Raw genomic sequence first — 72,089 nt, forward strand, 5'->3', positions numbered from 1 at the left:
CGGATATAACTTAAAATAAAATTAGGCGGTGTTTGCAGGAATCGGGGCCAGTGTTAGTATATAATTAACGATTTATCTGTCTGTAACATATTTCCTCCACACAATCCTCATATAAACAATTATAAAGTGGTATTAATCGCGCAGATTACGCGCATTCAGACGACACGACAATGTGTTTAGTGCAACATTAGCGCGCGCGAGTTATGTGATCTGTATGGATGTACGCGGGTCCATTGTTAGAGACGATGCGAGACAACATGGCACGAGGACATAGTACAAATATGATATACAGTCGCATTGATTTTATATAACAAGTATTCACAACGTAACACTCTTTTAAACTTGATCAAAATAATGCAAATGAATGGCACACAGTTAGTAGGCACCTTTCCCTGCACCGTAAAACGAATATCTTGAAATTGAATTTAATAATTGACTTATAAAATTAAATTATGTTTGTTATGGATTGTTGGAGATTTACGCGGTTATTATCATAATTAAAACAGATAATACCAGATTATTTGATAATAACGCGGTAAGAACCCGATATTATGCGTTTTAATTATGTTTGTTATAGTTATACCATTTATAACTCGAGGACGGCTGGAACGATTTTCATGATCTTTTATTTTTGAATTTGTCTCCGCCCCGAATAGCGGAATAATTATCATAATATTGGGATAATTGATGAAGAAAAAATATTTTAAGAAAGTATGAAGTTCGGCGTGTCAGCTAGTAATAAATAAAGTGTTTATTGAGTGAGTTTATTTCTGAACTACGTACGCGGACCCAACGCACTTGTGATAAAAAAATGCAAGCACAAAATCATTTGATTTTAATTATTTGATCCGTCATTTGACGGATCCCAGCAACAAGATTGTTAATCTCGTGTGAGTATGGAAACAGTGCACGCTGCAATCCGCGTCAGTGGGGATTACTCTTCATTAGGATTATTTAGCGGCAGCCTGACTGGACGTTTATCACGCTAAGTCCCAGCGGGGTCGGCAGGCGTGCTACACTTAACGCTACCATGCCGTATAGTACGATCTTGGGTTTGTTAGCTCAGACGTATGCAAATATGAGCCTCCTTAGGCGCTGTAGAGTTTAAATTAAGTATTTAAGGATTTGTGCTAAGTAGGTAGTTTGTTACACACACCGGCTTTTAGCTTTCAGGTTTATCGCTTTGATAGAGACGAATAAAAATGAACTTGTGCAATGAAATCTAGAATGTCAGTTGATAAATCCATAAGTTGTCAGATGCAGCAGGTACTTTTGGTTTCTGTGTCTGATGGCAAACCTATATAATATATAGATATGTAATATGATGTCTAAAAAGGCCATTGCTCATCAAAAAAACAACATTGTTTTTTTAGTCGAATTGCTTTAATGTGGCCTCTCTTTTTGATATGTCACTATAGAAGTTGCATAACATAACATAAACTGCCTATATACGTCCCACTGCTGGGCACAGGCCTCCCCTCAATCAACCGGAGAAGAAGAAGAAGAAGAAGTTGAAGTAGAAGAAAAAAGAAGAAGAAAAAAGAAGAAGAAGAAAAAAAAGAAGTTTCGTAGAAGTTGACTAAGACTTTTTTCTTGTTATCCCAGACTGTGCGTAAAGTACTTTATAAGTATGATGAAAATGGTGGATATGGATATACATTTGTTTTATCAAAGATATAAACCACAAAACATCATAGGTACTTACATTTCTCAAAAGTATTCATCAAAGCATTTCTGTGAATACAAAGCAATAAAGAATGCGGAGTCATGAACCGAAAGGTCGGCTGACATCCGGCTACCAGTGATGTGAGTTGAATGACAATGACTTCAGGGAAGCCCCGCCATGTTGGCAGCATTCAAATGGTCAATATAATATCTTTAATATTCTGGAAGTAATGGACGGAGAATTTGTGAGATTTATTATTTGGTTATGGAAGCCAGAAGATACTCGTTGAATCATCTGTAGGTAGCTAAAGGTTTATGGATAATCTGATCTGCACGTAAACCGTATTATATGGTATGTCCGAAATGATGAGTAGCTAAACTCGCAGTTCAGAAACAAATACTTCACTATTACTGCAAGATGGTTGCAAATCCTAAAACAATATTTCATGCAATGGTGATACTGCCTTCTAGGAATATGAAGGTTCAATTTATCACTCAAATTGCAGTGAAACAATAACAAGCAGTGCTTAATTACACGCGTGTTACAGAAGCACACACTACTCATCAGATCCATCACATGATTAACACACGACAATGGAACAAAACTGGCAATTAAACGTTTCATTGAGAAGTGTCATCTCATTGATTGCAACTGGTCTTTGAGAGGATAAAACGCAATGCGGGAAATTTCCCGCGCCATTCATAACAAAGCGACGCGAACGGTCACAACAAGATGGCGGCGAGCTCGAAATGGCGGCTGGTTTCCATCTGCGTCATCGCGCTGACGTTACAGGTCGATCGCGTCAAATCCTCGGCGGAGATCATGAAGAAAATGACATTGGGATTTTCTAAAGCACTGGAGCAGTGCAAACAAGAGGTTAGTAAAAAGAAAGATGGCCAGGGAATACACTTGTCCGTGTAACTAGCCGTGTGATTCAAAATTGTCAAGACGATTAAATGAGTTAGCTAGGTTGATGCTGTTTGTTAAGAGAGATTTAGCAAAGCATTATATTCATTTTCCTTGTAAATGTGATCTAAATTTGGCGTGTAAACGGGAAATTAAATATGTAAGTAGGCACCATTTGAGCTTTTCTATTAAATTTTGATTTGAGGTTCGCCCCTTTACAATGTAGGCGACACAAAATTCATCTAACACTGTGACACTAAAAATGTATTTTTTTATGAGAAACTATATTTCATTCACAAGAAAATTATTCAAGGTAAGTAATTCAAGTAATTCCACGAGTCCCAAATGGAATGACTACAAAAATGTTCGTGATTTGACAGATGAAATTCGGCGACCACATAATGCAGGACTTCTACAACTTCTGGAAGGAGGATTACGAGCTGCTGAACGCCGACGTCGGCTGCGCCATCATGTGCATGGCCAGCAAGTTCGACCTCATCAACGAGGAGAACCGGCTGCATCATATCAACGCGCACGAGTTCGCCAAGAGCCACGGCGCTGGTGAGTTACTAACCTAATCGTTACATAATAATGATTATGCTACTATAGATATTTTCAAATCTGTTTATAAAACCTGTTGTTAAATCATTTGGGATGGTCACAGCCACTAGTTCCTTCAAGATAACCTCCAAAGATACAAATAAGATGAACTGTACATTGATATTTACATAATCTAGAATAAGTCTTATTTTATTAAATCAGGACAAGAAATAAGAGATTCTTTTGTCTAAAAGCAGAAATCAAAAATACCATGATCATCATCATCATCTTCTTAGCGTTATCCCGTTTTTCACAGGGTCCACTTACCTAACCTAAGTCCAGTTTTTTTTTTTATAGAAGTGAGCCTGACTGACCTTCCAACCCGCAAAAGAAAACCAGCTTGTATATCCCGTAATAATCAGGTTTCCTCGCGATGTTTTCCTTCACCGCTGAGCACGTGATAATCATTAATGATCCAAACATAAAGTCAAAAACAAATACAAACAAAAAAATATCATGATCACTATAAAAAATCTTGTTAAAAAATGCGTTCTGTTTGTTAATAAAGACTTCTACAGCATTACTGATCGAACCGTCTTTGTTAATCGTGACCGATGATTCCAGACGACGACATGGCGAAGCAGCTGGTGACGATGATCCACGACTGCGAGAACGTTCATGCCGACATTGCTGACGACTGCAAGAAGACGCTGGAGATAGCCAAGTGTTTCCGCACCAAGATCCACGGACTGAAGTGGGCGCCCACCATGGAGGTGGTACTGGAAGAGGTGATGACAGAAGTGTAGGGACAGGAGGAGATGTGAAAAGTAGAGTGGGAAGAGTTGTAGAAGAGAGTCAATAGTGAGAACTATAGATGAAAGAAAAGAAGGAACTGAAATTTTGAGATTTTGAAATTGAATTGAAACAAAATAAACTTTTAAGACGCTACAGATACAGATGCATTCTAATACAGTAACATGACTTCGACTAGCTTCGCCTTTAGTAGCGATGCACCGCGCGGCGACGCTGTTCGTTAGATAATAGTTACATATCAGCGGATTACTTTACAAGTCAATGCGTTTCGCGAACTTACCGACCGGTGTCGTGCGAATAGCCTAAATCTTATTACTTTAATTTAATTTAACCTGACTTATTTATAGAGTCAACTGGATGACAATCAACTATTTATTCGTTTACACAATACATAATATTTTAATGTCAAAACATGTTTCTAGGTGTGTAATTTAAGTAATTTGATATTGCTACATCTTTTTCAATGAATCATTATAAAAAAAAAATATTATTTATGACGTCTACAGGTAATAAACATAATATGTAAAACACACCACGACTTCTAAGATAAAAAATGTGTTTCTTTCATAGAAATATGTTACTGTGACTTTATGTAAATTGGGTTTTAATTTTAATGTAGATGTAGGTATCACAAGTAATAAATGTTAAAGAGTGAAGATATAGAGGTGAAGATAAGAAACTGAAAGGCTAAGAATGACACTGGCTTGTATAAAAGGATTTGATTACAGTATAATGAAGCTTCTCTCAAAATCTCGTCAGCTGTAGGTTAGTTTATTTATCTCTTATTTACGTAATTATAAAATCATTGTGATAATACCGATTACGGTGGAAGAATATATTATCTACATTATAATTATGCATTAAAGCTTGTTTCGATATCGTTAATAATTTGTTGTTTTTTATCCATAACTGATTCTTTATATAAACTTTATTTAGGGTGAAATACACCTCGGTGTTAGGACAGATCTAAAAAAAAGTTTAATCTAGAAATTAAGTCCGGCGCCAAGTAGCTTGCTGCGTTCCGTCGCGTGTGTGAGAGTGTCAGTGCCTTTCTGGGTAAGCTCGTTCCACCGTCGATCTCTTCTTCTCCTCGTGGAAGAATTAAGTCAAGAGCAAACCCATCTTAATTTAAAAAAAAAACTCCAACTTTCAAACAAAACTCACTTGTCATACGTCACTATTGTTATCATAAACTGCCTATATACGTCCCACTGCTGGGCACAGGCCTCCCCTCAATCAACCGGAAGGGGGTATGGAGCATACTCCACCACGCTGCTCCACTGCGGGTTGGTGGAGATTATCGCTATTGTTATCATCATTTCTATATTTCCCGGAAATTGATTATCGCTAGTCACAAAATAAAATACCTAACACATTTCAAACGTATTCCGTATAATTCTCATAAAGCTAAACAAACTTACAAAATTCTTAAAAACACATGTTACCCTCACAACAAATAGATTTTCTCGCCGTGAAAATAATAAATTTGATGCAACCTGCTTGTTTGTATGCTCAGCATCCCGACAGATGTAGGGGGCGGGAGGGGGTGGAAGGGGATGAAGGGGGCGACGTGGGTGAACAATAAAAGTAAATATCCAGTCGCAGGTGCTGGTGGGGACAAAAAGGGATGTAACGGAGACAACACGTCCACTTTGCTTTCACATAGTGATTTAGGTTTTTTCAATTGAGCTCCGTGGTCCAGTGGTTGAGCGTTAAGCTCAAGATCCGAAGGTCATGGGTTCGAATCCCGGTGGGGACATATCACAAAAAACAACACTTTGTGATCCCTACTTTGGTTAAGACATTACAGGCTGATCACCTGATTGTCCGAAAGTAAGACGATGCGTGCTTCGGAAGGCACGTAAAGCCGTTGGTCCCGGTTACTACTTGATAATGTATGTACGTAGTCATTACATGAGCCATGTGAGTGGCCTTTGCCGGCTCAATAGTAACCTTGACACCAGTTTTGATGAGGTTGGTAATCTACCTCACAACCCACACGATAGAAGAGACTAACTACAGCTTCAAAGTGTTTACCAAATACCAACGATTAGAACAGACATCATAAAATTCTCTCATCACAACCCTTAACGTGCCCTCCGAAGTACGGAATCATCTTATTTTTTCTCAGACAATCAGGTGATTCAAGCCTTAACAAAGGACAGTCTCACAAAGTGATTATATAACTTCACACTAATTTAAGAGCCACGCTCTTGTTAGCGTAGCATTCTCCATGCTACTTTTTTAGGGAAAAATAGGGCAGTGGTTTCCTTCTTGCCTTCCGGCCCCACTACTATACTTACACAACGAAATCTATTTACAAACGCATACAGCGGACCGTTAACCAACGCTCAATACCCCATAATTCGCGAGACAAAGCCTTCCGCATATTCTTAACATAATTTACACTTCGCTATCGCTACATCAAACCTCGATTAAACCTGAATGCTGGGGGAACCTAGATAAGGGCCCTACCTAACTCGTACGTTGGTAAGTATACTACACGTATACTGCGCCAGTACAAGTAATAATGCTTACGTAAATACCGTTATCTCTTGGAATGTTTATCAAATCAAATCAATTTATATAAAATACAAAAAGGAGCTCGGTGGCGCAGCGGTAAACGCGCTCGGTCTGCGATTGTTGAAGTTAAGCAACTTTCGCAAAGGCCGGTCATAGGATGGGTGACCACAAAAAAAAGTTTTCATCTCGAGCTCCTCCGTGCTTCGGAAGGCACGTTAAGCCATTGCTCCCGGCTGCATTAGCAGTCGTTAATAACCACCAATCCGCACTGGGCCCGCGTGGTGGTTTAAGGCCCGATCTCCCTATCCATCCATAGGGAAGGCCCGTACCCCAGCAGTGGGGACGTTAATGGGCTGGTGATGATGATATATACAAAAAGGAGGAGAAGAAAGAGGAAAGGATTTAGATCTAACTACGATCAACTTGTAAAGATAATAATTGCGCGTATCACATTTAAGTAAGTCCTTGTCCAGGTGACGCGATTTACGCGTGTTGTCATACCACAGAGTACTTAACACCGTACGGATTCAGACGCACATCTCCAAGCATGCAGGAATCTATAAAGTAATCAAATTACTCTGTGGTATGAAAAAGCGAGTAAATCGCGCCTTGTAAACAAGGTCTAAGTATCTTCTTCAATCGACGAGCCGTGCCCAGTTGGTAGAACGCTTGCCTCTCACTTTGAGGTCACCGGTTGAATCCAGCACAGGCCTAAACCAATGATTGTCGAATTTGTTTTCGAATTCATGAGTGGAAGGTCAGATAGGCAGTCGCTTCTGCAAAAGCCGGACCTGTCAAATCTTTAGGTTAGGTAAGCGGATCCTGTGAAAAACGGGATAATGCTAGGAATAATGATGATTTTCATCAATACATAGTTTCCCTATAGATTGGCCTCTGGAAAGAATAATAGTTTATATAACCATCTCTATCAAATATATCTTTATTATTGGACGCAGCATGATCCCTGAATTGTATTCAAGCGACACTTGATTCAGCTGTTAACTTGAATATGCATGAAAGAATATGAAGCTTTTACAATCGACAAGCTTTTGCCCGCGACTTCGTTTGTGTAAAACCCTACTATTTAAGACTAAATATAGAAGTGTCATATAAACTTTACCACTGCTTTTTGCCACTCAGGGGTAAAATTTCGCAAAATCCCGTCTTTGTGGGCACTTCATGGAAAATTTGAGACTCCTAGCACTTGTAGTTTCAGAGTTTCGTGATGAGTAAGTCTGTCAGTGAGTTGTATAATTCGTATCGTATATTTCTTATATACAATGGTCCCGATTCCTGCAGACAGCTCCTAATTTTACTTAAAGTTATACCTGTCATTTTCATATCCGCCGAAGAGGAAAGGGACGGATGATTGACAGCTCTTAAGTTTAGGAAGAATGAGTAAATGAATGAATAACCCGGGCGAATCAAAAAGGTATCTCGCTGGTATGCAACCGTTTGACGTGTGCTGTCAACTTAATTCTGTCGGGTTTAATTGTTTTAGATTTGTGATTAAAATTGACGTGTGTTCCATAAATTTTATGCTTGTCGATTACACGTTCCTTTCCTTTTCGGCGGATAAGAAAATGACAAATATAACTTGAAATAAAATTAGATGGTATTTACAGGAATTAGCACCAATATTTAGGTTACTTACTGAATCTTCAACAAACATATCAACTCAACACCTCGAAAACAGAACAACTCGGAATACATTGCAGAGCTTCAGAAGCCCGCTGGCTTATTATAAATACAACTGGTGGCAGATATGCGTGGAGTGCAGAGTATGCGGTGTCTGAGTGAGGTACGGTGGGACCCGATTGTGCTGTCCCGAGCTAATGGTCAGAGGCCGCAAGTTATGGCACAATTAGAACCCACATTCGGTTACCCACTGAATGGCAAAGCCCAAAGGTTATCAGATCCATTGGAACCAAATTGATGACTATCTACATCTCTGAATCGGATTAGCATGCATTGATGGTAATCTTACATTTTCTAATTGACACAAATGTTGAATCTGTACGGTATTCACGTATAGGTTGTTTGAGGTCTAAGATAACATTGAAGGCACAAATCAACCTCAATAGTAAACCGTTATATAATTTTGGTAAAATACAAGTATTAAGTTAGATTCAGTTGAATGAATATTCTAGAAAACTGAAGTATACTTATTATATCAAGAGTATACTTATATCAAGAGAAAAAAAAATGCGATAACGATGAAATGTGAAGTATTGTATATTTAAAATTTATTTAATACCAACATTCTAATAACTATAATAGTTATAGGTTAAGACCAGAATGAGATGTGTTTCTCTTCAGTCAATATAATTAAACCAAAAATAATAATAAAAAGAAAACCACACTAACAGAGATTCCATTTTATTAACAACACCAAAATATTTTGACCTATATATCAGTAAGGACCTCGGTAATGATGATATCCATCTTAGGGGTCCAGTTGAGCTGGTCGATAGCGGTCCGGAAGCATTTGGCGACCTCCAGAGCCTTCATACAAGTGTCTTCCACTTCAGCGTTATTGTTCTCACACTCGTGGAGTGACGTCACTAGCTTCGCAGCCGTGTCGTCAGCTAAAAAGCCATAAGTTAGTATAATAAGTTTATACGGATTTGAAATGTATATTCATTGAAATGTTATTAGATACAAATAATGATCTGAGCCCTCTTGGAAATACTCATCAATTATAAAAATCTAAAGGCGAATAAAAAATAAAAACAGATAGGTAGCCTATCCAGGTTGTATAGGGTATTTTGAGCCGTGTATTTTTAGTTTATATCACAATAAAAATCCCTATGATTAATTGGTATTCATCCTCCTGTCAATTTATTGACAATTTCAGCCAATCACAGGATATAATTTCTATTTTTCACGATAGCAACTGATTTACGTGAACCGTCTATCTGTTGCGTAGTTTTCAGCAAGCCGTGAAAACAGTCTCTAAACCTAAACCACACCACGAACAATTCATACAAAAAACCTCGTTTTACACACACTACAAATTGACGTTGTCGTACACGCGCATCTGTGTGTGTGACGTCTGACGCCCATAGGATTGAAGACTAATGTAAGACCGAGGGGGTAAACCTAGCTCAGCCGCTGGTGGGGAGCGCAGAGTTGTCGTTCTATACGTAGTATTATTCTGTGCCTAAACGTACCAGCTCCATGGCTCATAGCAAACTCCTTGGTCTTTCCGTGGTGCAACTTCCCGCTGGTGTCCAGCAGGTTCAGCTTGTGGCTCATGCAGACGATGGCGCACCCCGTCTCTCTGTTCAGCAGGGTGTAATCCTCCTTCCAGTAAAAGTACAGGTCACGGATCACGTGGTCCGAGAAATTTTGCTGCAAATTGGAGATGTTATAGATTGGGGAGACGATGATCTTTAAAGGACTTTAGGGGAACTGTTTAAGATAAATTTTAACATATTATAGTATAAGACAAAAAAAAAATAGAGCATAACAAGTCTTAAGTTATATTAATAAATAATATTCATTAATAAATAAGAAACTAACCTGAAAAAATAAAAGTGACTAACATAGCAATATTTATATTAGATGCAAAACAATTTTACTTATTTAATAATATTAAAATTATTACAGATAGTCTCATAGGTGATGTATATAGTATCTTAGTGGCTAATTAGACTGGTGAAGACGAAAAAAATTATGAATTCATAATAAAATGTAATATTTAGATATAAGATTAATAATCTATTTATAACGCCATGGGCAACTGTAATGTTGTAAGTAATAAAAGTATGAACAAATAAATGAAGTAAAAATAAAATATCTGTAAATGTAGAAGTTCAGATACAAAGGTCAGACATAATTTTAACACAATAAACTTTCGCAAAACCAATAAGAAGAGTACTTACTTCATGTCGGCACTCCTCCAAAGCTTTCATGAATCCCGATGTAATGGTCTTCATTACTTCAGTTGAACATTCTATCTCCACACCCAGTGTCACCAAGGCCAGTGCCACCACCAGATTCCAAGACCCTGCCATCTTCGCAACCCACCAGAACTTACAATAGAATGACATGACATGTGTCTCTTTATATACGCGTGTTTTGCTAACACTGTTGTTACCAGATTGTCTAATTACACGTCTGTGGTACTAATCACTAAAGGTTAGACTTAAGAAGCAATTTTAATTACCAGGTATAAACTTAAGACCCCAATACATTGGCAAGGTGGTAATTAATTAAATGTTGCTGCTAGCAGAGTCACCGTGACTACGGATATTGACTAGAATGTTGAGGTAACATCGCAATAATAAGATAATCTATTACTAGTTTATGCATCAAATGCAGGGTTTTCGTCAAAACACTGAGTTTTATCTAGTGAATAAGGTAAATAGGCGTTATCAATTAGTTAGACAAGGGATTGTCCCCTTTTCGTTTGCTACGACATGTCCGAGACAAGATTCAAAATAATTTCCGCATATACTTAAAGGCAAAAAAACTATTATTTATACATATTTTTATTATCAAGTAGATTTCACCACTTTCTACTAGCATAAAGTTCTACTAATATTATTCAACAGTTCTTCTTTGGATCTTTAGCTATTGGCTGTAGACTTCTCAGCATTCGCCTCATAACACCGTTAGGAGTGTCCATCTGATCATGCGGTATTTTTATTATCTTATCGGGAGGCAGTGTTTTGCCGACATCTTTATTGACTTTGACCAAGAAGTCGGAGTATGCTTTGTTGACGTTATATGGATCTGGGATCCAGCCGAGGTCGTTGATGCCGTCTCTCACGCACCGGAGGTACTCCAGCCCGATCCAGCAGGGTTCCACCGTGACGTTTAACATCGATATTGAATTTCGGCAGTACAGCCCCAGGTCGTACATTATTTTTATCATTTCGTCATCTAAAATAAGAACATATTACCTACGTTATATCAGTTGATATTACCAGCATGTAACTAAGCTGGAGCATTGGTACACGTTTAAACACCAGTTATCAAGCAACTAGTCAACCACTCGCTATTTTGCGTCGGATCAAGGACAGTCTTCATGCATTTCTTCTAAAACGGCGCAAAACTGACATTTCACAGAAAACTGTACTACTGCTAAACTAAAATTGGTAATACATAATATTCTTCTTCTTCTATCGTGTGGGTTGTGAGGTGAATTACCAACCTCATCAACCCTGGTGTCAGGGTTACTATTGAGCCGCCAAAGGCCCCTGACATGACTTATATAACGACTAAACATAATATTAATAAATATGATGACGATTTACAATGCGGATCATATCAAAATATCCGTTTTAGTCCGTTAGATGTAGGGGAGGCTAAAATATTAAGAAAAGATGCGACAAGTACCAGCGTTCTTGTACTTGAGGAAGGCGCGGGCGTGTGGCAGGTGTATGTCACCCGTGTCGAGGTCGGTGAGGTGCAGCATGATGCCGACACACAGCCCCGCGCAGCCGAGCTCGGTGTGCATCAGCGGGTGAGCCATGTTCCAAAACATCATGGCGTCATCCAAGGTTGGCTTGGTGTAGTTAGCCTGGGATTAGGTATCAATTTTTGTACTCACACGAAAAAATAAGAAACCCGCTAGAATGACAAAGCCAACAGCCGATATGTTTTTAAATTAAAAAATAGACTTGCGTTTGACCAAATTTCATGTGTTGTTTATACACACAGCGATAATTAAAGCGAATATTTAAAGTTTTTTAGTGATATATTGATTTTTTACATCATAATTAATTATCTATTGAATATTGTAGTCGAATTTGGACACATGTAGGCAGTGATGTGCCGATCCCGGAAAGGTTTCCCGTTGTAAAAAGTCTTTAATAGTAAGGATTTGCTGCTTTTCTTTTTCAAATTGTTAGATTTTGTACTCTGGTCTTATTTGTGTAAAGACAACGTAATAAAACTCTTTTTACACAAATTTTACGCCTTTTTACTGCCGCGAACGTTCCTAAATACTTCAATCTGCTCCACTGCGATTTGGTGGAAATGTCATAAGGGCACTATTTCAGCCTTTGGTCCTTACCAGCAACAGAATTCCAAAAATCGAATAATATCCTTCTGGTGACGCAACCATTATGTCCTAGAGAGATAAGGCCTTCAAAGATATAAAACATGGTACGTTTTACTCACATATGAATGGCAGTAATGTAAAGTATTTAATACAACTACACTGGCTTCCAGCAGAACTTGTTTTCTCTTGCTTGTAATATCCATGGTCACACAAGTACCGACTATCAGGAACAGTACCAACTCAAATCGCAACATGATGATGAAGAAACGAAGAAAGAACTGATCTCAGCAGAGTCGCAGCTTCTTTGAATCCACTGACTTTGTCATCGATGGTGATTAAAGCAATCATAATTGGTAATAATCGATTTCGCTGTTAATTAAAATGGAAAAGCTATTTTTTCAAACACTGAAGGAAATAAAAATTTCAACGTTAATGCACTAATTATTAAAAAGGATTGTGGCAACCAGAAGCAAAAAAATGAGATGATGCAAGTAAGATCCGGGTCTTAGATTCTATGTAGATCTCTCTTAAAGAACACAGTCTACACTCCGATTTACCATATACTATACAACTCTGGACTTCAAATTGAGAGTGGCCGCAAATATGTATAAAATGATAATAATATTATAAGCTCACGACTACAAACTGAATTGGGATAGGCAGAGATACAGCCTACTTAAAAAGTTATGGCTGATACCCTGTCCCTACTACGGTTCATTAACAAGGTTCTTGATCCCAGCAACAATAAAATCGAAAAAATCTGACTCAGATAGTATTTGAAGCTGGGACGAGCCTCATGCTGTCCACGCAATTTTTTCTGAGCACGAGTTATGCTAAGAATCAAAAGTTCCTATATTCTATGTGACTGTTCACCTCGGTAGGTATTACTGGTTTAGGTAACTTTATTATTAAAAGTGTGATTTTCAAAAACTTATTTTATTGCCTTAAAACTGAATCACACTAGACCTAAATAACCCTTCAATTTGGTGTAAAACGTGACATTAACTTTTGTATCAGTGGCAATCACCATTTCTTCAATACTATCTTCTTCAGCTTCTGTTGAACTGTTGAATGATCTTCGGCACCTTGGTGGATGATGGAAGTCACTCCTGCGGTAGTCCATCTCATCCGGCATCAGATCAAGTTCAAACAAGCCAGTTCTAAAGCAAATTCCCGCCTCTAATGATATAGTACAAACATCCGTGATGTTCCTATCTAGTATTTGATCCTTGCACTGGTAGGCAACATCGAACAACTTCTCTATGAGTCTCGAATCTATGGAATAAAAAAGTTAGGTTTCAATTACGAAGTTTGTTTCACTTCTCTGTGAGCATAATGAATATCAATCATCTGTTGAGTTATCTATACTATTGTGTCGGGTATGTCGTAAAATCCGACAAAGGGATTGTAACCATAATTGTCAACAATCCATCTTAGGACTTCATATCAACAGCAGCTGCGAGTTGTCTTTGATTACCTCTAACTTTGCCAACCCTATTAGGGATTATGGGCGTCAGTTCATGTACACATGGATCTATATTATTATTGGCAATAGGCTAATAACGTGACCAAGAGATTTGTTATTATCGGTCTTATGTTTGGAAGTGTGCATCGCGGTATGTTTAAAGGCAGTGACAACTTTACCAGCACCATGCGCCCTGAGGTAACCGTCAGCGTTCTTCGGCTGCAAGTACCCAGTGTCATTCACAAAAAACAACCCATACACGATGCAGAATATAGCACACCCTGTGCCATGGTTCTCCATGTTATAGAATGGGTCCCAAAAATTTGACATGTCGTTTAAAGCGTAATCGTCTAGGTCCATCTGTAATGTGTAAGTAAAAGTATTGTAGTGAGGCATCCCTTGTTTATATTAATCTCATTATATTTAGAGGCTCTGTATGCAATCTATTGTATTCGATGTAAGATGCACCTTAAGCTAATAATTCATGGGGCATTGAGCGACAAATCATGAACTCCGGGGAATTCAACTTAAACCAAGCCCACGATATAATATTAACGCACAGGGTCACTCATAACTAAATAGTTATAATTTATAAACACACCGTGTTTAAAACAAAGTTTATTATAATTTTTATCTCTTTGCGTATCAAAACACACTAGGCCACGAGTCGAAGTAATATGATAAGTTTACGACTACATCCCAATTGGAGTATTCAGAGGTACATCCATCGCTAGATGAAATACGTACCCATAGCTCATCGATCTTTCTGTTAGACGAACGTGATAGGTGGTGAGCCGTACCTCCGTCTATAATGGTCGACTGTGTTGGTGTAAACGGAACTACCAGGGCTTGAACCGGCGTTGGAGAAGCAAGCCGGTGAACCACAGTACCATAGTGACTACTACCTACTTATATCTTAGTAATTTGTATAAAAAAATCAGACTACACGTACAAACGAACCTGCAGTTCGCAATGTTTAAATCTCTCGGCAATATCCAACGTGAGGGACGCCAGGATCGCTCCATCAACTACTTCCATATACACCAGACGATTCAAAACGATCAGTGACAAGAGTATTGTCTTAAGTATCATCATCATTGACCTCCTTAATATTTAATCCAACAACCTCCGTACAACTGATGTGTACCTACTATAATTTGGTAACATAAAATGCGATCCATCAGAAAGAAAAACGGTTTAAAAGAAAAATAATGTTTTCTATAGGTCAAGCGTTAAAATCAGGTGATTTCTTGCCATGTTGATTTTTAATTTCGTTTCTTTTGGGATTTGTTTTACAGACTGACACAAGTCACTAAACGAGAACTTGCATCCGCCTTGGTTTATCTAATTACAGCATATGTGTAAAGAAAAGTTGTCTCGAACTGTAATCAGTTCTCGAATTTAAATAATCAAATTCATAATAATATTAAAATGCATCATATCGATTTTATTTTTACTCGAGTGAGTAATCGATTTGTAGGTTATATATGTCATAATAACACTGGCCAGAAAAAAGTTGATGCTTTTTGGCGGGCTGTCATTACGAAAAAACTAAATAATTTTCAGAGAACAAAAGAAGGTGCATTAGAACAGAGAACAGAAATCAGTGAACATTCAGATTATTCAGAAACAGATCAGAGCAGAAATAACAGTGTATTTTCAGATATAACAATCAACAACAGTTTTATCAGACTTCCTGTCGATGCGCAGGAAGAATATTCAGTTAAGTCTTATCATCATCATCAGCCGTACGACGCCCACTGCTGGGCATAGGTCTCCCCCAAGTTAAGTCTAATAATACTTATATATTTTCCTAATTACTTAGATATCAGTTATGCTATAGGTACTTGTATTATTTGGTATAAATCGACAAAGGAACAAATGAAATTGCATTAAGAGGAGAGAACAGAAATCAGTGAATATTCAGATTATTCAGAAACAGATTAGAGAAGAAACAGTGTGTTTTCAGGTATAACAATCAACAACAGTTTTATCAGACTTTCTGTCGATGTGCAGGAAGAATATTCAGTTAAGTCTTATAATACTTATATATTTTCCTAATTACTTAGATATCAGTTATGCTATATTTGTATTATCCGATACAAATCGATAAAGAGAACAACAGACAGTAAACAGTAAAACGGATAGTAAAACAAACAGTAAAACATTGCAGTAGGTAATATCGTTGTGGTGATTTATCAGGTAATCAGATGAATTTATCAAGGCAATCAGGTGGACAGGGATGGCTGTAAGGGGCGGTTGGAGGCCATTCGCGGGGTTTCACCCCATATTCAAACATCGTGGGCTTTTTACCCTATATTCAGACGGCTATGGGCACGTTGTCCATTTGTGGGTATTTTGCCCCATAGGTATTCATATAACTATGAAACATTCTAATCACATATTCTAACATCGTTGGTTTTTTACCCTATATTTAGACAGCTATGGGCACGTTGCCCATTTGTGGGTATTTTGCCCCATAGGTATTTCATATAACTATGACACACTTCAGTTTTGGAATGTGATTCAGAATTCAGATAATTCGTGACCTTACATGATTATGTATGGTTCACGACATGGTGGAGATGCTGGGATATCTTGAACATGTAATTTAGTGTTATGATACTCAGTACGAAATCAGTAGATACAGAATAGTTGACATCAAATCAGATGGACCTAATTAGATGGACCAATTCAGTTGTTAAATCAGTTGACTCAAATCAGATGGGCCAATAATGTTGACTTAAATCAGATGGGCCAATAACAGTTGTTAAATCAGTTGACTCAAATCAGATGGGCCAATAATAAGTAGTTAAATGAGATGGACCAAATCAGTTGTCAAAGCAGATTGACCAGATTATTTGCGAATCAGATCAACCAAATCAGTTGATAAATCAGAAGGACGAAGCCAGTTGTTAATGTTATCGACATCAAATCGGATAGACCATGTAACTGTTGACCATAACAGTTATGAACATCAAATTGGATTGACCATGTTAGTTATCAACATTAAATCAGATTGACTATACCAGTTATCAACATTAAATCAGATTGAGTATACCAGTTATCAACATTAAATCAGATTGACTATACCAGTTATCAACATTAAATCAGATTGAGTATACCAGTTATCAACATTAAATCAGATTGACTATACCAGTTATCAACAAATCAGAAATCAGATCAGTTGAATTGAGTTGTTAAGTTTGTTGTAAGTCAGTTCATTTACGAGTTTCGAAAAGTATTAATTCATTGATTTTATGTTTTTGGGGTACAAATTTTATTATGTTTTACTTCAATTTATATTGCAAAAATTCAGTGTAAACATATTCGAAATAGTCAGTAAGTATTGTTATTAGAATGAATACCAACCATTTGCTAAAAGTTAAGACCAAGTTTTCAAATAAATATCGTATATTAACCAATTCATATGCAACAGTTATAGAACATAAATCAACAATCGTGCTATCAGTGGCGCAGAAGCAATCCAGGCGTCATTATCCACAGCTAGTGGATGCCTTCCAGATTATTATTCAGTACAATTAAGAGTTCTTCCTTGTTGACGAGCTTCGGGAGTTGGAGAACATTAATCAAGAGTTCAAAGAGGTAAACTATACGCTGACGCATATCAGGGAGCTGTCGATGATATCAGCAGCCTCGACCTCTTCAGTCGCAGATCAGGATATTCAGGTGAGAGCCTAATTGCCCTCTATTAAGCTGTACCTCCAGTAGCAACAAATTGGAATAGCTCAAATTTTTAGTCCTTTTTCAGTCGTTATTTGTCAGCACAAACCAAACATGCTAACATCATCTGGAGAAAGTTGTGATATTAGATATATTAAGTTGTTATATTACTGATACTTTTCAGTTATCCAGAATAGACGTATCTGCTTACGTTTATTGAAAACATCAGCAAAATTTTGATTCAGTGCGTTGTTTCATAATCAACAACAGCTTCAGCTAAATTAACAGGACATAGCAATGAAACAGAGTTTGAGTCTAAGTCAACAAACTGCTTATCAAGCTGTTCAGAACATAGTGCAGCAAATTGAACAGTCTACTCAAAATCTACAGCAGGGTTTAGAATGCTGAACTTAATCATAACACATGTGTATTTCATAATTCTTGCGTCGGGGCAGTGTCTCGAACTGTAATCAGTTCTCGAATTTAAATAATCAAATTCATAATAATATTAAAATGCATCATATCGATTTTATTTTTACTCGAGTGAGTAATCGATTTGTAGGTTATATATGTCATAATAACACTGGCCAGAAAAAAGTTGATGCTTTTTGGCGGGCTGTCATTACGAAAAAACTAAATAATTTTCAGAGAACAAAAGAAGGTGCATTAGAACAGAGAACAGAAATCAGTGAACATTCAGATTATTCAGAAACAGATCAGAGCAGAAATAACAGTGTATTTTCAGATATAACAATCAACAACAGTTTTATCAGACTTCCTGTCGATGCGCAGGAAGAATATTCAGTTAAGTCTTATCATCATCATCAGCCGTACGACGCCCACTGCTGGGCATAGGTCTCCCCCAAGTTAAGTCTAATAATACTTATATATTTTCCTAATTACTTAGATATCAGTTATGCTATAGGTACTTGTATTATTTGGTATAAATCGACAAAGGAACAAATGAAATTGCATTAAGAGGAGAGAACAGAAATCAGTGAATATTCAGATTATTCAGAAACAGATTAGAGAAGAAACAGTGTGTTTTCAGGTATAACAATCAACAACAGTTTTATCAGACTTTCTGTCGATGTGCAGGAAGAATATTCAGTTAAGTCTTATAATACTTATATATTTTCCTAATTACTTAGATATCAGTTATGCTATATTTGTATTATCCGATACAAATCGATAAAGAGAACAACAGACAGTAAACAGTAAAACGGATAGTAAAACAAACAGTAAAACATTGCAGTAGGTAATATCGTTGTGGTGATTTATCAGGTAATCAGATGAATTTATCAAGGCAATCAGGTGGACAGGGATGGCTGTAAGGGGCGGTTGGAGGCCATTCGCGGGGTTTCACCCCATATTCAAACATCGTGGGCTTTTTACCCTATATTCAGACGGCTATGGGCACGTTGTCCATTTGTGGGTATTTTGCCCCATAGGTATTCATATAACTATGAAACATTCTAATCACATATTCTAACATCGTTGGTTTTTTACCCTATATTTAGACAGCTATGGGCACGTTGCCCATTTGTGGGTATTTTGCCCCATAGGTATTTCATATAACTATGACACACTTCAGTTTTGGAATGTGATTCAGAATTCAGATAATTCGTGACCTTACATGATTATGTATGGTTCACGACAAAAGTCACGGTTAATAAATATATTTATTAAATCAGCCATTCCCCAGATCTGTTTAGTAATTTGGTAACCTTTTTCTGCATAAAATTCTTCGTATATGTAACGTGCGAAGAAAGGCGAAATATATCACTTTATAGATATTACTTTTAAAAAAATACAAAATCAAGTTTGGTAAATGCCCTGTGAACCGAGTTCAGAAATAGTTTAATTGCTACTGCATTTTTGTATCATATTTATTCTAGTATTAATATTTTAATAGAAAAAACAAAACTGAATAAAATCTTATTTTTGAAAAGAAGAAAAGAGGTACTGTATAAAATGAAATAAACGAAATAGAAATAAATATTCTTATAACAGGATGCGTGCGTTGAAAATAAAATGAATAACAAACAATTAGATACATACTTAATACATATAAGACGTACTTAATGAGAAAAATATGAATAGAAAAGTGCTAAATGAAATCAAATTGAGAGTGATCACTTAGTATTGCATTGCATTGCTTGCTTGCTCGGCTGATAAAGGAATTTAGATGAAAAAAAACTTCAGATGCATGGCATCCTAAACCTCTGATAGGATCTCTCCAACCACCACCTCGACCGTGGGGGCCCAGTTGAGCTTGTGTATCTCGGTCTTGAAGCACTTGGCGATGCCGAGCACCTTCATACACCCATCCTCATTATCCGGCGCCGATTTCTCGCAGCCGTGCAACAAGTCCACCAGCTGCTTCGCCATCGCGTCATCTGAAGATATAGATCACACTTTGACGATTTATGTAAGAAGTATAAAAAACATTTTTAGCCAAAAACACCGGTTGTGGCGTCTAAATTAGTGATGTCCTTTACTCACGACAAGTTCAAGATATTTTTTAAACTGGCGCAGTTGATATATGCCAGAATCGATATCATTATTATAAATAAAAAAAAAATAATTGTGGAAAACCCCATACAATTTGGTTAATTTAAATAAAATTAAAATGATCGGTTCCGGCAGCGTGAATTAGACATCAAGCCAAGTCGGAATCTTTGGGACCGATTGACTGAGGGATGGCCTGTGCCTTGTGAATGTGATGTATAAAGCTATAACATATGTGTGGTATAACTAACCAGCGCCGTGTTTCTTGGCAAATTCCTGAGCGTTGCCGTGGTGGAGCGAGCCGTCGGGAGAGACCAAGTCCAGCTTGGTAGACAGACACATGATGGCGCAGCCGGTGAAGCGATTGCTGATTTCATAGTCTTCTTTCCAGAAGTTATTGAAATCCACGTCGATGGAATCAGGGAGTTCCATCTGGACAGTGGGAAGAGTTTTAAAGTAAAGGGACTCTAGAGTCGTTTTTCTTGTCTGTACCGTCGTTTTATAGTGAAAACCATGTCAGTGCCTTTCGGATGTAATTTTTGTTAACAAAACCTCGCAGTTTCAGATACGGAGACACTCTAGTTTCAATTCAGGTAAAAATTTGGGGTACTTATACATTTTACCCGGATCGAAATAAATCGAAGTTGAAGAAAATTAAATCAGAATGTGATTTTTCAAACGACGACCCGTGGTCTTCACTATAAGGCGACGAAACCCATGTATTTCTTAGTTTTGACTATGATATTGTTTAATTGTTCAAACTTTAAGGTTAACACATCGTAGATTAGAAAAAGTTAACTAAAGTTAACTTTACAAACACATAAACAACACATAACACATAAATGTGTTTGTAATATAGCATCAATGAGCACTTACCTCCTTTTTACAAGCATCCAAAGCTTTAGCGAAATTCATCGACATGGTCTTCATGACATCCTGTGACGTCTCCACTCGCGAATCTATCGCCATGTACACCAACACCAACATTGATATCTTCCACATTTCTGCCATCCTGGTACCTTGGTAATCTCTTAGTAGATACTAGCGGATGGCTAGTGATACTAGTAAATAGTGATGTGCAAACTAGTTCATTCTCTTTATATGCAGTTAAAAACGTGTTGCTTAATTTACACGTGTCATATGTCACTTCTATTGAAGAGGTGTGTTGGTAATTAATTCGTCAAGTGCTAAATTACTGTTTAAGCTGGCTGGTTTATCATCATAAGCGTATTCAGCGAATCATCCTTAATCATCGTTTCGTTAACTTTGCTTCGTTTAATTAGCAATTAGCCGATCATTTGCACTCGGAATTTTAGCAAGTCATGGATTTGTTTAAAATAATTTACTTAATTTTCCATCGTCTCGGGCAAAAAGTTATAAATAGACATCGAGGTAAGAAGTTCCGTTTATTGTTAGTTAAGCACACGTAACTGCTTGAATCGTATAACATTATTACTAATGGTTTAGAACATAGAAAGTGTATGTTTGAGGTTTACGCGGCTATTATCATAATTAACTCCAACTTCATCAGCCATCCGTGAGGCACTACTGCCTTGAGGCACTTGCAAAAAAGTTGAAATATCGGGAGTGTCATATCCCGGATTGAACGCGGTAAGAATCCGATTTTATGTGTTTTAATTATAGAAAGTAGATATTCTTCTTCTTATCGTGTGGGTTGTGAGGTGGAATACCAGCCTCATCAACCCTGGAAAAAAAGAACATACATAAACAGCCTATATACGTCCCACTGCTGGGCACAGGCCTCCCCTCAATCAACCGGAGGGGGAAAAAAAGAAAAGAAAGTCAAAAGATAGAAGAAAGAAGAAAGTAGATCATAGCAAATTAATAAATTCGTAGTCAATTCGGTAGTAAATTTATTTTTTTTACATTTTTAGTCAGCACGAATGAAATATACCAGTATCATTTATACAATAACACAAGTCCAAGTTCAAAAAGAAAGCGTGATACTATCAAAGTGACAATAAATACGCAATTAGGTGAAAGCCAAAGCTACAATGAATACTATCACATCTACTTTATCCGTTAGTCAAAATTAACAATGGTAGTTATGTGCAGTATTGTACAATCTATCTATTTGTTGCCAATATCTTCATTTAAACCCTTTCCTAAGCTCAAAGTGACGTTAAACGTTAAATAATGTTAGTAAAAATTAATTGATAATTAAGTAGCAGTTCTATTTGTAAGTTGATATTTCTCATGGAAAATTATTCAAAGCTAATATTTTCAATAAATTGACCAGAATTAAGGTACTTACCATTTTTATACTTATAACTGTTTATGTCTTGTCAATAAACGTTGTAAACAAATAAAATAGGCTCTCGTGGCTATAGTATTTATAATGCCAAAATCTAAGAGCCACACATTTTATGTTAACAGTTGTGATTAATACTCTAGCCACAATTTACCCAATTGATTCCAAGACACAAAGTCAACTTCAGAGCTTAGCAACCACACATCATCCAATTATCAATTTTGACTGTGTCCTCCAGCTAGTACTTCTCCATGACAGCTTCAATCATAGTGACCTCAGGCGCGATGCCGTCTCTCTTAGCGTCAGCCTTGAAGCATGCAGACACCTTCACCACGCGGTCACAGTCGTCCGTCAAGTCATCATACTGCTTCTCACAATTGTGGATCAGCTCCACCATCTTCGCTGATAGGATCTCACCTGAAGATGTGGAAATGGGGGTAATGTAGTAGTTTAAATTATTGAGGTAGACCTCTTCGAAAGGATTATTTCCTTACTTCCTTTAGTAAGTATTATTTTCTTTAAGGATTCCTTACTTTGAAAGAAAAATACGGAGTCCTTATAAGATAAGCCCTTTGTATCCGTGTGTCACTACTATACCACATGCCTGATTTTCTACTTTTCTAAACCAGATTTTTATTACAAAAAATACAAGAAAACTTTTGTTTAACTTTTATTAAACTGTTCGTGGGTTTGACTGTTTATGAGATTGCCCGGTTTTTACAATTAATACGTACCCCTACCCGGTTTACCTTAAACTAGTGTATTGAATGACATATTTTTATCAGTATTATGCTTCTATTCGTCATGTTATACAAGAGACTTAGTTTTTAGTCTACCAATATTATTTATTTATGTTAATAGGTATTATTACTTAATAAAAGGGTTCGTACTGAAGCAGCCCCAGTGAGAACTGCAACGTTTTTAGATCTATTGTTACCCCTATATCACAAATCCTCCTCCAGATAGATTCAAGGTCCGAACAAAGCTCGATAATATAATAAGCTGATTTTACCGTTAGGGAAGCTCTTGACGTAGTCGTGCATGTTCATGTGGTGGATGCGCGAATCCTCCTGCAGCAACGAGAACTTGTTGGACATGCAGATGATGGCGCAGCCCAGCTCGCGGTGCACCACCTCGAAGTCTTCGCGCCAGAAGTGTTTGAACTCCTCCATTATCTCCTGGGTCAGCCCCGACTGAAGAGAGCGAATCAAGCTACAGATTTGGCGTTAATTAAGTACTTATATATATTTTAAATAAAGCGACCGTTCTTTTATACTTAGAATACCATTTTGAAATCGAATCCAATGGTTTATGAACCCCTGACTACTATATTGTAGCCAACGATGTAGAAAATAGTGCAAAAAAAAAGCGTTATGTATATTATGTAACAAATAACTCTCTAGGTTAGATATCGGATAGATTATTGCTTGATGTATTAATTCGCAAGTAAAATTTTACATAATTATCGTGATAAGTAAGATAATTACACCATTTCATTGTGAATAATTGGGATGCCGCTGCAAAGTATGCAACCATTCTAATTCATTTAAGTATAATTCATTAACTTCAATTTAATTAATTTATTATTAATATCAATATACATATATAAAAAAATATATGAAAGTAAACTTACCTCCTCTCGGCACTCTTCGAGAGCCTTTCCAAAGTGAGCAGTGACATGGCTCATGACCTCTGCATCGCCCCGTACCCTCGCAGTAGCCAGCACTAGACCACACACTAACCAACGTAACATTTCAACAGCAGTGGACCTACAATAGCTCCCTGCGGTACGCCACCGCGTTATATCTAAGAAAAACTTTTTTTTATCCACTTATTGTACATAATTATGTTGGTAAATAGAGACGTCGGTTCAAACTTAGTCTTCCGGAAATATGGAGCTGTGCAGATGGAAATCTGATTAACAATCTCTGCTGATTTAATTTGCAATGCACACCAATATACCTATGGTAAAAGTAATTAAGTAATTAAGTTTGTAACAAAAAATCAAAGACATTATAAACAACAAAGTTAGATAAAACATAAATTATAAAATGTTAATAAATAAATTCTAAATATAACTTAGAAGCTAGTCTAAGATAATCAAAAATTAATCTATTGTTTCGTTTCGACTTCTTACGATTTTTTTAAGAATTACGTAACAAAGAGTACGAAGAATAACCACGTTTATTGATGACGTCACAATTTTGTATATGTACAAGTACCTAGTTAATGTTATGTGAGGTACTTCAAAAAGAAGTTCATCAATAAGGCCATCAATTACCAGGTAGATTTATCATGTTTGAGAATTCGAATTCAGAACGAAATACTTAATTAATTGTTGTATTGTTTTGATTTCCGCGTGAACAAAGCAACAATAAAGTCCTCAGTTCTGAATAAAAATTCTGATACACATTAAATCTAACAATTGATGAACATGGAAATTAGCATTCGTTTGAATTCAGAAATGCGATGATTATCGAAAGATATTGGTGCTAATTCCTGTAAATACCATCTAATTTTATTTTAAGTTATATCTGTCCTTTTCTTATCCGCCGAAAAGGAAAGGGACGGGTAATCGACAAGCATAAAATTTATGGAACACACGTCAATTTTAAGCACAAATCTAAACCAACCGTCTAAAAATTTTACGTCAGTCAATAACCCGACACATTAATTTACTCATTCTTCCTAAAATTAAGAGCTGTGAATCATCCGTCCCTTTCCTTTTCGACGGATACGAAAATGACGGATATAACCTAAAATAAAATTAGGCGGTGTCTGCAGGAATCGGGGCCATTATGAACATAGAAGCACTATACTTTTGGGAATACGGGTACGCGGGTGGTATCCTCATAATTTATTATCCTTTTTAATTGCTTAAAAAAAACAGCTTTTGAAGAAAAATGTGTGTAGCCCAGTCTGCCCAGGCCCATACGGTTTATGTCCTTCATAGAGCAAGTGATGATAACACTGATCGGTCGTAGCATGTAATTGGCGACTGCAAGTCACTTAACTAGCACCTGTGTTGTGATTAGTGGCTGCGGTTTATCATTACGACCCCGGCCGCAATCGTCGACTAAACTACCACGAAAATAATTGCTCTCATACTGATCAATTGTCTGCTACGTTGCGAAGATATTGGATTTAGCCAGTTTGAATATTTTGGACGAAAACACGATGGGCGGATCTGGTTTATAGAAAAATAAAAGAGTAAAATTAAAAAAGTAAACACCACTGTTAGATAGAAATTCATGGAAATAATAAATTCTAAGGAAAGAGAGAAAGAATGAGAACCTTTAGGTGCATAATGTCCATTTTGCAAAATGTCCAGTGGTGAAAAAATTACCAGTTTGCATAATGTCCAGTTCGCAAAATGTCCAGTTTGCAAAAATTGTAGTACTTAGTAAAAATATAGCAGACATTATTAGCTTTAACCACCATCGCAGTTCTAGCATAACTACATCACAAGTGCGAGAAAAAGTAACCGAATTCTGTTATTTTTCACTCATGTTATTTTTAAGATAAAATATTAATGCATTTTTACTGTGACTAGCCAACTGTAAACGAAATTAATAAAGGGCTATATTTTCAATGTTGCACAATCATCATCTAAGTAGTATGAACTATGCAATTCGTCAACCGCTCGCAACTGGTAGCATTTAACATAATGAAGTTATTTAGAGATGCATTTACCTAACGAGCATGTCAATATGTCAGTTATTTAGATTGACGGCTTGAGTAGGGAACATTGTGGGCTTAATTATATCATCAGTTTCATTCTGTATTATTTATTTCATCAGTTTTATTCTTAGGATATGGACGTCTGTCACTCTGACAGAACATTTTTACCAAGGTCAGTAAGTGTATAAAGGTGAGTAAAAACAGTGGAAACAAATATGTACTTATTCTCACGGATTCAATAAATATGTCGTTCAGTCCAAATTTCAAACTCTCAAATAGCCAAATCGTCAGCTTTTACACCACTCACCTCGACTTAAAGATTGTTTACTTACGTTTTATTTTTACAGTTTATTGAATGTCTTTACAACAACATAATGTTATATAAACCACATTCCGTAAAGCAAAATATCTGTTCCCTCAACTTGATCACCTGTATCTGAAACTTCTAGTTTAGTATTCCCCTCAGGAGGATCATTCCACGAGTCATTGGCTAGCAGGCTGACGTATAGTAGCTGCAGCGGCGTGGAAACTATAATGGCGCCGTTCTTAACTGATTCCCGCACGTGACGGGAAACTTAACAGCCCATTGCTGAGGATTGGGAAGGTAAACGACAGGTAGGATCGCTGCGGTGGGAGCTTCGGGCATATTCGCCAAGTTATCGTTAATTTTCAGTAGATAATCTTATGATAATAAGACAATCCGATCGTCATTCAATGGACTTTCGCTTACATACTGTACTTTAACTTCCAAATTTTGAATGATTTTGTTACTCATTTACATTACCTTTATTTTCTTTGAAAGTTTTACAATTTTTCTTTTAAAATTAAACTGCTTTGATACAGGTGCGTCTTGTTATTAAATTAATCAAGAAAGTCGTTAATCATTGTACGAGTATATTTACAAACAATTTTCTATTTAAAAACGAACTATCATTATCATGACTAATATTATCATTCCGCGCAGTAAAAATTCCCAGGTAGAAGTTTTTCCATCAATCATCGTGGGGTAGTCATTGCCAACGATATATCAGCAGTAATCACATTCCTGACAGGAGGTGACAGCTCACCTAGGGTCGGGCATGAATTACCCAGATAATTGGCTAATATTTCTTCTACACCGTTATTTCAGTTCTAGAAGTTTCTTCATCAATCATGGCGAGGATTACAACGGTGCAAACAATCCGTCAGCTGGTAATGATGAGGTCAACAAGAAGGAACAAGAAAAGAACTTTAGTAGGGAGTACAGTAGCGATATATTCCTGAATAAAGTTTATACATTAATCATTGCCAGGACATGTCTACACAGCTGATAATAATGACGTGTTGTTGTAACAGATAGTGTCAGGTAAGTTCTATGCTATGACGGAATAAATAAGTTACTGTTAGTAGCGGATGTACCATATTGTTGAGAAGTAGCATAACATCCTTACTCCGTGTGTCCTATCAATTCAGAAGACTCTGGGGTCTGGTTGCAGGGTTGCTATTGAGCCACCAAAGGACCCTGACAAGGCTTTTTTAGCGACTACATACTTACTTAAGTAAATAGTAGCCGGGACCGATTGCTTAACGTTCCCTCTAAAGCACAGAATCATCCTATTTTTCGGACAATCAAGTGATTTCAGCCTGCAATGTCCTGACCAAACTAAGGATAGTCTCACAAAGTGACTTGTGGATAACTTCTATCTGGCTGGCAAGACAGTAGACAGACAAGAGTATGATGCGCTGTTGAAACGAAAATAATAACAACTCGAGGCAGTCACCGCGTTTTACTTTCCTTGACAAAACAGCTTGTTTACGGCGCGCATTCAATTGTTTTCCATCAAGCGCGACTCGCGACACCTGCGCCCGGCAATAAAACCAAACGCACGACGACTTTATTTGCCGAAGAAAGTATAAAAATTTCCATATAGAGCCGTGTGAGCCGCGATAGCGATATTTATACCTCCCCTGGCAACACTACGTGCGCTGAATTCTACGCTAGCAACCCACACGGCGATTACTCATTGTCTTTGTCCCCTTGCCGTGATTTTCCAGATGTAAGAACGTAAAGTATTATGGGATATAGAGATTATTGGGAATATACGTCATACCAATACTAGGAGGGTTGCATATTATATTCCAACTGTATTCTCGTGGATTACTATTCTGCTAAGTATTACATTACTTTTGCATTTGCTACATTAATATTTGGTTATACCATTCACATTTGCAAAGTATTTTGTAAAGTTCTTTATCCAATGCAATTTGTAACAGAAGTTGTTTTCTCGACACAGTCAAAGAAAAAACAAACATACCTTATTAACATTCCTTAGCAAAAATACTGCGTATGAGAAATGATTTTAACAATTTTTCTGAACGACTTGATAGTAGGTGATTTTCAATTTATAACCGTACCCTATCTTGTGTAAACTTAGAATAGTTACATTTATGAACGATACTTATTTTTATTAGTACTTTAAATACTTAATTAAGTAAGTACCTACATTATTAAATAGACATCATTACAACTAAATAAGCACATGAAATATGAATGGAGAATGCCATACCCGAAAACTACCAATATGTGCTGCAACAATCCATCAGTCTGTCAGTTCAGTCTAGCTGTAATACCAAAACACATTTTCAACGGGAAACACAAAAAAAAATGCCTAAAATTCACAAATCCGAGCGCATACAAAACTTTGTTCGCCCACCATTATTTAAATCGTCCATTTCGCGAAGACAATGAAAAATGAACCTATTTCGTAGTAAATAAACAATTTCAGACGAACATTTTTAACTTGAAACAGAAACAAGAAGTCAGATCGCACGAAAGGCTTAAAACAACAGTCATAAATAAGAACTATGAGGTGAGGATAAAGTCTAAAACTGTATGGGGGTGAATTGCAAAAGCGAAAAAAAAAGTTGTCTTGGCTGAGAACGGTAGTGCAAAGTTCTGCTAAATGATTTTGAATATTTTTTCTGGGTAAAGTAAGTAGTCCTCTACCTTGGCAAAAAAAATCATTCAGTTTCAGCAACTGTAACACGCTGAAAAAATTTTTTAAAGTGTCATTTTATCATTTCGGTAGCTTGTCCGTAACCCATTATCGCTTATAAAATGTCTTGCTCTACAATTATTTTCTATTATTGGGATTTAAATTGATAGAATTTCGTTAAATTATTAAATAATCTAACAACAAAAACTATTTCTGTCTGTTTACCTTCCTTCTCATACATTTGACAGGCAGTTAAATTTTGTCCGAAAAAAAGTTATCATTTCAGAGGACAGTAAGTTTTAGTAGAATAACTCCATCAACATTGCGTCTATGATGCCTCCTTACCAGCCAACACCTCGCATTGGTTCTGCTCGACCGCTAGATGTGAACATACCCGTCACAGGGTGTAATGGTTTCCCGCCAAAAAAAGAAATTTATCATTTCGGTGATAGGGGGACAAAAAAAATCAGTAAAAAATCATTTCGGTAGCCATTATAACTCGTGTTAGATTAGTTCAATTTATTTCATATTGATGTGTTAAATCGGCTGCAAGTACTGTTTTGTTTGAGAAGTGTCGATTTTTCGATAGTTATTTAAATTCAAAGTTTATACAAAAATAACCTGTTTTTTATCATCTCGGTGTTATCATTCCGGTGGATTCGGTGGACTGAAATGACAATAACAGTCCATGGGAATGATAAGTAACACTGAAATGATAAAACCGTTAAGTTTTAGAGATCCGTGTGTTAAATTTTAGTTTCGAATTAGGTATTGTTTTAAGGGCCTTTTTAACAGTTCTGTGGAGCTATTTTATTTTTCCTCGAGATGATCTCATGGTTTTCCAAAACCATTTTGGGTGATTGGAAAACGTCATATAACCTTCTATCAAACTCCTCTTTCTGCTTTTCTCGGTAACCTTGAATACCCAGACTTATCCATTCTTTAGATCCTGGTGGACACTGGCCTGGATAAAATAGTTTACACCAGTGTCTACCGATCGCACAGCGGTAACTCTGAGACAAACAGGTTATTCACCTACCTCAGTAGGACAGTGGAGTTGGCACGGCGGAGGTATCTCTCAGCGCAACTTGTTCTTCTCCGGGTCTCCAACGCCCACCAGCAAGAGTGGTTGTTCCCATTCCAGAAGATCAACCATGCTGGCAAAGAGGCGCAAGCTTTTGCCATGTGTGTCAAAATCTCTCACATCTGGTGAATTGCGTTACAAAGATACCTGACGTTGCTAACTATAGCGCCAACTGCTTGGACCTTTTGCTGATAACTGATCCGGACCAATATCAATCTCTATCAGTGACTTCCCCCTTGGGAACATCCGACCATTGTCTGGTGAGATATGTGTCTGTCTATTCCCCACCTGATTCTAGCCCCAGAGGATCGAGGCAAATATGGTGACACATGCTAGCAGATTGGGATGAGATGCGGCACTTCTTCGCAAACCTATCCTTGGCGTGAGGTTTGCTTTTCTTCAGAAGACTCGACGAGCTGCGGAGATGCCATATTAGTTGTCAGGCAATGGAATACTCTATCCCATTTTCTGACATATCATCTGACGATAAGGCTCGCTCATAGTACATCGCGGAGTATGCTAGTGCAGAAGCTCTAATATGCCTCCTAACATGCGGGCTCTGAAAAATTCCCTGAATACCGCTGCAAAGTCTTGCAAGAAGACAATGCGCAGGGCACGTTTCGACAATATTGGCCAAATTGATGCCAAACTGACTGAGCTGGTAGTAAAACATTTTAGCCGCTAGTCAAATCGGTCGAAGCAAACTTCTGCCGTATAAAAATGCTTCGCACTCTAGACGTGAATAAGGTCAGTAGTCCTGATGATATCCCAGCAATAGTACTGCGGAACTGTGCACCTGAATTGTCTCCTACTGACACGCCTCTACCTGCTCTCTCTGGGTTCAGGACAATTCCCGAAACCATGGAACCTTGCCAATGTGCAGTGTATGCCCAAAAAAGGCACTCGTACCAACCCTGCTAACTACCACCCCATCTCGGTACAACCGCCGCTAATCCTGAACATCCGCCTCCTGGCGTACCTTGAAGCCAACAATTTACTTAGAGATAGGTCAACTGATGTTCTTCTTGTGTATGCTACACGCTTATGGAGTGAGGCAATCTAGAATCAAGGCGAGGATCTTGCTATGTCCCTTGATATATTCAGGATCCCTTCTAGCCTATGTAATTGGATAGATAGGGATAGATTGATTCGGGTAGTAGTTGATGGGTGCTTGTCTGATCTACATGCTATTAATGCCGGACTTCCTCTGGGATCTGTTCTCTCCGCCACGTTTTTTCTATCAATGATCTGCTGATTATGCCCGGTATCTTTAGGCATGCAGACGATAGCACAGTGACGGAGAGATACATGTCCAATGCACGCGTAAGCACCAGAGATGATAGTGCCCTCAGAGAGGATCTTGTGAATCGTGTGAAACTGCCCCTTAAGTCCGTCTCAGACTGAGGTGACAACAAGTAGGTTGGACTCAACGCTTCCATGACCCAGGCATATCTGTTCACCGCAAAACGGAGTCCTTTCCTCCTGACTGGGACTTTCCGGAGTGAATTACCAACCATCATAATCATAATCATAATCATCATTTATTGGTAAAAATATTACACGTCAATATAAAAAATAAAAAATTCTTAGTAATTAGGTAACTTATACCTATAGTTACATAGTTCAAACCATTTTAAATACAATTATTATATATATTACTTTTTAAAATTAACAAACTCATCGTACGAGTAAAATGTGTGCTCGATAAGCCATCGCTTGAGTCTGCATTTAAAGCAACTGAGGGAGGGGGCCGACGTGACATCCACTGGGAGCTTATTGTACACAGTCGGACCCATCACCCTAGTGAGCTTTGACGACTTTGTTAGTCTATGTTGCTCAGGCAACAGCTGAGTCACGTTCCGCAGGTTACGGCTGTGTATGTCCATCGGTCTCGTATAGGTGGAGATATTAGAGAAGACAAACACGGCTACCTGAAATATCACTATCGAAGGCAAGGTAAGGATTCGAAGAGCCTTAAAGTGAGGCCTTGCAGACTCATCCTGCGCCACATGCACTAATGCCCTTACAGCTCGCTTCTGCTTGCGGAAGGCGAACTCCCAGTCGGCGGCTCGCCCCCACAGCTCAGCGCCATATTGCAGTAGCGAGTGAACTGTTGCGAAGTACGCGGTTCGCGCCACCTCTCTTGACACTATTCGTGCCAGTCGTCGCAACGCAAAGCACGCTCCTCCCAGTCTCTCGCACAGAGTGTCAATATGCGCAGACCACGTAAGACAACGATCTATACGGAAGCCAAGGAAGGTCGTCACGTCAACCTGCTCCAATTGCAGCCCATCCACGAGAACTGTCATGCGGGGGGGTAATTTACCCCCGAGATGGAAGTGCATAAAGTGGCTCTTGCTCAAATTGAGTGCCAAACCATTGCATATAAACCACTGGGACAGTTCCGTGGCAGCTCGGTTCAATTTCTCCTCCAGTACCCGCTGGTTATTGGCAGAGATGATACAGGCTACATCATCTGCATACATCAATGCTTCACCGGACGAGATCGAACCCGGCAAATCATTAAGCAGCAAAGAAAACAGTATGTTTGACACTGACGACCCCTGAGCGACTCCTTGTGTTGTTGGCAGGGAGTCCGATTTTATTCGACCTCCACCACTCACTACCCTCTGAGATCTATTTGCTAAGAGGCTTGTAAAAAGGCCAAGGGCTCCGTGTCGTATACCATAGTGCGACAATTTCATTGCGAGCACTGTGTGGTCGGCCACATCGAAGGCTTTGGACAGGTCGCAGAAGATGACTGCAACCTGTAGCCTGTTGTCGCGGGCGCCAATTACCTTACTCAGTACTTCGCGTGTCAAAGAGGATGTTGATCTCCCTGCACGATATGCGTATTGATTTGCGGACAGTGCGTCAATAGCAGTCAGATAGTTCGTGAGTCTGTCACTCAGTCCGTTCTCCAGCACTTTAGCCACTGCTGGTATAATTGACACAGGCCTGTACGCATCTAAGTCTTCCCTCTTTCCCTTTCCTTTATACAAGGGGGCGATTTTGCTAATCTTTAGTGGCGTTGGATACACTCCTTCGCGAATACAATGATTAAATAAATCGGCTAGAACATACGATATCGGCTCAGCAATAATATTAAGCAATTCCATAGAGATATCATAAATATCTTTCGATGCTTTATGTGGAATGCGTGTTACTATGATGCGGTGTACTTCCCACGGAGTAAAATACTGCAGGCGAAGTGATCGATCAGCAGGTGGGGTGGCAGCACTCAGCAGACTGTTCGAATCGGCAAGGCTCGCACTAGGTGCACCGCAGGCAGCGGCCGCCCCTACGAACCTAGCATTCATCGCGTCTAAGACGTCCTTTTTACAGGAAAATTGTCCACTACTCTTACAAGTAGCAATATCCGTGACGTCAGCTGCTGGTCGGTTTTCCTTGCCCCTCTCCTTGTTCACAACATACCACATCGCTTTGTATTTATTATCGCTATTTTTTATATAATTAGTATAATAATTTGATTTTTGTGTAAATAATATTTTTTTATATTTTTTATTTAATAAGTCAATCCATTCTTTTATTTTATCATTATTAGGAAACATATAACTTAATTCAATAATATCAAATAAAGTAAACTTTGCGTTCATTGTATCCTGATTAATCCATTTATTATTATTAGTATTACATTGCGAAATTGATTTACGCTTCATGGGAAAACAGGTGTTTATCGTATTAACAATTACGTTAATTACGAAAATAGTTAAACTGGTCGCTGACCAGTCCCTGCGACCCAGTACTTCAATCCAGTCAATGCTTTCTATTGAACATAAAAAGTTAATTTTATTCGCTTTAGAATAGTCTCTGATAATACGAGTGTATGTGTCACGGAGCGGACGCGGCACAGTGAGCTCGGCGCGCACGGCGCGGTGGTCCCCGAGGTTGGTGATGACCGGTGATACGCTCAGCGAGCCCCTGCTCGTGTTCGTGTACACGTGATCCAGCGCGGTGGCGCTGTGCGACGTATATCGTGTTGGAAAGTTCACTTCGCATCTAAATTTATTATTTGATAAAATCTCGCGGAGTTTTTTTGTCTCCACTCTCGCTTCCGAGGTGCCGCCACAAACATCTATATTCATATCTCCTACGATTATGCAGTCATTGTTCATCTCGCTAACTTTTTCGAGCACACATTCTAGATTGTTTAAAAAACTATCAGTTTTCACTAAGCAACTCCTATAGATACATAATATTATCAAGTCTAATTCAATTAATAAAATTGCGGATATTTCACAGAACATTTCTGTCGTCAGTTTAGTGAGATCTAATAATTCTATAGCTTTTATGCTATTTTTAACATACAAGCATGAACCGCCATGAATGGCTTGCTTTCTACCAAAATAAGATACTAGTACATATCCGTCTAAACTAATACACTGAATATTATCATGTGTAAGCCAATGTTCGGTGATAGCAAGAATATCACATTTCAATTCGTTCTTCAGTAATACGTCCAACTGCGTCGTTTTATTATTAAGCGACTGTATGTTGTGTAGACATATTACGAGTGAATCAGTAGGTAAGTTTTTGTTCGCTATTGCTTCCGTGATTATTGCTTTCGTTGGCTCGGGCGCTGTGTCACTGCGGGCCGGTTTCTGGCACGACGTTCTCGGCGGCGGCGGCGCGCGCGGTAGTAGCGGTGGGGCGGCCGGCCGGCTGCTGCAGCGTCGTGGAGGTGGCAAGCTCGCCCCGCCGCGCGCGGCGGGGGCGGTTGAGAAACCAGTCAGTGAATCGTATGCCCTGTGGCCACGCAGTCGGCGACGAGAAACGCGGGTACAAACTTTCTGGGATACCGATTAGAAAGGCAGCATGTCTATCGGTTTTGATCTCGCGTTTCTCAACTGTATAATCGGGAGAATTTTCCAGTTTATTCATAAAGTTTAGAACTTGCTTTGGCGTGGTATCTGGTTTAAATGACCATGCTTGTATAAACTTTAATCGTTCGACAGACTGTAAATCTTTATCTTCGCTTCCCGCTCCAACCGTCACAGCTGCTTTCGATTTTCGCTTATTGTGACGTACTACTTGCCACTCCGAACTATTGCCAGTTGCGGGTAGCTCTGACTCGTCAGTATTTGTCCGCTGATTTTGCGGCTCCACACTATCGCTTGTACTTGGTGGTGCCACTACTTTGCAATTGCGCGTAGTGGCGTTACTTACTGTCGTCCTCGTCTTACTTGCTACGGGAGGAATTGGTTTTTTTGCGACGAGCTTGCTCACACGTTCAGCGGCTCGTCGAGCTCTCTCTGTCATCTCTGTCATCTCGAGCTCTTGGGTATGGATATAACTTCCAACTCGTTATAATCTAGGAGACTTCAAGACTAGGGTGAATAGGCATTTGCTAGGTAAGTGTGATCCACCCTAGACCACATCGTCATTTACCATCAGGTGAGATTGTGGTCCTACGTGAAATTATATTATTTAAAAAAATGTAGGTAAGTAATAAAGAAGCAATGACAATAGCCACAAAAAAGACATATTGACAATAAGCATCATCCCCCTAGCATTATCCCGATTTTTCACAGGGTCCGCTTACCTAACTTGAAGATTTGACAGGTCCAGTATTTTACAGAAGCGACTGCCTGTCTCACCTTCCAACCCACGAAGGGGAAACCAGCCCAATACACATTAGGTCACATACCTCCGAAAATGGAATTTTCGGGAATGTGGGTTTCCTCACGATGTTTTTCTTCACCGCTGAGCATGTGACAATCATTTCTGATCTAAACATGAATTACCTTACCACCCACCCATTAGCTACCACGGCTCCACATATTGACAACAACTAAATGCATTTTTTATTGCTCGATGAAAGAAACGAACAACAATCTATTACTATTAGTAAATAGTATTAAACTATTTTTTATTTAGCAAGTATTGAACTATTTATCTAAGAATGTATAAATCGATCTCCACCAACCCGCAGTGGAGCAGCGTGATGGAGTATGCTCCATACCCTCCTCTCCCCCGGTTAATTGGGAGTAGGCCTGTGCCCAGCAGTGGGACGTATATAGGCTATTTATGTATAAATCGAACTTCACTTTGTACGGAACCCTAGCTAAGCAGCACAATTTTTCTTGACTGTATCATTTCCGTGGGTTACTTTCATTTCAGTGGACTCATTATCATTTCAGTGTACATTTATATCATTTCGGTGTATATTTATATCATTTCAGTGGGTAATTATCATTTCAGTCGACTCATAAAAATTCAATTTTAAATATCTCAGTAAGTTTCGATCGTATTTGATGCCCACTCACGCACATAATTCAAAATAGGTTAAAGTTTTATTTGTCGTCAAATATGTGAAGAAAAGTATTAAAATAAAAAATCTCACCGAAATGATAAAAAAATGAGACTTGTTGAAATTCACCCATGGAGTCTGTTAACGATGGAAAAGTGGGTGTCCTGCGAAATGTATTCCATTTCCATGGAGAGACGGAACCATTTTTCAAGGAAACGACGTTGTGAATGCTAATGCAGGGAAAACAAGGTAATAACGTCGGGAAGGGACCTATGAATGAATTGTGTCTGAATGCACTTACAATTTATTACGGTAAATAACTTCATTGCGTTACAAAGCTACTGTTGTATTGTTTCTGTGACGCCCACCGCTTTAAGTACTTATAGTAATTCCATACACGAGTGACATTTTAGTATCATGCAGTGTTATTTCATTCAAACGATTCAAATTGTGAACAGTGCGAGTGTAAGACATCCAACATTGTGTTTATGGGCAAATACACAAAAGATGTTATTGATAAGAGTCTCGTCTTTTTAGGTTGTGAGATCACTGATCGACCTCATCATTGGTCTTTCACAAGTTAGTTAGTGAAAACTATTACGTCTAGTATATCTTTAGTATATCACTAAGCAGAAGATTTATGCTCGTTTAACAGATTGATAATATTTTCAAATACGCTTACCGTGAGCATGTCTTTATGCTTATGATTTAGTATAAAAGTAGGAATATTAATTCAATCATTAAATTGAGAAGCATTACTCCTAAGTATAAGATGGATACAAGACAAAATATCTTTAATAATAAGGTGGGCAAAGGCCGCCTTATCGCTAAGATCTCTTCCAGACAACTTTTATTAGTAAGTTTATGATTTCATTCAATTCAATTAATTTCATTCCGGGTAAGAAATGAGTGTACTCTTTACTTTTATAGAAACTAACGTGTTCATTGTTTTTTGTTAACAAACATCCCATCCGAATGTGATTTTTTAAATAGGCTCTTACGAGGTTAAAGCGACGATATTGACTTTAACATGGTCCATTATGCGTGATCATCAGCCTTTTTTCTTCAGCTAGCTATGCTTACCTGGCGATGGTATGCAGATGCGCGCTGGTAGCGAGTTTGACCAGTGGGCGGTGCGGCGGGCGGCTGGGCCGCGTGGGCGGGCTGTAGGTGTACTCCGCCTCGCCGCCCGTCAGCCACGACCAGTGCTCTGACATCTTGCTGCACTAACACCTCTTATAACACTACTAGTTCTTAAGCTTCCTTTGGATTTCCTTAGAGTTGCAGTTCAGGTCATTCATTTATTTTAACACTATCACTATTAATATCTGTACTATCTCTTACAACATTGTTATCAGTCCCTTTATCTTCCACAAGACTGTATGTACAGTACTGGAAGGTATTTTAACTAACAGTTACAAGCCCTAGTACAATGTTCTTACATCTTGACACTTCTTACAACACTACTAGTCATTCGCTGTTCTTCTGAGTTGCATTGGACTTTTAACAGTTTGGTTTTATAGTTTCTTATTCGTTTCAATGCTGTCTCTATTTGGTCAGCACATATCACGTATTAAACATTCAATTGTTTTAAAGTATATAATTACTAATTTAATTATTTATGGATTGAAAATTAGGCACTTTGTGAAAGTTTTAGTTTTATTGCTAGAGAAAAAGAATTTGTTTCGATTATTAGTTGTTAAAGAAATGCATCTTGTTAATCTTACTAGTTTTACCACCGTATTTACAGCTCAATATTAAGTATGTTGTAATACAGTCGCTACAATATAAATCAAATCATTTAAGATAAATGATGAAATAAATCACAATCCCGACAAAAGGGCAGCAATATCTGAAGCGAATGTTTCAACACTTGCGATCCATCCTTCAAACGAACTCTTATTAAATCTAACAACAATGATGGATAATAGACGAAACAGACAGTTACAGCTGACGACTCACAAACTTAAACACCAAGAAATTCACGGGAAAGTGAACTGAATGCTTTCAATTATAAAGATCAAGATAATCGCAAAGATAACTTTGCACCGAATGCGAAAATGCCGGGAGAAATTTCGCAAACAGCGCAGGAATATGAGCTTTAGTCTTGAAAGAAGAAAGTTGAAGATTGGTTCAGAAGTAAGGATGCACTTGAACTTAAGGGATGCATTTAGCGCCCTTCGCAAAATACCGTTATTAGCTCTCCCCTCGGCGGGATTATTCCGGATGGAACAGGTTCTGAGCAGGTTGTGTCGCGAGCCAGTGGTGTGGAAAAGTGATTCTGCAGAAAAACTGAGTAATTCCCTTATCGGGCGGCGATGATGTTCCTTTCTCCACAAGGCGTCATAAAACCAGGAAAACCGCCTGCCTGCACTCGCTGTCGGAAGTTTTTACCACACCTGAGAAATCTGAATCTACATAACTCGACTTTTATTTGCTTTTTCCTGTGAGTTATTTAATAATTTTACTGAAATACAATATATTTTTAAAATTATTGGTAATATTTGTAAATAGAAATAGTGTAGGTAGTTTAAATATATAATTATGTAGACTGTAAAAGCAGCATAGGGGTACCTTAAAGCGTATCTTCATTGTGAATAGAGAATTCATTTTGAATATTAGCCATATTATTATTCAAAAAGTAAATAATAGAAAACCAAAACTGCCACCCATTTTTTTACTGATGGGACATTGGTGTACTTATAATATGTTACTATGGTTAACCTCTTTGGATGGAGATATCTACTACTCAAAAGTATTGTAAAGTTGCCACAATGAAATGGATAAAAATAATATCGAATCAGAATACCGTCGCTAGGAGCCGGTCGCGTCCCGCGTGCACAGCCGGGACTTGAACCATCATAAATCACACACCCCTTGCCTTGCACTGGATTTACCAAACCTATAGGTACTACAGTTACCGACAGCTATTATAAGGTAAGTAGGTTATATTTTGAATAAAGATTTGAATTTAAGTTTGCTTTAGGTATTGAGATAAAATTATTCAATTGAAAAAAAAAATGTTTCGAGATATGGAAACGACACACAAATAACACGAATAGTAATTATAATAGTTTTTGTGTATACATTCCGCTTATGCCACGGACATCCGGCGGACCAGATTTATACTAAGTACCTACGTACGTTATAGATCATTCATAGGCTGTTCATACATTGTAATGTTCTGCATATTAGGTATCCTACAATCTATTCTCATTAAGGACTCAGCATTCACACCAAATCCCGCCTCACTGTCTTACACTCTACATTATTTTATAATTGGTAAGTGATGATGCATAAATTCGGGAATGCTGGGTGACGTCATGTTTGCGCCTCCTCCGGGCGAATGGATAAAACAAATGAACATCACTCCGGGCGAGGGCGCGATGGCTGCCGGCGGTTTAACATTTATTGACAATGAATTTGCAAACAGTAGGGATGATGTACTTAGTTGGAATGTTCGAATTGTACGATTCAGTATAGATAAACAGACGCCATTGAGTTAGGGGCTGCAATGGAACACTTCTTGTATGTATTTGTAAACTTGCAAAACTTTAATTTATACAGGTAAAATGAATAGGTATTAGGACAAAGATAAATTAGAATTCTAAATTATATAATTATTATCTGTTTCAATTAAATGTCATATCCTTTAATAATGATTTTCTTTGTTTGTTCAACCATGAACAAAGAATAAAAAAAAATGTCTCTGAATTTCAATCCCTTCAGAATGTTTTAATGCTTTGAATCTTACAAAAATAAAAATATAAGATTATTAGTAGTTATAATTAATACCATTTATACAATTACAGGTAATATTACCTCTAATATTATGCACATAATGCACTAATATAATCTGCACTCTACCCCTGAATAATTCACCCGTTCTCTGAGAATGACGCAGACGGACGATTGGTTTAAATCTGAATTTCCGTTCATTAACAGTTTGCGAGGATTTGCAAACTTTGCCATCACGGTGAGTGGGCGTTTTGGAATACATTATGTATGGGGAAACATTTCACGGGGTTTACATTGTATGTACAATAGATGGCCCTGCCTAGTTAAATAAGTAAAGGTATTTAAGATAGAAAGCTCGATGAGGTGTGGGTACATAATTGTACCATCTCTGTTAAAGAAATATTTTTTTTTTCTACTCCTCTACTTTAATCTGGCATTTAAATAACCAAAAAGTCTAATATAAGTACATACATAATTAAACTCTTTGAAAAAGTGTACGCTCTATGGCCTATAAAAGCATTGTTTACAAAGTGTAACTGTACTATAATGTCGCCAAAAAAGCATTGTTGTTGTTTTTTTTTTTTGACCTGGAAACTGGCACCTTTACTTTGTTTAGTGCCATAGATATACTATAAAAAAAAAGTATACATTTGCCGCCATATCACACAATACCATTCAAAATTTACATCTTCATTTTTATAAATAAAATTTTTCTTTGTATAATTTTTGTTTCATTTAAAATTACGTCGTCGTAGAAAAAGTATTGTATGCAACGTTGTATAACTAGGTCAAAAAATGCTCGTGGCGTCTCTTATTGCGATGTTCGCCAAGGCTCACATCGCAACTCACGCCACTCGCATTTTTTGACCCTTCTTATACAACTGTTGCATAAAATACTATTATAATTCATCTTACCCCGATTGGGATATAGTTGTGAGCTTTAATAATGTTATCGAAGGCGCAAAACGGTAAGTCAACATGATAATACCGGGTTACCACTCTTGTTTGTGTAACATGATACTTTTTTTTTAGTACTTGCAATTAGCACTCTAGATGTTTATATGTTTGATTTATGTTCGTAAATATCCATACATATAAGGTAGAAAAACAATCATTGTAGTTTTTACGTGATACATAACTTTCTGCTCAAGTAATTCGTGGTAACCTATTATTGGCTCAATGACATAGCTTAAGACTTCTTAAATTGTATATATTGTTTTGTAGCTGTTGGTTACCCAAATATAAATAAATAAATAAATAAATAATAACAAATTCTGAACTAAGCCTATTCATGAAACATGAAAGAAAAAACATAACACGGTTGAAAAAATCGAAAATTATCCCCATAAGCAATAAATGCTTCATTACATCAATAAAATAGACAACCCCATTAGAGTATATTCCATCAAGTTTGACAGTGACAAGTGACGCAATATCTCCCATTGTCGCCACAATGGTCGCACCACAAACACTTCAATCATAGCTATTCTAACATAGTTGGAGGGTTTCCACCACAACAACAATAATTCATTCATTTTATCTGCCGGTGCAACCCCGTGCATACACCTGTCTCCTTCGCACACTAAACAACAACCATATACTGTCACTGTCTTGTAATAAAAGTTTGTTGCAGTTTTGAACTTGGAAATGCATAGAGTCGCCTTCTTGTGTTAAAAATAAAAGTATATTAAATGTAGGTATGTGAAAGTTTAGCTTAATTGAGACATGGAATTGTGAGCCCCTATACAATAGATGATAATTTTTATTACTTATAACGCAACTACTTTAAACCTGTACATAATTCTTCTATTGTGTGGGCTGTGAGGTGGATTACCAACCCCATCAACCCTGGTGTCAAGGTTACTATTGAGCCGCCAAAGGCCCCTGACATGGCTCATGTAACGACTATTTACTTACATCAGCAAGTAGTAACGGGGACCAACAGCTTAACGAGCCTTCCGAAGCATGGATCGTGATATGTCCCCACCGGGATTTAAACTTGGGATCTCCGGATCTTGAGCCCAACGCTCAAACCACTGGACCACGGAGGCTGTTACTGTACATAATTGTATGGAGGGATTTAAGGGTGAAGCAGTCAACTTAATTGATAGGGTTAATTAGGGAAGTGAAAGGATTATTACTAGTTAGAAAATATACTAAACAAATCTTTCGCCTATTATTATCAACTTTGTTCGACATAGGTACATGACAATTCGATGATCTTTCAAACATTAAGTTTAGATGTAGAACTACCTTTTTTTTTGACGTGACTTATTGTAGATTTGCCGCAGATGGCATTAACTACTTGGCCGGACAAATGGGGAGCGCTGAAGGCTCTCACCCGGTACAACGTTTAAGACAACAGGCCTGAGGGTGCCCAGTTGGGCGCGAACGTCGGCTCAGGGTGTCATCTGAGAGGAAAAATATTTGAAAGAATTAATCAACCCTAGTGGGTCGATAGCGATAAGCGCTGATTGAGGGAAATCGTCGACCACGCCGGCGGGGTCGGTATCGGGGTCCTGAAGTGTTTGGTGTCGCGAGCTTTGGCTGCCTCTATGGCTAGAGTAATCGGGTCTTTGGGATCGTATATTACGTCCTTCGGACGCCGAATCTTTTCAGTACCGTCCCTAAGCGGGATGTATTCGGAGATGTTGAACTACGAAATATAATAAATACACATAGATCGCACCTATTTAATAAACGAGTAACACTTTAAACACACACACCACGTTAGGATAAACCTTTATTAATATGACATAATACCACATACTGTGAAGACGCGGGGAACTGCCAAACTTTTCTAATACGGTAGCGGTGTAAAGTGCTGGGTGTATGTTTTCCCCATTTTCTTGCATCTGCCATTAATTCCATCCCTTATTGGAGGGTGGTCTTTCGTGATCTATTGTATACTGTCATTTGTAGATATGAACGGGGGGATTTTTAATAAACTCAGGATAATTGCTTCTCCGTCGGAGATCTTCTTTTGTTGGTGTGTGTAATATTACATGACGTATTTTGTGTGTGGTACCTATAATTTTCTCTTTGATCTTTAAATTGTTTATGTTTATATATTTATTATTTTCTCCATTTTACTGGGTACACCTTTTTTGCATTTTATTTGATTCTAGATTTTTAAGTAGATTTATTTTTAAGTTGCGGAAAAGTCTTATTATTAACGATGAATTTAAAATGAAAACTATGTGTGTTTTAATGCTCTTGCATTTATACAACAACATTGCATTGCACTGAATTACCTATAAACAAAAACCAGTGAAAAATATCGCGTGAAAATACTAATTAAGGTGACCGTCGAGTGCATAATATACCCAGTACGGGGGCCTACTACGGGGGCCCACCAACGAGGCCCCCACCTGCACCGCCACCGGCTAACAGTACCATTTCCCTGCAGTTTCCACTCGCCTATTATCGGCAGAACACATCAAAACAAAACATTCCCTCAATCAAATGTAAACACTACTTAAACACAATAGAGTATGAATTAGCACGAGTGCAGGGCAAAGGGGTGAGATCCCCTAATTCGCTCGCAGACTGTATAATCGTTTTGTTCTGATAAAATTAAAAAAGCGCATTTGCATAACGTGCTTTCGATTTTTTGTTACTGCACGGAAGTGTAAGCAATGTGATGCAATAATTGTAACTTTATAAAACACAAAGCATGTGTACACTTTTACACGCTCTCTTCGATAAAAAAGTTGACTTTATAGACTAAAATTATTGTGACATTATAAATGTCCTCTCAAAACATTAAATTAATCCTCAAACGTTTACAGTTAAGAATACTGTAAATACACTTCTCATCAAAAAAATCGAAACACTTCCGTTTTCATTGTTTCTGTCCGAATTTAACACAAAAAAGAATTCATACGATGAAAAAAAATACATAAATGTATAGCTGGCAGTTTGGCCATTACAGTAATAAGCGAAAATTCTAAATTCAAAATTAGAATTTCATTTGTTTATCTTATAAACGAAATGAATCACTGTTTTGAGACAAATGTGTGTTTAGGGTTGGAGTACATTTAGCGTTTAAAAACTAAAAATTGGCGCCTATCCTTAAACTTTTTGTTTTTTATTTCAATACTGTGACTTTGGGACGTCTGAAAAAAGGTTTTTTTTCTAAAACGTATGGATACTTCGCCCACAGAAGCCGCCCAAGTTGTGGCATTGCTGGATTCTGGCCTTAGTCAGCGTGTTGTGGCTGCAAGACTGCATCTAAGCCTGTCATCCGTTCATAGAGTCTATAAACGTTATCGGGAGACTGGTTTGTTCACGCGCCGTTCAGGATCTGGCAGGAATCGGGTCACTTCTGAGCGAGATGATAGATTTATTGTAACAACTTCTTTAAGAAATCGACGCCTTAACGCTTTTCAACTGCAGCAGCGGCTTCGTGTTGTACGAAGGGTGGCTGTAAGTGACTCTACAATTAGAAGAAGGTTGAAGGATCGTGGACTGGTACCGCATAAGCCAGCAAATGGGCCGAAATTAACTGCAGACCATCGAAGAGCGCGCCTTAACTTTGCACGTGAGCACCTAAATTGGTCATACCTACAGAACCGCCACCATAGCTGACCTTTTCTTCAATGCAGCATTGTGCATAGCGTTCTCCGTCTCTTCTGTAGACCTTGTTCCTTCCGTCGTTACCATACAGCATAATTTTACACTCATCAGAAAAGAGAACTTTGCTCCACTGTAGGTATGACCAATTTAGGTGCTCACGTGCAAAGTTAAGGCGCGCTCTTCGATGGTCTGCAGTTAATTTCGGCCCATTTGCTGGCTTATGCGGTACCAGTCCACGATCCTTCAACCTTCTTCTAATTGTAGAGTCACTTACAGCCACCCTTCGTACAACACGAAGCCGCTGCTGCAGTTGAAAAGCGTTAAGGCGTCGATTTCTTAAAGAAGTTGTTACAATAAATCGATCATCTCGCTCAGAAGTGACCCGATTCCTGCCAGATCCTGAACGGCGCGTGAACAAACCAGTCTCCCGATAACGTTTATAGACTCTATGAACAGATGACAGGCTTAGATGCAGTCTTGCAGCCACAACACGCTGACTAAGGCCAGAATCCAGCAATGCCACAACTTGGGCGGCTTCTGTGGGCGAAGTATCCATACGTTTTAGAAAAAAAACCTTTTTTCAGACGTCCCAAAGTCACAGTATTGAAATAAAAAACAAAAAGTTTAAGGATAGGCGCCAATTTTTAGTTTTTAAACGCTAAATGTACTCCAACCCTAAACACACATTTGTCTCAAAACAGTGATTCATTTCGTTTATAAGATAAACAAATGAAATTCTAATTTTGAATTTAGAATTTTCGCTTATTACTGTAATGGCCAAACTGCCAGCTATACATTTATGTATTTTTTTTCATCGTATGAATTCTTTTTTGTGTTAAATTCCGACAGAAACAATGAAAACGGAAGTGTTTCGATTTTTTTGATGAGAAGTGTATATCTACATAATCCATTAGTCACAATCGCATGACACATAGACTAATCGATGTCATCTTCAAAAGCTCCTGAACCGTGAGTCATATCGAGAGCAAAGATTCTATCTGGCAGACAAATCGTCTGAGAAATACCGATACAGTCGCCGTCTGCCGCGAGCCGCGCTACCTACCACAGTATAAACAACAGCGGATACACTCAAGCATCTGGATAGCAAATGCATTAAATCGTGCACTATCTGAACGTTCATCTTCGTTGTAAGAACTCGCGATGATGGAACGAAGAGGCTATGCTGCTGAGCGTTCCACGAGTGATCTACTAAAACGGCGTTTATAAGAAGTTTGCCCACTGTTCTCTGTTTACTATGGCGTTACTCTGCAGTGTGACTCATTGTAAAGTCCCACTCACACACACAGCCTGACTTGTACACTAGCCAATGGGGGGGTGAATGTAGTTGCTAATAAAATATGGTAGTTTAGCTTAAAGAAGTATTTTCTGTATGTCATAAAGTTAATAAGAAACATTCTTAAAGATGAAAGGGACACTAAGATAGTTTTTTATTTTATAATCGTAAGTTTTCAAGAACAAAAAATGTTGCAATGATTATTACTAGATAAATTCAACACTCTTATTTTCTTATACTCAATGAATTAGTCCCATAGATCGAGCTTATATGCCTCCTTTTCAACTGAGGTGTCCTTATCAAAACTTTCCAATGCCAAATTCAACCCCCCCTCCCTAACACTAACGATAACAAATGACAACATCTGACACGTGCCTCTCCCCCCGCTGCCCACCCCGCTCGGAGTTTATGTGAAATCGATGCACCGTGTTTGTAAACACTTGCACTTTATGCGTACTGCTGCAAGGATCGATATCTCACGGTTAAAACTTTACCAACTTACTAGACGAAATGAAAAGTTTTCGCAAGTAACATTCTAATATGATTCGAATAGGTACATTATAATAAGCTTTTACGATCAACAAGTTGCATTTCCAACAGAAGATTTGATTGATTTTTTTTTTTAATTTCTTTGCGTATATTGACCTAAACTATAGACTTGTATGTAGACTTCGTGCCTTTAAAACTAGATACACATTGATAACTGCAAAATATTTTGAAAAGTAAACATCAATTTGCATTTACACCAATTATAACACAACCTGATGACCACAAACCTCACAAACACAAAATGTATTGTCTAACACACTTATCACTTAAATACAAAAATAATTTACGTATAATATTTTATATTTTTTTAGATATTTAGCTCATTTTAGTGGATGTATCGCGCAGCGGTGGCGCGGCGCGGCGACCACGTTGCAAACTAACCTAACCTTGGCGCGAGCACCCGCCGCTCGTAAAACCCTACAGCAACTCCAAATCTTGATCCTGGACTTGCATCAGAACTGGCGATCAGTCGGAATATTGAATCGAATAGGTACCTACTTGATTGAGAGGAAAGCAAACAAAGCTTGGAAATATAACTTGCACAATTCAAAATTGATTAAAGCTTTAAAGTTTAACGCTACATAATCACGGCATTGCCAGCCCTAATAGAGAGTATGTATGTCTGCGTCGAAACTAACAACTTTATAAAAAACCACACGTCACCTGTCACTAAATTGTCATTGATGTTTTCATTATAACACCATGTCAAGACAAGATGTCATGACGTCAGGGGCGTTTGACGGCTCAATATGGTCATTGATTTCGAAGATAGCCAATCCATTTAAAATCTGTAACTTAAAATTATTACTACTCAAAACGACAACTGAACTGACAAATCCGCCAAGTATCAAACAGCGCCAGTCGTGCAGTAAGTCACCCCGTTGTCCGGCACCCCTCGTTCATTCATCCACCGGCGCGTACTACAGCACAGAGGTGGGGTAGACCCGACTTACAAACACGTGCTCATATGAGTATGCTGAGCTAACTTTTCACCACAAAACCACACAATGTTTAAAAAAAGTCGTTGTTGTTTTTAATTTAGGTTTTTTAACGTCGCGTTTTATAAGCTTTGCTGCAATCCGTTTTTAAACCGCCTTAGTTCACATGCGCTTATACTTAGTTGTAAATAAAACTTTTTAATTTACAATAGTAAATACTAATTTTACGATTGAATAGTTGATTCAATGAACTCTATTCAGCTGAATGATACGCATCATTTGGCATCTATTCAAGAATATAAAAGAGAAACTAATTTTTCTACAACTTATTCATGCAACGCAAATTGGCTGCTTTAAGCTAAATTGCGTTTCACAAATCTTCTTATCCTGAGACACAATTTTCTAATTGAGCGCCACCCCTCTCAAGACCTCGTAAACAGTAAACATGGTGCAATAGTGGGGCCACGTCGGGGCCACACGGGGGCCACGTCGGGGCCACACGGGGACCCCGTGGTGGTGTGTGGGCACCCTTAACGCGGGCATTGTGTTGCAACTCTTATTGCACTTACGTAATGAATTATTGATTTTTCTTCAAATTGATTTCTTTTTATGACCCTTTTTGAAGGGGTGATAGAATTTAAGAAATAACTTACTATTGTGCGTTCGTATGTTTAAATTACCAATAATTGGATCGTGTACTAGGTTTAAGATAAATTATGAAATCCTGATTATTTACTAAATAAAGTCAGATCTTAAACTATCGAAAAACATTATTTTTTCTATTTAACTTATTTATGAATTTTAATCAAGAAAAACGTAATAATAAGTCCGACATTTTATCACGTTTTTCTATGACGTCACAGTGTACTTTTTTCGTGTTTTGGCGTTTAGTAAAAAGTAATTGATTTGACTAGTTAGAAACTAGCCTATTTACTTGAGGTAGATACTTAGTACTTGTTTTACATCTACTGGTTGCTCCTTATCAAATCAAATCAAATATACTTAATGCACAAAAACAGAGTTATTAATACCTACATAACTCATAAATAAAGTAAGTACCTACTTACCTAAAAATGGAATTATCCTTGTGAAAAAACATACTATTTATACCTTTTTAGAGAGACCATATTAACATAAATCACAAGAATTAAGTAAACACATAAACTCGATGAAAATGTCACCTGTGGCTACAGGTGTCATCTTCACGAGAGGTCACACAGCCAACAGTCATCACGCTATGCTAATAAGGGGTAGCGCAGTCGTGTTCAATCTCACATCGAAGCAACCCTTTACTTGCCGGTTTAATGAAAGGAAGTGTTGAGAGCAGTAGATTGGTTACTGTTATGCAAATTAAAGGATTTTCAGGTAATATTATGTATAAATAGTGATAGGGACGAGGAGGGTCAAATAACAATATTGGGGTTCAACGAGGATCATTAGAGGGTACAGTACCTTGTCATAAGTGTCAAAAATATTCAAATAACCACTGTTACCATTGAATTGAATCCAATAAGTGGTAATACTTTCAGATTTGCTGGTCCAATTGCAGTTTTGTCGTACCAATTGCTTTTATTTTAGTTTTTAAGGCATTGCACCTTAAAAATATTTAAAATACTTTTTTTGCTTATGTTCTCTAAAAGGCGGTACATTGAATTTCCCCATTTGTCCGGCCAAGTAGTTAATGCCATCTGCGGCAAATCTACAATAAGTCACGTAAAAAAAAAATTACATTGAATTTAATGTTAACATGACACCTTATTTGCGCGTATAAGTTGTTTAGGAGTTAGGTGGGATCAGACGTACGTACACATAACGGTCAAACACATAACCCTCCTTTTTGCTTCACCGCAGTCGGGTAAAAATATGAATTATTTTATGCCGTACGTTTTCATAGGGACATTCATGACCACGGAATAGAAGAAACGTGTTCATAACAGCAACATGCCTGTATTCCCAAAGGGGTAGGCAGAGGTGTACAGTATACACACCAACTCCTCGCCAGCTTTGAAAAATATACATTTGACAATAATATACGCATAGCATAAACACAGACAAACAAGTACGGATGAGCTGCGAGGGCCGTCATCACGCCCGCAGCCCAGGAGCATGGCCACGCATAAATTGAGGAGTCCGGGCCCTCTCTGGGGCGTGCTCAATGTACATACCTGCAACAAAAACGTTTGATTAACTCCATTGTTAATTAGGTGGATAAAAAGGAATGAGGAAACTTTATACTTGTGTTTATTAATATATATTTTAGATATGATACGAATATGGGATACGATGATTCTACAGTTCCGTGACGTCCAAAGTGCTGTAGAACTATTAAAAAAAACAGTAGTTAAATGAAAGAAGTGTCTCTGTAAAAATACACCAAGAAATAATAATACCTATTAAAACGGCCTCCGTGATCCAGTGGTTGAGCGTTGGGCTCACGATACGTAGGTCCTGGGTTCGAATACCGGTGGGAACATATCACAAAAATCACTTTATTATCCCTAGTTTAGTTAGGACATTACAGGCTGATCACCTGATTGTCCAAACACTAAGAGGATCCATGCTTCAGAAGGCACGTTAAGCCGTTGGTCCCGGTTACTACTTACTCATGTAAGTTAGTAGTCGTTACATGAGCCATGTCAGGGGCCTTTAGCGGCTCAATAATAACCCTGACACCAGATTTGCTGAAGTTGGTAATCCACCTCACAGCCCACATGATAGAAGAAGTCACGAAATCAGTAATTAATGAATACATCAATACATTTCGGCAATTATTAGCCAATCAGGAGTCGATCAAATCAATCTTAAATCGTGAATTCGCAATTGATTTGAATTGACAGCGTTTCCGATTGCAACGTTATCAGATTTCAATCGCCCACAGTGACACGAAACAAATTCGCAGTATTATTAAACGCAACTAGGTTGTATTTACATAATATTAACCAGGCAATAATCAATCGATCTTATAGTTTATCTGAGTAGTGATGTGAAGATCTCGACATCGCGATGTAGTGATGCGTAATGTGTTTATAGATGAGGGTTGTTACCTCTATTATATGAGTAGATACTAGCTGAATAGCAGGTACTTAAGGAGAAAGGTAAACATGGTGAAGAAAACCACGTACCCGTGAAATATGTTTTCGAATATGTGTCATTTAATTGGAAGGTCCTGCAAAAATACCTGACCTCTCAAATCTTCAGATTGAATAAGCGCACCGTGCCATCATCTCCCTAGCGGTATCCCTTTTTCACATGGTCTGCTTACCTAAACCTAACCTAAAGATTTGATGGTCAGGTTTTTTTCAGAAGCGTCTGCCTGTTTGACCTGCCAACCCGCGAAGGGAAAACCAGTTCAATAAAGGTTAAGTCATATATCTCCGAAATTAATTTTTCGGGAATTTGGGTTTCTTTACGATATTTTCTTTCACCGCTAAGCTCGTGATAATAATTTATGATCGAAACATGAATTTGGAAACAAATTCGAAAATCATTAATTCGATTTAGGCCCGTGCTAAGATTAGAACCTGAGACCTAAGCGTGGGAGTTAAGCGTTCTTCTAACTGGGCTACGCTCCCTGCAATATAAATAAGTAAGTAAGCCTAAATATAAATACCCTGTAGAAACGGGTTAACCCTCTGGTGATGTTGTATTTCGGTTACAGTTTTCTCGCAATATTTCTTAGTCGACTTCAACCACACGCCGGGATATTTAGGAACCCGGAACGTTCTACAATTATCATTTCATAAATACAACATCAGAAGACATAAAACTATACATATTTAATTATATGTTAGCGTTAAACCGATTCTATGTGGGTTAATTAGGTACCGAGTAAAGCTTCAAGTCGCTATTTCTCACTAAGTTAAATAAAAATGTTTACTAAATCAAGAGTACTTCATCCATCTTCTCACAGCCGAAAACATGTGATAAGTACCTACATGTTAAAAAACAATATTTTCTCTCTTTTTCTATATTACCACGTTTTCTTGTATTAAGTTCCCTCATTCAGCGCTTATCGCTATCAGCCAACTAGGGTCGATTAATTCTTTCAAATATAATCCTCTCAGACGATACCCTGAGCCGCAGTTCGCGCCCAACTGGGCACCCTCAGACCAACTGCGATTCCCATTTAATTAATCCAGTCAAGTAGGTACCTATTTAATGCCATTTGCAGCAAATCTATAATAAGCCACGCCAAAAAAGGCTTGTGTTAAGTACCTACGTATTTAAACAAATTTAATATTATACTATCAACGTAAATACCGAGGTGCGCCGGAGTCGGTGCATTCACCTGCTCTCTAAAAATACGCATGCGCAGTAACTTGCAGTACACCAGTGAACTATAGTGATGTATAGGCAAGTGTGCGCCTGCGCCGGCTTGCGGTACCGGCTGTAAATCCGTCCATGCTGATGGACGATCCTACTGTAAGGTAATTATTGTGAATAATGGCTAATATTGCGTGCACACACCCTATGTTGAACAGATACCTGCTTTGTACTTGCTTAGATACAGTTCTGTGCTTCCTTCCTTAAAGACTGGAAGTATAGAAAAAATAATAATACTACGTATAAAACGGTAACCCTCCACCCCGCACCAAAACACATATGGCGCTGACTTCACCCCCTCTGGATCTTCTCTCTCTCTCTATTTAAGAGCTGGGCTCTTGTCGGTGGAGTAATCGCCATTCCTCTATTCTTCCCGCCAGACCTTCACCTCCCGATACGACACGACCTGCACCTTCTCTTTTATTTGTTTCATAAATGTTATCCTAGGTCTACCCCTTCCTCTCTTCCCTTAAATTTTTCCTTCTATAATGTTTATTATAAATGAATCGTGTCGTATCAGATGGCCAATCATATTTCCTCTCCGGTTCTCTATAGTCTTCAATATGGTTCTCTTTTCTTCAACTCTTTCTATTTTTCAACTCTCTGGGTCTTACTTTACTCTTAAATGGTCGTAAGCCGTTAAGGAGTAAGGGGTAGAGCGCGTGGACTGTGTCTCGCTCGCACTTATGCGTTAAGCGGCACACGGTAAGAATGAGATTTTTGTATGGAGTGTCCAGGGTGTGCTGGAAGTGAAAATACATACAAATCGTATCTTTTCTAACGTATTCTGATCACACGCTATAATACACTTCGTATAACGGCCTCCGTGGTCCAGAGGTCGAGCGTTGGGCTCTCGATTCAAAAGTCCTGGGTTCGAATCCCGGTGAAGACACGTCTAACAAAAATCATTTTGTGAGACTGTCCTTTGTTTGTAGTGGACAATGAAGACTGAATTCACCTGATTGTCCAAAAAATAAGATGATTCGGAAGTTACGTTAAACCGTTGGTCTCGGCTATTACTTGCTGTAGTAAGTATGTCGTAACATGAGCCATGTCAGAGGCCTATGGCGGCTCAATAGTACCTAATAGTACCTGACACTAGAGTTGATGAGGTCGGTCATCGACCTCGCAACCTATATAGAGTGGAGTTATCTTCCGATTACTATTGCTCCATTCACCCCTTTAGGGATTAAAGGCGCAATTTTGAACCATAAATATCTGGCTATCATACTAATTAAAACGTTATTCTCTATTTAACGACTCCAGTAAACATAACTCCCAGTTCGCTCATACTTGCTTGTCAGAAAATGAGTAATCACTCAGTTATGACTGCGGCGATGTACCTGCGCACGAGTTGACTATTAGAGTACAGGCTGGAATTATAGATCGTCGAACCATGTGGCGCCAGCGCTGGTAAGGAGTAATAAGCGGGTCTATTTGGAAATGTTACAAAGGGGTTACTAAAATAAGCCTTTCTGAGGATTCCTCATTAAATTAACCGATCGAGATACAAATTGTTTCTCTATTAATCTGGGAGCAACATACAGGGTGTTAGTGACCTCGTAACGAATATTGAGGGGGATGATTCAGACCATGATTCTGAATTAATATCAAGTGGAATTTCTGTCGCAAAACTCAGGATTATTTTTGTGTTTTTTTTATTATTTTCAATCCTATACTTTTGCGATGGAAAATTCCATTTGATATTAACTCAGAATAATGAGCTGAATCATCCCCCTCAGTATTTGTTACGATGTCACTTAAACCCCGTACAAGTACATACAAGTAGCCATAGAAGTACACATGGGTTTTAGAGAGCGTAATTAATACTGAGGGGGATGATTCAGAATTCTGGAGTAATATCAAGTGGATTTTCCTCTCGGAAAATTCATGAAAGTTTTAATGTTTTTTTTTTAATTATTTTCAGTTCCATACTTTTGCTGCAGAAAATTATACTTGATATCAACTCAAAATTATAATCGGAATAATTCCTCAAAGTTTTCATTACAATGTCACTAACCTCAACCCTACCCTGTATAATTAGTTCATCTGTTTATCCCGAAAACCGATTGTAACCTCTTCGACGTGAAAACAACGAAAGCGTATTTAAAGTGAAAACGACGTAAGCGCCTTTATAGTGAAAACGACGTAAACGCCTTTTTGAAAAATCACATTCGGTTGTGATTTTTCTTAACTAAACTTCGCATTAGAAGTTAGTTTAAACCCAAGTAAAAAGTGCTGTCCATTATTACTCAGATTTTTAAATCGAGGTTTTACTTAGTTTTCAGGCCGACGATATAGGCCTCATTCGCAAGCTTAAAGCCACAAGCACTAGCCTCGTTTACAGCTGTGCAAGTAGCACCAACGGGATCGGCCGCCGCTCCATCATGAGCCGACCCAGAACCGGCCATCACGACTGATCGTCACGAGCGGAGCGCCAGCAGTTGGTGAATAAATAGCTTTTAAGTTTAGAAATCGATTTTGCTAAATCTACCCGCGTGTACCGAATACTGCGTATAATAAGTGTTTTGAATAGGATGACAATTGTGTCTGCCTAAACTGCTAACACGCGAAATTTGACTTGGTTTATTATAAGGTCAATGTGTTCACAAACTTCATATTTTTTGCCCATTTAAGAGACAGGCTAAGATCATAAGACCATGCTGCCTAGTCAGTACACACATTAAAATTCAAACTAAGAAACAAATGTTCACCAATTAAAAAAAAGCTTTTGTTGACCGCCTGTAACTGAATAATCGAAATTGACCTTTTGAAATTGTCCTTTACAGCATTCTAAAAGGTAATAAGTTTGTTTGAAACAACTTTTCTAAATTAATTTTCGTTACTCGACAAGAGTTAGAAAGTATCAAGTATACCTATAGGGTTTTAGTGATATCAGAACGAAAAGTTTAAGGGTTAACCGTGATTATGAGTTGATATCAATTGCAATTTTCCGTCGCATAAGTAAGTATGGAACTTAAAATACTTAATTAAAAATAAGACTCTAAAATTTTCATGAATTTGAAACAGGAAATTCCACTTGATATCAACTCAGAATCATGATTTGAATCATCACCCTCAGTGTTCGTTACGGTGTCGCTAACAGCCTGTATAAGGTTTTTTGCCATGTGTGTTTTCTATAAATGCGTGGTTTCCAGGATTGCGACCGGTTAATGGCAATAGGCTCGCTCCTTATTTCGTCCGACTTATACATAGCTAGCGACGAGTGGATGTAGCTATGTACGGTCACGAGTATTAATATGTATACACTTCGAAACCATGTCTCATTAACATTTTTGGCAAATGAAACCGTAAGTCTCCTTAAATGACAAATATTATTGTTACAACAGGGTTCTAAAGTGGGTACATAATATTGCTCATGACTGTGCTATACACCTCTCCTGTTCATCATATTCATCCATCTAATAAAATAATTTCAAAAGTGGCTGCAAATTGTGTTCTGTGACTCTGCCCTCCTCACTACGGATTACGAGCGTGAGTTTGAGTATATGTCGTGGCCAGATCTTAGATTTGACCATTTTATGAAATAGTGATATTTCATGAAATCGAATATCATTCTTTGGCCATATCATGATGTAGTTTGGTCAGATCAATAAACACAACGTTTAACGATATGAGCAAATAAATGCATTGTTACTTCATGATATGGCCAAACGTTGGCAATCATATCATAAAATTAGTAACATTATCCACCGGTAGAGGCGCTGGTGTCGATTATAATTTAAAACATGATTGATATTATAATCGATGTAATTGTACAATTTTCCATAATCTATTAGGTAAATAATTTTGAACCTAATTTTATCGATTATTCGCATTTTTATTACACCACAAAGCATTGACACTGCCTACATTAACGATATGGCCAAACGTTGATTGAAATATCATTAAACGTTGACGTTTCAACTTTGCTATTATATATTACATACATGATTTGGCTATTTCATGAAATATGACCATAGTCGAACACATCATGAAATGATCAATTCTAAGACCTGGCCACGACATATATATATATACAACCTAGTATATAGCATTAGGCATGAAGAAATATACCTTTTATCATTCAAGTTCAATTAATGCGTATGTGTAAGGGTGTGTGAGTATTTGGTTAATTACTTGGCTTAAAAAAATATTAGCACGCCACATTTTGGAAAGGTAGTTTAAACCCGTTTGATATTTAATTTAATAGTAAGAAAGTGACAGTGATTGAAATGGCATTTATTTTTGGTCTACTACGATTTATGTGAAATAAAAATTAATTTTAGTCTTATCCTAGTTTAACTTTTTTCTCATGTAAGTGACTTTGTATTGTCTTAAGTGAGAATAAATAATCTTTAAACCTAATATTAAAAAAAAAAGAAATTAAATTCATCCACGAGGTACGGTTTACTTTAACTGGTCTATCAAACGGGTAGACGCAGGGTAGGCGTTACCAGCGCCGTGTTACCAATTAACGTAGAGCACTTTATAGTCTGTGGTGCACCCATGTAGACCAGCTACTTGCTATACTAATACGGAGCTAATAAATAACTTAGATACGTACCTAATACCGGGGGTATTAACGTAAAGTAACTCTTTTATAAAAGCACATATTTTTAAAGTGACTCAGTGTGGACACAGTAAATATAAGTACTTAGATGTGGCATTTATTAGTACTTGGCCAGACCATGAATGAACAGAAATATGTAACTAAACAGTCATAATAAAATGAAACAAGGCTAACCGAACATATTATATTAGAAGACGTGTAAGACGCCCTGAGCCGAGGTTCGCGCCCAACTGGGCACCCTCAGGCCTGTTGTCTTAAACGTTGTACCGGTGAGAGCCTTCAGCGCTCCCCATTTGTCCGGCCAAGTAGTTAATGTCATCTGCGTCAAATCTACAATAAGTCACGTCAAAAAAAAGAAGACGTGTACCTAAAGCGAACCGCACGCTATGTAAGAATTTTCAGTTGTGTATTCAATTATAATTACCCATCACTAATTTAAGAGCCACGCTCTTGTCGGTGTAGCATTCTCCATATTACGTGTCGAGGGAAAATTAAATTAGTGGTTTAATAGAATAGAACAGAAATCGTTTATTATAAAAGGACGCCACACACAAAGACAATACAATAACATCACTTAAAATTCCCTCTTGCCTTCCGTCCATCGCCCATATAATTACTATTACAGAATAAACGAGGTTGAATTGGAAGAATCTATACTTACTTTCAGCAAAAGTAGTACAGTTGAAAGAGGAAAGCGAACACATTGCGATCAGATTGAGGATGTGTTAAAGAAAGGTCAGGTCACGAATACTCTAAACCGACGAGCATAGAAGCAATATCGTCTTCACCATAAGGGCACACGGGGCCCGTGCCCATTCTCGGGGGGCCCCGAAGGATCCACAATTTCTCTCACACATTTATTCTCAAAACATTTTTTTCGGGCACATGACACTTTTTTCCCAAATCAGGAATCTTATCAGAAGGTTAAATTTACAAGGCATATCATATACTACGCCATTATATTATCGATGACTGCGACTTTTCCAAAAAACAAAAAACCTATGCTGTATTTGATTACCTATAAATGGGTTCATAGGTACTTAGTAAAAAATGTAAGTGTTTTTCTTTTTTTTACTTTCCAATTCGCTTTCTTTTCTTTCAAAAAGGGCCCCAGCCTAGTTTAAGATGGCGCTGCATAGAAGATTTTGATAAGAGTGGAAAAAGCGAAAGTGGCGTGTCAGGATCGCAGTAAGAATTATGCGCAATCTTTCGTATGTACCTACTTATTAAATTGAATATTTTCTAAGTAACTATTCAAATCTTTACGCAAATGCTTCCTAGCCCTCTTCACCTGCACACCCCGCTAAGGTAACGCTGTCGGTAACTATTTCCTTACAATTTGTCAGCAATCACTCCAAATAACGTTCATAATTTTATGAAGACGAGCGAAGGGCGGTGCTTGATAGAGCTTAGACGGTGTAGAGGCGGCCGGATGGATAGCTATAAGATTAAAGTGCCCTAGCTTTACCCTACACACCAGGCGTGATACTACTTTCTTAATCTATGCTTAGTACGTAGTTTAGGGACCACGTCGACGTGTAAATTTAGTTAGTAGCTTGCAGACAGTAAGTAAGTAGTAACCTGCCGGGTCTGCATGACAACCGCGCCGCGTGCTTCGACCACCAGCCGGTTGACGTCCATCTACGTAGATAATATTCGTATCGTTTATTGGTTCAAACGCTCGATATAATTCGCGCCGCGCGCGACGCGGCTGTCATGCAGACCGCGCTGGTACTCAACAAACGTCAAGAATCAAATACCTATCAACTGTGCTTGTTAATATCTATTTGAATACTAACTTAAAGTTAATTGTATATTTTTGGTTTTTCAGACAACATTCTACTGTAATGATAATACCCTTAAATGGAGCATGCTTGCCTAGTCAATACCTGAATCACTCTAGCGTCTTAGATACGTCAAATATGCAATGACGCCGAACCTTTAGTTACGTTATATTTTTAAAGCATTCCTGTCTACACGTTCCTAAACTAAATCCGTCATATCTCACGTTGACAGGTCCGGGATGACGAAAATATGTCTGCAGCCGTAACAGTCGCTATCTTAATAGAATATCGAGCGTTTGCATGCGAAGGAGCCGCGGGGCGGCGCTAGGGACGTACGGGAGTCGATGGTCGACGCAAAAATGTAAAACGTAAAATCATACATAGTGTTACGGAAGTGGGTTTCGGAATTGGAAGGAAACTCACTGACTCCAAGAAGCGAATTTATTCACTATACACACGGCAAAGCTTCCGCACAGGGCTGCGCGGTTTAACTCCGTTTATTTCGCAACACACGACACAGCTTTTCTCGAATAATCTCGGATAGAACCTTCTAGTAAAGAAAAACAAGGACGCTGCTATGCGTCAGAAAAGGATGCCGCTAAAAAGAAGAATTTACGGTGACAATAGGCTATATACGTCCTCTCGAGCATACTCTTCCACGCTGCTCCAGTGCAGGTTGGTGGAGGAAATATGAAGCCTTATATTTTTTTGACATAGGTTAAGTTTAAAGAAAGTAGTATAATAGAATAGTTTAGTGTTATTGTTCAGTTTCATTGATCATACATTGTGTTAAAACTAAACAATAAATCGACAACATTCACGTGAAAAAAAACATAATAATAAATGTAACGACGAAGTAGATATTCTGGAGGGATAGAGAAAAAGTTATTGTGTCCTTTCTAACACGACGGACAATTGTTACAGACGATTCATCATAACCATCTTAGAACTCCGTTTCAACAGAGGCTACAAGTTGTCTTTGATTACTTGTGGCTCTACCCACCCCGTGGGAATATGGGCGTTAGTTTATTTATATATGTAACTGTCTCAAAACTCGACTGTCTTCCTCCGTTAAACGTACATCACTAGAAGCGCGATTGAACGGCGATGTTTTGCATAGAAAGCGGTTTCCAAGGGAATCCACTCAAAAGATATTCTGACGTACACAGCAATACAGTGTAGTAGATGCTATCTCCGGACTGCGCCAATTTTCATCTCGAAAGATTGAATTCCTTTCAAAAGCAAATGTATTTTCGACTGTACTTCTCTTCCGTCGCATAAATATGTTGTTAAAGTCTGGTACAGGGGGCTCTTCAAGCAACTTATAACGTTTTAAAGTCATATTTCATACAACCTGTAGCACATAATAACCAATAATACAGCGAGTGTATATATCCGTCTAAAATTGTGATCGAATTAACAAAAAAAAAAAAAAACAAAAAATAAATAAATAAAAAAAATTGTATAAGGAGAAGAGAAGTGGGCATGGTTTATGATGTTTTCTTTAAAAAAAGTCTTATAGATTTCATGATTATCTTTTTTTATTTTCCATTTGAATTAAGAATTGTAGATGCCTAGATTTGTGAAATAAAATGTCGATGGTTCTCACGGCATTAATTGTCGTTGTTTATTGAAAAGTAAAAGAAAGATATTTATAAATTACTTATTATAAAGGATGCTACACACAGCAACCACACAGAAACATCACGACTTAAAAATATTAAAGTGCAGGCAGTACTTAGCATTCGAATAATTTATAGTGCTGTCTCTTTCGTTATGCTGAACTGGATGTAGGTGGTTTCTTTTATATTTGTCAATTTGTCAACTATAAATATTTAACTGTGAGCGGCATCTTTATTTTGAACTTCAGTGTAAGTATAAAACAAACTGAAAATAAACAGAATAACACACGCAGACGCATATCCGAATATCCGGTGAGACACGTGCGGTGCGCTACCAGCGGCCGACATCGACTGGCCGGGCGGGGGGGTGTTTAGACGGGATAACCGGCTTGAATGAAACTGGCGCTAGTAACTTACACAACAAAGAAGGTTGTTCCTTTTGGCAAACAACAAAATATGAAACGTTCCATGGGTTTAAAAAAAGTGAAATATTGATTATTTATCATAGTTAACAATTCAATTTGGTGACGCTACCCTAAAAATATAGGTTAATTTACTAGTTAAAAGTCTATCGTTTTTCCCGTTTTTAAAACAATACAGTTGTTTGTAATAAATGTGAATTGAATAGAAAATCCTTTAGATTATGCTTTGTAAATGCTGTACATAAACATTGTTTTATTGAGAAATATTCTCGTGCATTCTTCTTATCCCTTATAAATAATAATTTATTTCCACTCAATATTACAACTTCGTACGTCTGACCAAAGGCTTTCTACATAATATTCAAGTTAAAAAATAACGATTTACGAAGTTGATATATAAATGAGATTTATCGGTTATTGCTGCTTCCATATTCACACGCATAAAACAACTGAAGTATCGGATAAACCAAATTAGTATGCAAAGACGTGCGCGCGTCTGCGATCTCTACGGACTTGATTGCAGAAAATTATAACCAAGCCATATTTACATGTAAGGTCGATAAGCTAATGTACATGCAACGCTTGTAATAATCAGATTGGTACACACTTCGATCAAACTGACAATTATCTTATGTACCTTAAGTAGTTTCAGAATACCTACCTAAACCTAGCCTACCTACCTAAAACTAGGTAAGTTCATTCAACTAGCATTATTCTTAAGTACTTATTATTATATAAGAAATACGATTTATTTCTGTTTTGTAATAAGTGAATGACCGCTGTGAAGTCTAAAAATAAGCTGATTTATTAAAGACTATAACTTGAATATTTTAAATTATACCAATTATTTGTAAGCGTATAAAGTAATGGCGTCTATTTGTACATTCATATCATGCGCATCAAATTGTGCAGAATCGCATTCATGTAAGAAATCTCCCTGCATTACGCCGGGAGCGATCTACTGGCACATAATATATCCTGAATTTAATATACTTGTATACGCACATAATAGCTCGACAGAAATAACCCAGTAGTGGAAGTCAAGCAACGAGGCAAGTAACTTGTCAGCAGTGAACGCGGCATCGCGTGCGGGCTCTAAGCTCGCAACAGATTTAGCGTTTGTTTACTGCCCATGCCTGTGTATTTTTATATTTACTGCCCGCGTGCAGCGGCGTGCAGTGACATGCAGTTACGTGCAGTATGTGTACTGCATGTCATACACGAACACCTTGAAATACGACTATCGCAACGAAAAACTTGTCGTGTTAGCAGTCTACAAGTTGTAAGTATTTACACATTCTATTTAACACAAATGACGACTCGATAAATGTTTGAACTGCAGCAAACGGAGCATAAAAACGTTATGAAATGAAAAGAACATAAATGTGTGTGTATGTGTATACGAGAAGTGTGAATATACAGGTAATAATAAAGAAAGTACAAGGTTCTAGTGGAATGAATGTAAAGACAATTTTATATCAGCAATTTCCAGTAGTTTCAGGGATTTATAGATACATTATTACGGGACTTTCTAACGGAGTTAAATACATTAATACGCAATAAGCCAATGCAGGTAAACAGTTTATTAGCTGTTAACTTAATTAAATTGTTATCCGAAGTCACACCCAAGTAGCTAAAGGTTTTATTATTACTGTTTATAATTAATTTTATCACTGATTAAAATTTTTATACCTAATTACCGAAATTCCTTACAAAAATTCGATCACATTTACCGGCAAAATAACGCTCATTTTGTACTTAATGCATGGCATTAAATAAAAGCTTTTAAAATGAATTCTCCTTCGAATGTGAACTGTCAATGGTTGAATCGCTAAAAGCTTGTAATCTCGGCAATTTATTTACAAACTGAGCAATAAGAATTAAAATCTCAACAGTAGAGAATAAAAAAAGTTGAAATGTCCCCTAAAGCGGTTGTTTTAAGATTGCGTCTGTCGGGTTATCAGAATGGAAGCTTCGGGTGTAGCTCGCCGGGTGGCAGCCATTACGTCGAGTGGAGATCGAAGTTCAATCGTTTATTATTATTGTTATTATCCTCATCAAATTATAATAAATCTAATCTAATCGTTAAACGAGGGCCAATATCTAATCTTATCACAATTTGATAACATAGCTGCACTTGTCGGTAGTTAAGATAACATGAACTTTAATAAGTTTTAAGACAACTTTCTCGTCAATAGTTTCTTATTGTATTTTCATTCATTAAAGTAGGTATGTACACTACCTATATAATAAGTAATTTAATGTTTCAAAGGTAACGAAACACTAATGTCAAATAAAAATTCATCATCTCCCTAGCATTATCTCGTTTTTCACAGGGTCCGCTTACCTAAGCTGAAGATTTGACGGGTCCAGTTTTTTACAGAAGCGACTGCCTGTCTGACCTTCCCACCCGTGAAGGGAAAACCAGCCCAATACAGGTTACGTAACATATGATATAACGTCTATGAGAAAAAGACTGCTCAATACAGGGTCGTCTTAAACTAAATTATAAACAGTCAATGTAAATTTTTCAGTTCAGTAAATTTTTAGAGAAAAGGTTTAAATTTATTATTTTATTCACTACTCTGTTCTGTGTACCTACCTATTTATTTCTAAAATAAACTATTTTCTTTATTTTTTTCAATGTAATTCATTCAGGCGCCGTCACCGAACACAACATCACCGTTCACAAAGTCCACTGTATTCACAATACATACATAAATCCCTCACAATAGGTATATACCCCTTTTGTAAAATTGAAACAACCACGCATTGTCTAGTATTTAAATTGTAGCTACCTGTCTTTATATGGAAGCTATTTGATATATAGATATTTTTACTATATATTTTTTTAATCCGTTTGTCACATTTTTGTAATAAAATAGTTTTTTTAGAGTGTATCTTAAGTACAGCCAAGGCAAAACTTCATTTATACTTGATACTGATACTTGTCAACATAATATTTTTACAATCATCACAAAAGTAAACAGCTTTCACCTAAAAACATATTTTTTGAGTAATAATCGGATACTATGACCACACTAGACTAACTCTTTCCATATATTACGTCAACGTAACTACACAGGATTTAAATAAGTATTTATATTGAACGCGTCGATACAAGGTGGGTGTTATCTCCATAATGATAACAATGATGGGTTTAAAGTGACGGTCACTTAATGCTCACTTATCGAGGTTGATTGACCACAACATGAGATAACCTTGCCTTGCCTACCTGCTTCAGTTGGTAGCCACACATCGGCTCGTCAGATCCAATAAATATATCTCGGCAAAATACACACTCTTTTTTTCTTAAATTGTCACTGAACTATATGTAGGTGGGTATTTTATTTTTTCACTTGTCTCATAAAAACACTAACTGCACGTAACTTTTGGTAACTTTATGAGAAAAATAAATTAAATTAAGTATTATTGTTTCCGTATATTACACAATTTCGCCAAAGAAATACATAACATAAAACACTTGTACATAGTCAAACGATATGTAACATTTCCCAAAACACCTTTATAAAACGACCTTTTAAATCTTAACCAGTCACGAAACTCCGCGTACGAAGAGCGACGTAAATAAGTTCGCAGTATGCAGGGCGGGCGGCGCGCGTGGGCGGGCGGGCAGAGAGACGGCGCGGCGCCGACTGCCTGCAACGGGCGGGCCGCCCGCCCTAGCGCCTGTCGCACACTTGCACACGCTTTCAGATATCACGCGCAGAACAAAACGATTTGATTTGCATCCCATCGTATGTATGACTTACGATGACCTAAGGTGCTAAACACCTATCTATAAGATTTCAAGTGAGCAAAATTAACTACTTAAATAATCCATACTTATAATCCAAATTCTAAAGTATCTTTGTCTATCTGTCTATTTATCTGTCTGTCATTTCACGCTTTAACCGTTTAACTGTTTTTAATGAATTCGGCAACAGTTTGAAATGCAGAAATTTTGTGCCGGGTGAGAGCCCTTGGGGCTCCCCATTTGTCCGGCCAAGTAGTTAATGTCATCTGCGGCAAATCTACAATAAGTCACGTCAAAAAGTGCGGAAAAAAAATATGCGATAGTTTTTACCTCTGAAAACGTATGTTTCAGAGACTAAAACAAGGTAAACATAAGGTACGTTACACGTACACATAAGGTACGTTTATATTGAGACAACTCTTAAGAGTTATGATATATCTTGCCTATGGTGTTCTAATAAGACTGCTTGACCTTGTTTTCGTCTCTGTTCATCATTTGAAAGCAGAAGAAACAGGTAACAAGTTAATATAACAAAATAATATAACAAGATATTGCACAACATCCCTGCAACCGACATCAACTACACCGTACAAATACCGCGGCCTTATTGCCCGCTGCCCGCCGTACATCGACCACTAACGGCTATTTGCAACTCTAACACGCAATATCTTACAGATAACACAACTACGTAATGCCTTAATACTAAATTTAAGACAACAGGCCTGAGGGTGCCTAGTTGGGCGCGAACCGCGGCACAGGGCGTAGTATGAAAGGATTATATTTGAAAGGATTAACGATAAGCGCTGAAAAATGAGGGAAATCGTCGACCACGCCAGCGAATACGATATGCTAGTAACTTGAATATATCATACATACATACATACATAAACTCACGCCTATTTCCCACCGGGGTAAGCAGAGACTATAGAATTCCATTTGCTTCGATCCTGACACACTTCTCTTGCTTCCTCCACATTCATCAATCGCTTCGTACACGCACGCCGGTTCAGAGTAGATCGTATTAAACCTTTTCTAAGGACATCTCCAATTTGGTCAATGTAAGTCCTTCTAGGTCCTCCTATGCCAGCCCTACCATCAACTTTCGCTTTATATACCGCTTTTGCGATTCTAAAAACAATTAACAACTTTTAAATATAAAGTTCATCAGATTTCATAAACATTTTTACTTTAGTACGGAGTCTCCTTTAGCGCATAGTATATATAATATTTTAACCCTTCTTCATGTCCATTGAATATACCTAAGTAAATTTTGTAACTGTCTTCCCGCTAGCATGGTGAAAGTATTCGCGAATCTGCGTGGGATGACCCCGTTACCCAAGCGCACATACACACATATTTAATATACCTGCTTCTTCTAGTCTGTAGCTTTACAACTTTTACACATATTCTGTGCAAAGGTCTCAAAAGCGCTCCATGGAGCCCATGAAATTCTGAATGTTTGATTAAAGAGGAAGTTCTAGTTAGAGTAAGGGAAAAAAGGCAAATATTGAGAGTTATTGACGACAGAAGAGGCAAGATGATTGGACACTTAATAAGACACGACGAATTTATTAAAAACATCATAGAAGGGAAGCTACAAGGAAAGAGAGGAAGGGGAAGACCAAGAAGAGCTTACATGGAACAGAGTAAAGAGAAGGTGAACGTCGTGTCATGAAGGAATTGGCCTTTGATAGGCAAGAATGGAGAATGCTACACTGACAAGAGCGTGGCTCTTAGATCACTGATGTGATGATAGGTACAATCCAATATAGCTCTCTCCCGAGAACGCGTGACTGATATCATAGTGTTATGAAATCGAATCCCGATTTGGACTCTAACTATTGAAACAGACTTTATGACATTGAATTCATGTTTGGATCATAGTTTGATACTGTCACGTGGTTTCCATTATTTGTACCCGGTTAATGGCAATAGGCTCGCCCTCTAATACATGGGACTTAAACATAATTGGCGAGGAGTGAGTATATACTATACACCTCTGCGTACTCCTTAGTGGATACAGGCGCGGAGCTATATTGCCTTATACGTAATTATCAATTATACACAAAGGCACATATTAGTCTTTGATGATGACGTTTTTGTATTTGTTCTGTATCTTTCTTCTGGTTTGTACTTATTAGTGTTCTATTGGTCTACAGGAAGTGTTATTCTTCCTGGCTCATAATTACAGCTGCTGTAAAACACAGATTCCCAAGATACAGGCTTAAGCTTAGTTTGGGACTCAAGGTTTAACAATTAATTTGTGCAATCATGTGTTAACCCAAATTGTACAAATCAATTTATAAACAAATAAAATATTATTATTATATATCCACTATCCAGGCAGCCTCCATGGTCTAGTGGTTAGAGCGTTAGGCTCACGATCTGGAGGTCCGGGTTCGATTCCCGATGGGGACATTGTCGAAATCGCTTTGTGAGACTGTCCTATGTTTGTTAAGGAATTTACAGGCTTCAATCACCTGATTGTCTGAAAAAATAAGTCGATTCCGTGCTTCGGAGGGCACGTTAAGCCGTGGGTCCCGGCTATCAGCCGTAAAAATTCCTCTACCAACCGGCAGTGGAGCAGCGTGGAGGAGTGTGCTCCATACCCCCTCCGGTTGATTGAGGGGAGGCCTGTGCCCAGCAGTGGGACGTATATAGGCTTCTTCTTCTTTGCGAGTCGTATATAGGCTATTTATGTATAATATATGTTATTATATATATATATCAACAGTATTTCTATATACCTATTTGAATACTATAATGAAAGGAAATCCAGGTCCGCGAGGCGAGGGTCAGTTGCGGAATAATGAAGTGACTAAGAAACCGCATTTATATCGGCCTGTTAACACCACAGCCTCCAACACGTTGTCACAGTACACCCGGCAATAGGTAACAACAAGTTCTAGCAATCTGCAAATGTCTGTACGTTACACAAGCGAGCAATTAACGCGGACTCGAAGCTGGGACTGTCGTGTCAGCTGCCTGATACTAGATATCTGAGTCTAGTGGGCTTGGAACGCAGTACGCAGGCCTGCGCCTGGGCAGTTTTCTTAGTAATTAATTATACGTCTCTGGCATTTTAGGTAGAACACTTTATTGTAGCTGTGGGTGTTGGGCTTGAAGCCGTTTTAGATGGAATATTGTAATAGAATATTCAGTTTACTTAGTACAAGACTACGATTATAATAATATTATTGGTAATAAGTAACCGTCGTAAGCCTATGTTGTTAAATTATATTAACCAGTGTGAAGTAAGTAAATCTACAACTTAACAAAACAAAGTCTCACCGGTACATATTAAAACTTATACTAGTTGAAGTTCCACTCTAGAGTGGTCACCAGCAAGTGGTAGTGACTGTCGAGTGGTACGTAAAGGTGGTAGCGACGGTGGTGTCAATAACTCACGGTGTCGCGTGTCGCGGTCGCCGGCGACACTGATTTATCGCGCCCTCTCCGCGCGACAACCAGCGAACTTTACCGAGTGGCCACCGGGCAGCGACACACTAGCTAGCTTAGAACTTAAATTGATTTAATACAATTAATTCGTATTTTAGTAATAAGATTTATGTTTTTAGTTTACCTAGAGGTTTATCTTCTATCGCGTGGGTTGTGAGGTGAATTACCAACCTAATCAACCCTGGTGTCAGGGTTATTATTGAACCGCCAAAGGCCCCTGACATGGCTCACGTAACGATTACTTACTTACATCAGTATGTAGTAACCGGGACCAACGGCTTAACGTGCCTTCCGAAGCACGGATCATCTTACTTTTTAGACAATCAGGTGATCGGCTGATCACTGTAATATCCTAACCAAACTAGGGATCACAAAGTGATTATTGTGATATGTCCCTACTAGGATTCGAACCCGGGACCTCTGGATCGTGAGCCTTACGCTCAACCGCTGAACCTCAGACAGTCGGAAGAGAAAGGCCTGAACGTAACAGTGTCATGATCAAATTGACTACACAAGTGAACGTAATACGTATACATATACAGAGATGTCGTGGTAACGTACATATTATTTTTTATATTGATTTCAGGACTATTAGGTTAAAATAGGTAATACAATTTGAACTTGTCAAGTTTTCAAGGCTTCCTTTAGATATATAATTATGATATTCATTGGTTTCTTTGACTCGTACACGAAAAACCTATCGATGGAAACCACTCGATGGATTGCTGACAAGCCGACTCGCCCAACCAAGTACTGGACTTTGGGCAATTAGGGCATATCACAAAAACCTACCTTAATAACTTGGTAGTAACGCCTCTCTAACTCAACACGAGAACACGCCAGTTAGCTTAACCTAACCATGCGACTATCGGAGTGACCTTAACCATTGGGCTGACCGGGTACGCCCAGTTGCATTCCCACGATGCAAATTGTCGCTGCAACACACAACCTGCACCGTATCAGCGTCATCTGCATACAAACGGTGCGCCGGGAAAGGTCGCCGTACAGCTCCAAATACTAGCGGTTTCAATACCGGACTGTGCCGCATGTAACATAACGGAGAAGTCGTTGAGAACGATTACAGGCTTGTCAAGAATATTGGAAAAAGAGCGCTCACGCCCCTAATCCCTATTGCGTTCAAAACAACAACTGGACAAAAATCTGGGTCCTCCCACCTACAAAAATCTCAGTCTTACAGCATAACATACCGCTGGCACAGGCCTCCCCACGATCAATCGGAGTGGGCATGGAGCATACTCCACCACGCTGCTGCGCTGCGGGTTGGTGGAGGTGTTTTTAGCTAAAAGCCACGAACAACGGCTTAAAGAGCCCTCACAACTATCAATCCAAAGATACCTGAGTTGACTATCACTGGGCATCTTTACACAATCACAAAAACTATAACAACGATATCTCAGTTGATATGGAATCGAATCAATCTTTGAGTAAGTACAAAAATATGTTTTGCCTCAATAGCTCACAAATTATACCTATGGCAGGGCACAGAAGAACTTTATACATAATGTAACTATGGTCACGAACGTCATAAACATCTCTTGTTGGCTGGCAGATATCGCTTCCGAGCAGCGAGGCTGCGACGGCTCTATCAGTCATCGTGACGGCTCATGTCTTATGTATTCCACGCGTGGAGCTCACATCATAATGTAGTTTGTGGGTAAAAACTTAGCTTTAGTGTTCTGTACTTATTTTATGAGAAGCTTCAAAACTACTAAGTCGTAGTAACCTACTACTCGTGTCGTATGCGTCATTTTAATATACTTAATACATTTAGTAACTTCTACGTACATACATAAACTAACACCTATTTCCCACCGAGGTAAGCAAAAACTATACACCAAACTATGTTAGTAACTTCTAACAGCCTAAACTACCTACAATATAACTACATTTATAGTTCGTACCTAGTTCAGTTATTTAATTATTTTTCTAAATAATGTGGACTTCACGGCAACTCCCGTCTTTCTGTCTTTTTTTACCCGACTGCACCAGAAGGAGGGCAAAGTCACTGATCTGTTGTTGTAAACTATACTATCAAACATTTATTTCTTCAGACGACGACGCGACGACGCGTTAACGATCTCCATGATAGTAATATCAATTAGATTTTTTTTTCTATATGATCGATTTAGCGAATTCTAAAGAAAACGCCTATTCCTGCCCCTCGCAATCGTATACAATCCAACAAAGTAACATGCCCCATCATCCGTCAGTCCTATGATCTAATGGCCGGTGCGGCGTGCTGCGCGGGCGCACCGACAGACAACCCTCCGAACAAGGCTCTATCGCCTGATCTGAATCTGAACTAGATGCACACGCCACTTGGATCTTAAATAGATTTGTTACAAAGTAATATAGACTGAAGTGACAAAAACAATCAATCGTGACAATACATCAATTTGAGAATGATTGATGGAGCTTTTTATTTCTGCACTTAACTACTTATATTTTTAGCGATAACAATTTATATTCGCAGATGATGTGGAATAATTTCTTGTGCAACAGATTCGTTACAAAGTAATCTAGACTAAATGAATTGCTATGAAAATCAGTCGTAGTTTTAAAGTAGGCGTCTATCCAATACATTCGAAAATAATAAATCTAAGAACTACTTGTATTTTAGAAAGTGTTTTTCTATTATTTTTTTAAATTTTATTATTCATTTTCCGAGGTAGTACCAGAGTGCCTGTTATAAATGGAAAAGTAACTCTGTCTGTCTGTTATCTTTACCTTTTCAAGCTTAAATCGCTGAAGAGATTTAGATAAAAATTGATATGGAGATAGTTTGAGACCAAGGATAAGGCATAGGATATAATTCAAATTCAAAAATATCTTTATTCAGTAGGTAACATAGCTACACTTTGAATAGTCAATTTTTACATAACGAACGTTTCATCCGCCTAAAACTACTGCAGCTCACAATCTGTATAGCCGGGGAAAAGAAGCTGCAAGAAAAACCTCGGCACAGGGCCCTAGACGTTGTTTAAAAAAATAAAAATAAACATAAAATATAATTCATTGTAATTGTATAAAATACCATATTTGTGCAATAAATTATTTGATTGACTGATTGATATTTATTATGTGACATCCTGTATAGGTTTTTATCTCGAAAACCAGCCCCTAAAGTGATAACAACGGAGGTGGCAAAAATGTGTTGCGAGCGATAACCGGACACCACGCGGGCGGAAAGTTAATTGTCATATAAATAAGTACCAACGTAAGTACTTGAATGATTTATTTGCCCGAGTAAACCCATCAATATTCACAAACACCCCGTCTGTTTTACAAGCCAATCGCCTGAATCTTTTCATGTCATCCTGCTTGTATTTATGCGTTCTGGGAATTATTACACTTAATAGACAATAAATACCAGGGCCAATAAAGCATCGGCGTTCGCGCAGCAAATGACGAGATAAATCGCAATTAAAACCGTTACAGCGCCATCTCGCGGCGCGTGACCGGACTGTGACGACGAGGGCTTACACGCGCTATCTTGGTTAGACCTCTGACATTTGTAAAAGCCTGGGAAATATTTTTTTCTTGGAAACATTTTTAGGTTATTTAAAAAAAACAAATGTAGTGGCATAGTTTTAATACAATAATATTGTACTTCTTCTGTCCTACTTGTATACTGTTCTTTTCTTGTGTTTGTACTATATAGAGTTACTGGACACCCTCGGGCCTGTTGTCTTAAACGTTGTACTGGGTGAGAGCCTTCAGCGCTCCCCATTTGTCCGGCCAAGTAGTTAATGCCATCTGCGGCAAATCTACAATAAGTCACGTCAAAAAAAAGTTTTGTATTTATTGTAAAAATCAAATCAAATCAATTTATTTGCGAGAACACATAAAAAATAAAGAAAATAATAATAAAAAAATCATTTTTTAGTGTAAAATACATATAACAGTAAATTTCATGTTTGCACAAACATAATTACGTCGTTAGTACAAAAATCGTCTGTGAAATGTAAAAGTTCACTTTAGATTGGTTACAAGGTGGATTTCTTTCTTGTCACTTATCTGTGATCTAGTGTTTAACATAATCGCAAGTGTTGTACTGAGAAGCTCGACATTGCACCGTGTTAGGGAAAAAATATGCCAGTAATGACCCATGATAGACATGCCTTAACAAGCTCACAAGAATGTCGTGATATGGTTGCCTTTTTATTACCTACCCACCATGGATCTCTACCCTATTCAGGTAAGAGTTGTCATTCTTCAAAAGATATTATCATTAATGATTATTAATTGCAGCTACAGATTCAGTATAGCTTTTATGGTCTGACAATTAATTCATAACCGTCTGTTTCAGTTCATCATCACCCTAGCATTATCCCGTTTTTCACAGGGTCCGCTTACCTAATCTGAAGATTAAAGAATCGACTGCCTGTCTAACCTTCCAACCCGCGTAGGGAAAACCAGCTCAATATAGGTTAGGTCACATACCTCTGAAAATGCATTTCTCGGGTATATGCGTTTCCTCACGATGCTTTCCTTCACCGCTGAGTGAAGCTCAGCGCTGATCCAAACATTAACTCGAAAACAAATTCGACGATTATTAGTTTAGGCCTGTGCTGGATTAGAACCAGCGACCTCAAAATGATAGGCAAACGTTCTATCAACTGGGCTT

At 38.0% G+C, this 72,089-nt stretch overlaps 4 protein-coding genes across 4 annotated transcripts; 1 reads left to right on the top strand and 3 right to left on the bottom strand.

The window, feature by feature from the left end:
* The first annotated feature begins 2,352 nt into the window (after positions 1-2,352).
* Positions 2,353-4,579, top strand: LOC126374737 (general odorant-binding protein 1-like). The gene is made up of 3 exons (XM_050021478.1): positions 2,353-2,542; positions 2,953-3,133; positions 3,737-4,579. The coding sequence occupies exons 1-3, from the start codon at positions 2,399-2,401 to the stop codon at positions 3,916-3,918; spliced, it is 507 nt and encodes a 168-aa protein (XP_049877435.1). The 5' UTR covers positions 2,353-2,398; the 3' UTR covers positions 3,919-4,579.
* A 4,232-nt stretch (positions 4,580-8,811) lies between these two features.
* On the bottom strand, positions 8,812-10,477 carry LOC126374739 (general odorant-binding protein 1-like). Its single transcript, XM_050021480.1, has 3 exons — positions 10,336-10,477; positions 9,622-9,802; positions 8,812-9,036 (listed from the first exon to the last, which is right to left on the bottom strand). The coding sequence occupies exons 1-3, from the start codon at positions 10,465-10,467 to the stop codon at positions 8,855-8,857; spliced, it is 495 nt and encodes a 164-aa protein (XP_049877437.1). The 5' UTR covers positions 10,468-10,477; the 3' UTR covers positions 8,812-8,854.
* Positions 10,478-19,112: 8,635 nt separating this feature from the next.
* Positions 19,113-21,538, bottom strand: LOC126374738 (pheromone-binding protein-like). The gene is made up of 3 exons (XM_050021479.1): positions 20,998-21,538; positions 20,373-20,553; positions 19,113-20,009 (listed from the first exon to the last, which is right to left on the bottom strand). The coding sequence occupies exons 1-3, from the start codon at positions 21,130-21,132 to the stop codon at positions 19,828-19,830; spliced, it is 498 nt and encodes a 165-aa protein (XP_049877436.1). The 5' UTR covers positions 21,133-21,538; the 3' UTR covers positions 19,113-19,827.
* Positions 21,539-21,996: 458 nt separating this feature from the next.
* LOC126374740 (general odorant-binding protein 2-like) lies at positions 21,997-24,175 on the bottom strand. The gene is made up of 3 exons (XM_050021482.1): positions 24,027-24,175; positions 23,406-23,586; positions 21,997-22,810 (listed from the first exon to the last, which is right to left on the bottom strand). Exons 1-3 carry the CDS (start codon positions 24,144-24,146, stop codon positions 22,632-22,634), a joined length of 480 nt encoding a protein of 159 aa, XP_049877439.1. The 5' UTR covers positions 24,147-24,175; the 3' UTR covers positions 21,997-22,631.
* Positions 24,176-72,089: the final 47,914 nt, after the last annotated feature.

This window comes from Pectinophora gossypiella, chromosome 17, assembly GCF_024362695.1.
Source record: "Pectinophora gossypiella chromosome 17, ilPecGoss1.1, whole genome shotgun sequence".
In the NCBI taxonomy this organism is placed as follows: domain Eukaryota; kingdom Metazoa; phylum Arthropoda; class Insecta; order Lepidoptera; family Gelechiidae; genus Pectinophora; species Pectinophora gossypiella.

Excerpts from the sequence above, each read along its gene's own strand:
- LOC126374737 (XM_050021478.1), top strand. The coding sequence starts at position 2,399 with ATGGCGGCGAGCTCGAAATGGCGGCTGGTTTCCATCTGCGTCATCGCG. Across the intron at positions 2,543-2,952 it reads TGGAGCAGTGCAAACAAGAG|ATGAAATTCGGCGACCACAT; the intron begins GTTAGTAAAAAG and ends GTGATTTGACAG. Across the intron at positions 3,134-3,736 it reads CGCCAAGAGCCACGGCGCTG|ACGACGACATGGCGAAGCAG; the intron begins GTGAGTTACTAA and ends CGATGATTCCAG.
- LOC126374739 (XM_050021480.1), bottom strand. The coding sequence starts at position 10,467 with ATGGCAGGGTCTTGGAATCTGGTGGTGGCACTGGCCTTGGTGACACTG. Across the intron at positions 9,803-10,335 it reads TGGAGGAGTGCCGACATGAA|CAAAATTTCTCGGACCACGT; the intron begins GTAAGTACTCTT and ends TCCAATTTGCAG. Across the intron at positions 9,037-9,621 it reads TGCTATGAGCCATGGAGCTG|CTGACGACACGGCTGCGAAG; the intron begins GTACGTTTAGGC and ends ATGGCTTTTTAG.
- LOC126374738 (XM_050021479.1), bottom strand. The coding sequence starts at position 21,132 with ATGGCAGAAATGTGGAAGATATCAATGTTGGTGTTGGTGTACATGGCG. Across the intron at positions 20,554-20,997 it reads TGGATGCTTGTAAAAAGGAG|ATGGAACTCCCTGATTCCAT; the intron begins GTAAGTGCTCAT and ends CCCACTGTCCAG. Across the intron at positions 20,010-20,372 it reads TGCCAAGAAACACGGCGCTG|ATGACGCGATGGCGAAGCAG; the intron begins GTTAGTTATACC and ends CTATATCTTCAG.
- LOC126374740 (XM_050021482.1), bottom strand. The coding sequence starts at position 24,146 with ATGTTACGTTGGTTAGTGTGTGGTCTAGTGCTGGCTACTGCGAGGGTA. Across the intron at positions 23,587-24,026 it reads TCGAAGAGTGCCGAGAGGAG|TCGGGGCTGACCCAGGAGAT; the intron begins GTAAGTTTACTT and ends CGCTCTCTTCAG. Across the intron at positions 22,811-23,405 it reads CGTCAAGAGCTTCCCTAACG|GTGAGATCCTATCAGCGAAG; the intron begins GTAAAATCAGCT and ends CCACATCTTCAG.